The 60,948-nt window shown below is 42.9% G+C and overlaps 5 protein-coding genes across 6 annotated transcripts; 2 read left to right on the top strand and 3 right to left on the bottom strand.

Annotated features, from left to right (window-relative positions):
* Positions 1–2,550: 2,550 nt before the first annotated feature.
* On the top strand, positions 2,551–6,609 carry nefma (neurofilament medium chain a). The gene is made up of 5 exons (XM_053411262.1): positions 2,551–3,606; positions 4,554–4,678; positions 4,770–5,571; positions 5,806–6,075; positions 6,205–6,609. Exons 1-5 carry the CDS (start codon positions 2,551–2,553, stop codon positions 6,598–6,600), a joined length of 2,649 nt encoding a protein of 882 aa, XP_053267237.1. The 3' UTR covers positions 6,601–6,609.
* A 3,280-nt stretch (positions 6,610–9,889) lies between these two features.
* On the bottom strand, positions 9,890–12,466 carry nefla (neurofilament light chain a). The gene is made up of 4 exons (XM_053411263.1): positions 11,426–12,466; positions 11,189–11,313; positions 10,530–10,914; positions 9,890–10,303 (listed from the first exon to the last, which is right to left on the bottom strand). The coding sequence occupies exons 1-4, from the start codon at positions 12,464–12,466 to the stop codon at positions 10,076–10,078; spliced, it is 1,779 nt and encodes a 592-aa protein (XP_053267238.1). The 3' UTR covers positions 9,890–10,075.
* Positions 12,467–16,000: 3,534 nt separating this feature from the next.
* pgam2 (phosphoglycerate mutase 2 (muscle)) lies at positions 16,001–18,140 on the top strand. Its single transcript, XM_053411875.1, has 3 exons — positions 16,001–16,795; positions 16,966–17,146; positions 17,667–18,140. The coding sequence occupies exons 1-3, from the start codon at positions 16,379–16,381 to the stop codon at positions 17,834–17,836; spliced, it is 768 nt and encodes a 255-aa protein (XP_053267850.1). The 5' UTR covers positions 16,001–16,378; the 3' UTR covers positions 17,837–18,140.
* Positions 18,141–19,174: 1,034 nt separating this feature from the next.
* LOC128425317 (syntaxin-1A) lies at positions 19,175–23,273 on the bottom strand. 2 transcript variants are annotated; one of them, XM_053411874.1, is made up of 9 exons: positions 23,161–23,273; positions 22,829–22,891; positions 22,614–22,713; positions 21,725–21,799; positions 21,288–21,361; positions 20,961–21,069; positions 20,274–20,347; positions 20,015–20,152; positions 19,175–19,923 (listed from the first exon to the last, which is right to left on the bottom strand). In XM_053411874.1, the coding sequence occupies exons 1-9, from the start codon at positions 23,170–23,172 to the stop codon at positions 19,717–19,719; spliced, it is 852 nt and encodes a 283-aa protein (XP_053267849.1). In that variant the 5' UTR covers positions 23,173–23,273; the 3' UTR covers positions 19,175–19,716. The 2 variants fall into 2 exon arrangements, with proteins under 2 accessions (XP_053267849.1, XP_053267848.1); XM_053411873.1 differs by having other exon boundaries at positions 22,829–22,894; positions 23,161–23,252.
* Positions 23,274–28,387: 5,114 nt separating this feature from the next.
* LOC128424962 (secretory phospholipase A2 receptor) lies at positions 28,388–29,976 on the bottom strand. Its single transcript, XM_053411414.1, has 3 exons — positions 29,844–29,976; positions 29,367–29,741; positions 28,388–29,252 (listed from the first exon to the last, which is right to left on the bottom strand). Exons 1-3 carry the CDS (start codon positions 29,878–29,880, stop codon positions 28,873–28,875), a joined length of 792 nt encoding a protein of 263 aa, XP_053267389.1. The 5' UTR covers positions 29,881–29,976; the 3' UTR covers positions 28,388–28,872.
* Between the last annotated feature and the right edge of the window lie 30,972 nt (positions 29,977–60,948).

Raw genomic sequence — 60,948 nt, 5'->3', positions numbered from 1 at the left:
CTTTTAAACCCTGACTCAGCATAAATAACGACATGCCTCTGCAGCGTGTGACCTCAGGACGCCAGTGTCTTGACCTCTTTCAATCACACCCTCATCGACTCTGTAGACTCTGCAGGCTGGAGGCCAGTGGCAGACTCACTGGGGGTTCACTGGGATGGGCTCGTCTGGCTGCTGGAGCCTGTTTGTGCTGCAGTGCCACTTGACAGCGCTCCAACCCTTCTGCAGTGCTCTGGAGCTCAGACTCCGGTGTCGAGCGCCCAGCCCACACACACACACACACACCCTCGTTCGGTCGTGTACATCGCGCCATCGTCGTCCTCGTAGGGGACGTCCAAAAAAGCTCCCGGCGAACGGCCCAGCTATGAAATTAAATCGTCCGACATCCTGAAAAGAGACGTGAGGCGGTGGTCAAGGGCACGGCCACTGCAACGGGTGAGGAGACTGTGGAATGCGGCATCTGGAATGTTATCGTTTCCATTTACAATTCATAGTAGCGCTTAAAATAGGCACTGGAGGAGATCGTCATTGTGACCATCTCTCCCAACCTCTCTCTCTCTCTCTCTCTCTCTCTCTCTCTCTCTCTCTCTCTCTCTCTCTCTCTCTCTCTCTCTCTCTCTCTCTCTCCGTCTGTCTTTCTGTCTCTGGAGCGATCTAAAATTGGACTGATGCATTAGCCCTGCTCGTCTGAGGCTCGCAGTGGAAAGCCAATGAAAAGCAGGAACAAGGAAATGTAGACAGGTGATTTATAGCGGAGGCCCAAGTGAAAAGTTTTCATGCTCTCATTTCTAGATCCATAAAGAGCAGCATTTTACAGGCGACAAATGTCTACTCATTTAGATTGAGTTTAGCGCCCCTTGTTCTGAACGTTCACCTGAAATGACCCAGGATTTACACGGCTGCACCATAAGCGTGTTGATTTCTACAGAGTTAAATACACTAAGTGAAGCATCCTCAGAAAGCACCGAATCAGCTGTTTTTGCTGCATTAGATCCAGTGATTGTTAATCATTTCTCATTGATCGGCGTGACCTGCGATTAGACTGAAGCCTGGTGGTTGATAGGAGATCAATAAAAGTCGGTGAGACCCGAATCACCAGACCAGGGTTGTCTTCCACTGAAGTGCCTCCCATTCAAATTAGAAAGATGCCTTAAAATTGCACCAATCAAGTGTTTCTGTAAATGTTTCCCCGATACAGCATTACAATGCTCTGCAGGTGAAACTATCTGAACATAGACAGTACTAACTACCTTCCTCCCAGCTGGATGAACACTGTGAGGTGTGTGAGTCAGTAAGAGTAGAGGTGTCAATGCGGATGTGTTCGACCAATAAGGCTCATAGGCCATGACTTCAGGGAACACTATATTGACAAACATTTCCTGGACACTTAACTAACCTTAACTATAAGTAGCTACTTTCCACACTCTAACCCTAACCCTAAACCCAACCCTAAACCTAAACCTAAACCTAAACCTGTCCTATTTCAAAAAGTAAACTAATCGTAAAGAACGTCTTCACCTTAAAATTGTATGATTTACGTTATGCAATTTACGATGGACTTGCATTTGTCGACATAAGGAAGCCACATCCCCATCATGTTGAGAGGATTTAGATCCCCTCAACATGAGTAATACCTAGACCACACATACACACACCCACACACACCCGAACACACCACACACACACACACACACTCCAACACACACACACACACACACACACACACACACACACACACACACAGGAAAACCCTTATTTTCTGTCCATGGTGCTGAAATGACTGCACCAATTCAGCAATGATTATCTATCTATCTATCTATCTATCTATCTATCTATCCATCTATCTATCTATCTATCTATCAATCTATCTAATCATCCATATATCTAATCATCCATATATCTATCTTTCTATATATCTATCTATCCATCTATATATATATCTATCTATCTATCTATCTTTCTATATATCTATCTATCCATCTATATATCTATCTATCTATCTATCTATTCATCTATCTATCTATCTATCTATCTATCTATCTATCTATCTATCTATCTATCTATCTATCTATCTATCCATCCATATATCTATCTATCTATCTATCTATCTATCTATCTATCTATCTATCTATCTATCTATCTATATATCTATCTATCTATCTATCCATCCATATATCTATCTATCTATCTATTCATCCATATATCTATCTATATCTCTATCCATGTAAAGTTGGAGACATGTATCCTCCAGCCCACGTGGCTCAGAGTGAGCGGGACCTCGGCCCATTAGCAGGAGCCTGAGAGGGACTCGCCCTCCCCTCCCCCCCCCTCCCTCCCCTCCCCTCCCCTCCCCTCCCATCAATGGACGGAACTAAAGTGCTTGGACTCTCCCTGTCAGTGGCTGAGCCTGAGATATAAAAGGGGCAGACAGAGTTGGTCATAGATGCTGTGAGAGCCATACACCCCTCACCTACATACACTCACACACACCCACCTCCTCCTGGACGGCTCCCCTCTCATTCCTTCGCACATCCCCTCCGGTAGTCTGACCGGATGAGTTACCCGGTGGACACGATAGGAAGTCCCTTCAGAAGAGCCATGGATACTAGGACGAGCAACTACGGCTACAGCCGCTCCGCTACCCCCTCCAGCGGCTTCCGCTCCCAGTCCTGGTCCCGAGCGAGCCCCGGCTCCACCGTGGCCGCGTCCTACAAGAGGAGCGTGAACATGCCGGTGTCCCGCGGTTACAGCTCCACGGTGCTCAGCTCCGTCGACAGCGGTGATTACAACCAGACCTCCATCCTGAACGGAGACTACAAGCGATCTAACGAGAAAGAGCAGCTCCAAGGGCTCAACGACCGCTTCGTTGTTTACATTGACAAGGTGCATTACCTGGAGACGCAGAACGAGCAGATCGAGGCGGAGATCCAGGCGCTGCGGCAGAAGCAGGTGTCGCGCTCCCAGCTGGGAGACCTGTACGACGAGGAGCTGCAGGAGCTGCGCTCCGTGCTGGAGCAGATCCACCATGACAAGGCGCAAATCCAGATCGACACCGACCACATCGAGGAGGACATCCATCGGCTCAGGGACCGCTTCGACGAAGAGGCGCGCATCCGGGAGGAGACCGAGGCCATCATCCGCGTCCTGAAGAAGGACATGGGCGACTCGGAGTTGGTCAAGTCCGAGTTGGAGAAAAAAGTTCAGTCGCTGCAGGATGAGATCGCCTTCATCCGCAACAACCACGAGGAAGAGGTGAGCGACCTGATCGCACAGATCGAGGCTTCCCAGGTGACCGTGGAGAGGAAGGACCTGCAGAAGACGGACATCACCGAGGCGCTGCGGGAGATCCGCTGCGAGCTGGAGGGTCACTCCAACCAGAACCTGCAGCAGGTGGAGAACTGGTTCATGTGCCGCTACTCCAAGCTCACCGACGCTGCGGAGCAGAACAAGGACGCCATCAAGTCCGCCCGAGACGAGATCTCCGACTACCGCCGCCAGCTGCAGTCCAAGACGGTGGAGTTGGAATCCGTGCGCGGGACGAGAGACTCGCTGGAGCGCCAGCTGAACGACATCGAGGACCGTCACAACAGCGACCTGTCCAGCCTGCAGGTAGGGAGCCACACAGCCGTGCGTAAAGCACGCACACCGGCTTGAGTTTGATCAAACTTTTACACATTAGATTGTTATTATTTCATGTTTTGTGATTCAAACATATGATTTGCGATTTCTTTCAAACTTAATAATGAGGGATTTTGCTGACATAAATATAATGGATAGAGTGAATTAAAGTGCACAACCTTTATTAATTTCTAGCTTGGTGACGCAGTTTTTATTTGAGGCGCTCAAGCACAAAGCAAAGTTCGTGATTTTCTTACATTTCTGCTTCATAGTTGAATGTTTGTGAAATTCTGCTGCGTAATTGTCAGGAGACGCTCGCTCGTCCTCAAAAGACCTGAGAGAGATTTCTAAGTGATAGGAAAAGGATTGGGAGGGAGACACTGCAGCAGACTCTGTCTCTCTCTCTCTCTCCCTCCCCCTCCCTCCTCTCTCTCTCTCCTCTCTCTCTCTCTATCTCTCTCTCTCTCTCTCTCTCTCTCTCTCCCTCCCTCTCTCTCTCCCTCCCTCTCTCTCTCTCTCCCCTCTCGCTTACTCTCTCTCTCTCTCTCTGTTTTGCTGAGTCAGAGGTAAGGGTGGATGCTTTCATTGGCTCTGTCCTTCGATCTCATCACTGAGATTTTGGAGCGTGGGTGTGTCTGTGTGCATTGAACAAGTGTGGAGGTTGCCCTTGAACACACATCTCTCGAATCCAGTATTGCGTCAGAATATATTAAATCAACAGCAGAGGTGAATGGAGATGAAATAACTTACAACAAAAAGGGATGACGATACAATCGAGTTTTATTATTAATGCAAGGACACTCAGGGAACAAGGTTTATATTAAAGTCTATATAAAAGTCTTTCGATGCACAGTGAACCATCTGCACATCCTTTGTCCGGCGCATGATTTTGATGCATTTAATCAACCATGCATTGTTTTTGCTCCGTGTTTCCCCAGGAGACGATTCACCAGCTGGATAATGAGCTCAAGAGCACCAAGTGGGAGATGGCTCGTCACCTGCGCGAGTACCAGGACCTTCTCAATGTCAAGATGGCCCTGGATATTGAGATTGCTGCATACAGGTATTGACTGATCCACATCTGGCACGTGAGGCGTAGTTTAGAATTAACATTTATGGACTTTTCATGGAATCTCTTCTCTTCCTCCTATCAGGAAACTCCTCGAGGGTGAGGAGACCCACTTCAGCACTTTCCCTTATCGCCAGCCGATCACTCCCGCCAAAGTCTCCAAGTCCAAATCAGAATCCACCAAGCTGAAGGTGCAGCACAAGTTTGTGGAAGAGATCATCGAGGAGACCAGGGTGGAGGATGACAAGTCCGACCTGGACGAGGCCCTGGCTGAGATAGCACAGGAGCTGTCGGCCACGCTCGGAGGGGAAGGAGGGGACGAGGAGGATGAAGAGGAGAAGGATGGTGGAGAGAATGATGAAGCAGAGGGTGAGGATGAAGAGGGTGAAGTAGATGGAGGTGAGGTAGGACAAGAGGAGGAAGTTATTTGCGCCACTGAAGCTAAAGTAAGCTCCAGCGCACCTGCTAAGGGGGAAGAAGATGAGGAAGAGGAAGATGAGGCAAAGGGTGGCGATGAGGACGAAGAGGGAGAAGGTGGAGAGGAAGGAGAAAAGGAAGAAGAAGGTGAGGGAGAGGATGAGGGAGAAAAGGGGGATGATGAAGAGGGAGGAGAGGAAGAACAGGTTGAGGAGACAGTTCTCTGCTCCAAAGCTCCTGAGTCTAAAGCCTCTCCCGACAAAGAGAAGGCTGGAGACAAGGAGAGCAGCGGAGGAGAGGAGGAAGCAGCAGAGGAAGCTGGTGCTGAAGAGGAGGGTGGTGATCAGGATGATGACAAAGCATCCAAAAGCGGAGATGAGAAAGAGGAAAAAGAGGATTCAGAAAAAAGCAAAAAGGAAGACGATGAGAAAGCAGATGACAAGACAGAAAAAGAGGTAGCCAAGGCAGAAGCTCCAAAAACAGAAGCTGCAAAACCTGAAGCCAAGAAGGAAGAGGTGGCCAAAACAGTGGCATCAAAACCTTTATCCCTAAAGCCTGAATCCCCAAAGTCTGAATCCCCCAAACCCCAGTCTCCCAAATCTGAGTCCCCCAAGCCTGCATCTCCTAAGGCGGAGTCTCCCAAGGCAGGCTCACCTAAGGCCGGATCTCCCAAACCTGGTTCCCCGAAAGTTCAGTCCCCCAAGTCAGAATCCCCGAAATCTGTCTCCCCAAAAGCTGAATCCCCAAAAGCTGAATCTCCAAAAGCTGAATCTCCAAAAGCTGAATCCCCAAAAGCTGAATCCCCAAAAATTGAATCCCCAAAAGCTGAATCTCCAAAAGTTGAATCTCCAAAAGCTGAAACCCCAAAAGCTGAATCCCCAAAAGCTGAATCCCCAAAAGCTGAATCCCCTAAAGCTGAAACCCCAAAAGCTGAATCCCCAAAAGCTGAATCCCCAAAAGCTGAAACCCCAAAAGCTGAATCCCCAAAAGCTGAATCCCCAAAATCTGAATCCCCAAAACCTGAATCCACAAAAGCTGAAACCCCAAAAGCTGAATCCCCAAAATCTGAATCCCCAAAACCTGAATCCCTTAAGACCGAGAAGCCTGACACTCCTAAGCCTGCTGAAGAGAAACCCGAGAAAAAGAGCGACTCAACAGAAGACAAGAAGGTAGAAAAGACGGATGCTGACATGAACGGCACCTTGGACAAGAGCCCAGAAGAGGAAGGGAAGAAGGACGAGGGCCAGGAAGACGACGTGCTCGCTAACGGCGTGGACGATAGCTCCAATAAGGACGACCCCAGCCAGAAGGTGGTGATCACCAAGACCGTGGAGACCATCACCACCGGCGAGGACGGCTCCAAGCACGTCACCAAGTCCGTCACTGTGACCGAGACGGTGAAGGAGGTAGAAGAGATGGTGCAGGAGACGTTGGTGGCCACCAAGAAGACGGAGAAGCACTCCACACAGTCGGTCAAGGAAGTGACCGAGGGCAACTGAGCAGGAGGTCCGACGGCTGACTCCCGGTGGGATGAGGAGGCGTCAGAGGTTCAGGGGGGGAGGGGACGCAAAGACAAGCAATCCACCCACAACTAACATAACAAAGAAAAAAATCATACAGCTAGAGCGATGTAATAAAGATAACCACTCTCAATCATACGAAAACAAAGTCACAGAGAGACGCCAAAACCTCTAACGCAACAAGATTCAAAAATGCATGTTGAGTGAAAGCTTTAAAAACGGCCTTCGCTGCTGATGCGGTCAGAAGCAGATGACTGAGACGTTTTATTCTCTTTTCATTTTTTCTTCTTTCCTTTCCGCTGGTTACAGGGGGAGCTCACAGGTGGGGGGGAGGGGGCGGGGGTCTCTGCATGCTAGCTCAGGGGAGGGGAGTACGTTCCTCTCTTATCTGTATGTATGGTAGAAATACACTGTAAAAATGAGTATATATATATATATGTAAAAGGGATACATGCGATGTGGATGGCAGAGCGAGAGATATATTATTAAAAGATTTTCGAGGAGGGGAGGGAGGGGGCGACAGTCAGCAGGGAGGGTCCTGGATGTAGACACGCGCTTTACTGGAGAAGCCTTACATGACACACAAAGACACCAACTGAGCCAATGAGACACTAACAACAAACACACAACGCGTAGTGAGGAAATCGGCGGCGGGGCGAGAAACACAAGACCATATCCATTCAGTAACTGAAGCTTAAACGAACCTGAAGAAACTCTTAGCCTTAAACATGCTTTTTATCCGTGTCTGTTATGTTTACCTGAGTGCAACTGAAAAATAAAAATATAGAAATATATATAGAAATATATATATTTAAGTGTAAATGCGCAGATACATGCATTTGTTGTATGCATATAGGATGGACTTGAATTTAAATACAGAAATAAATGAGGTGCTACTGTTTGCAATCCCATGACTTTACTCATCATGAACGATTTCCCAGCAGCATTTGCTCAATAAATGTCATAACGAATCAAAGAAAAGTTGTCTTGTCATATTGTATCATTCTCAATGCTTTATTACTGCATGCACATGTGTCTACTATCTCAACTATAGGTGGTTTTTAGATTTAGCTTTACATGTATGGCTGTAATTTACAAACCAATTATATCTTAATGCAATTGACTATTTTATAAAATTCTACAAATCAACCATATAGTTAATACATTTATATATTTTAACTACAATAGATGACTGATACCCAACATATGTTAATGAATATTAAATATAATATTCTAATATAAAATATTCAAAATGTTCTAATATCAAATTAATACAGCAAACACCTTCAGAGACCTTTAAGAGCCTTACATCTAATTTTTGATTTCACAATCAATCAGAGGAAGTAGCCACATTCATATTTGACATTTGAAAAATAATAATTTGGAGATGAGCAGGTAATAATCCAATCATTTTGCTGTTAAGTTTAATTTAAAAATATTAGCAACCAAAAGTATACCTTAATTCGTCCCAGAAAATGTCTTTAATTAAATACTATCAATAATTTCTCATGACATTTTTAGTGCTGATATGTAATTTTGGAGAGTCATAAAACCAAGACAGGTATTTCTTTACTTATCTGTTATAACATTTTTTAAATGTACCTCTTAATCTTTATAGTTGACTTATGCTCTACTGAACATTTTAAATTCAGTATGTTTTATCATATACAGTACATCTTTTATTCGTGTCAGCAGCGACATTAAGTAATGACGACAGATGTTAAAACTGCAAAGAAGGAATTTATATTGTCAATTTTTCAAACTCATCACCAGGGTATTACATCCATAGATTGTATATAAAGATGGATGACATGACAGATCCCCGAAAGTGAAGCCATAACATCTTGATTGCCCCCTGGTGGTGGGCTACAAAGGTCATGGACTAAACTAAAAAGTAAAAGTCCACATCAAATAAAGTTTGTCAAAGAATTTCTTTCATTTTAGGTTCTTATGAGACTGATGTTTGTTAAAGCCATCATATTTCCATTAAAGTTTTAATTATTTATATTTATTGATACTATGACAATGGGGTGCATTGCTGTGATTGACAGCTAAGATTGACCTATTATTGGGTCCATGCATTGGCAACAACATGATCACTACATCAAAGACTCTGACTCCTTATGATGTCCAAACCGTAAGATGGTGGCACCTGTTTCGAGTATTTTGGCTTCATTTCTGCATATAGGGAGGAAGTAGAGATGCATCATCCACCTTCATATAGAGTCTATATGGTGATACCTGTTGCTGTCTGATTTTGTGACTAATACTTGCAAATATCAAAAAATCTATTGATAAAATGTTGTTGTGTAACCTCACTGACTTTGCTGAGTCATTCTGCCGACTTCTGTGTAGCATTTGGAATCATACTTTCATTACCTCTTGTGGCCACAGTGGCCACTGTTGAACAAAAATCAAAGGTCAAGCATGACTTTGTTAATATAAGGTCAACAGGGCTGAGGAGTTTCCTTCAGTCCCCATGATTCACATCAGCCCGTTGTGTTAAAACACTTATTTGTTTATTATGTGATTTAGGAGCCTTTGGTCGTCTTTGTGTTTGTCTATGTCATGTGATTAAGAAAGTATGAGACATGTACATATTTCTGTATATATTAATGTATGAATCCCCATATTTGGTTTTACTTCATCCCTCATATGATATTATTTATATTTTTGTTTAATATGTATCATCTATGTGTATCTTTGTTTTCAAACAAAAATGTTCACATCAGCCGAAAAGCTGAAAAAGATAACTCTTGGTAAAGTGTCTTTAATTTGTTTTTTATTGTTGTGATCATAGACTTTATGGTTGTGATCCATCATGCCACGCTAGATGTGCAACACAAGCACAAATAGACAAGATAACTGGTTACATAGCAATGTCTTCCATCTGTTTGCAAACATTAACTTAAATTAACCAGCATCAGCTACATGTTGCAGCACCACCTATGGGTTTGAACTCAGTATGCACGTATGAAGTGGATTTTATTACTTATAAATGCTGTTTTTCATTTGTAGGAGGAGATCTTGTGTTATTTATTAATTTAAAAGCTAAATCACCACATTTTTTGGTAAAAAAGTAATCTGAAAACAAAGCAGAACTTCTTGCAATTAGCTTCATTTATATTAGAAATGTCAGAGAAACTAAATCAACACTGTAAAGATGTATTAAATCAGGACTTGTGCTTAAGCCAAAATCGAGGACACACATATGACTTTGAGAAGTGTTTATTGAACCAACAGAAAGTCACACACTTTACTCTCCGTATGCAGGACATGTGCACGCAGACATTAATGGACTAGTCTGGATATTTGCAGGCAGATAACCTTGATTTGCTGCTTTGAATGGAGTGTTTAGATATGACGGTTTGAGAGGGTAGCGCTGAGGCCTGGTTATCGAGCTGTGGTTTTCGTACGTTGCCAGTTCTGATGGAGGTTTACTGACACTACTGGTTTACTTCTTCTCCTTTGTGCTTGTTTCTTCTGCCACTTTTTCTTTTTTGACATCAGCTTTGTCGTCTGTTTTGGGAGCAGCTGCTTTCTCTTCCTTCTTGGCATCGGATTTCTCTTCTTTTTCTTCTTTCTCTTCTTTCTCTTCACTCTTCTTTGCTTCTTCCTTGTCTTCTTTCACTTCTTCTTTTGCATCCTGCTCTTTGTCATCGGCTCCGTCGGCTTTTTCCTCCTCTTGTGCTTCTTCCTTGACTTCACTCTCCTCTCCGTCTTCTTTGTTGTTTGTCTCCCCCTCTTCTTCAGCAGCGTCGGTCACCTCCTCCTCATCACCACCTGTATCAATAGATAACTTTATTAATTGTCATTATGACCCTTAATTGCAATTAAGACATTTGATAAACGAAAAATATGCACTAACCCTCTTTTTCACCCTTAGCCTCTTCGTCTCCTTCTGTAGCCTCCTCCTCATCTTCTTTCTTTTCATCTCCTTCCTCCTCTCCTCCCTCTTCTTTTTCCTCATCTTTCTCCTCTCCTCCTTCTTCTTCCTTCTCTGCCTCCTCTTCCTCCTTTACCTCCTCCTCTGTGGCCTCCTCCTCCTCTTCCTCCTCCTCTCCAGGTGGGCTGGCCTCAGCTTGCTTGGCTTGGCTGGCGGAGATGATCCCCTCGGTGGTGCTGAAGCTGGAGCTGAGCAGGCGTGATGTCATCAGGTAGGAGGGGCCGGAGCTCATGCTGGAGAGGAGGGGCCGGGAGTAGGAGGGCACCGACAGAGAGTGGCCGTAGTAAGAGGACACACCCCCGGCAACTGCTCCACTGAAGCGAGACTCCTCACCTTCCAGCAGCTTCCTGTATATTTAAATGAATCAATTGGCAGCCATTTGTTTACACTTCTTACTGTAAAATAACATTTCTGGTCATGATCCTAGAAAGTTTTTACTAAAATAACAATGGTCTATATTTACTTTTGGTTATCCTAATTTATCCATATAAGCTAATGCACTATTTACTTAAATGATTCATGTTTTCACCTTAAATGACCTTGTGAATACCTAAAACCTTATGTTCATGATTTCTTCATATATTCAGTAAAATAAACTCCTGGATGTCTTTGGCTTCTCACCTGTACGCAGCGATCTCGATGTCTAGCGCCATCTTGACATTCAGAAGGTCCTGGTAATCCTTCAGGTATCGGCCCATTTCCTGTTTGGTGCCCCTCAGCTCGCCTTCCAAATGTCCAATGGTGTCCTAAAATGAAGACAGTAAAGACATTAGAACATAAAACATGCAACATGATGAAATGAAAACCTTGAATGAAGAATCTGAATGATTAATGACATGTTATAGTGGCACTGCTGACCTGCATGGAAGTTATCTCAGCACTCTGCTTCTCCTCCATCTCGTGCAGCTGTCTCTCCAGGGATCCGTTGAGGCCTCTGCAGGCATCGATCTCCAGCAGCCGGGCCTGGAGCTGGCGTCGGTACTCTCCTGCTTCGTCCTTGGAGCTCTTCACGGCGTTACTGTGCTGGGCCACAGTTTCACTCAGGGAGCCCACCTTCCCTCTGAACCACTCCTCGGCTGCCTGCATGTTCCTCGCCGCCAGCCTCTCGTACTGGGACCTGATATCCCGGAGAGCCCCGGAGAGATCTGGAGCGGCCGCCTCAGACTCGACTGCCACCTGGACGCCCAGCTGGACTTGGGACTGCAGCTCGGCCACCTCACCTTCGTGAATTCTCTTGAGGAAGGCCAGCTCCTGCAGCAGAGTTTCGATGCTCTTCTCCAGCTCAGCCTTGGCTAAAGCAGCCTGGTCGGCCTCACGTCGGGTCTCCATCAGCCTGCCCTCGGCCTCCTCACGAGCCAGAACCTCCTCCTCATATCGACCCTGCAGGGCACTCAGGGTTTGCTCCAGTCGCTCTCTCTGGCTCAGGACAGCCTGCTGCTCTGCCCTGGCCTCATCCATAGCTGCTCTCAGGGAGCGGGCCTCCTGCTCATACAGTGCTCTCAGGCGGGACGGCTCAGAGTGCCTCTGCCTCAGCAGCAGCAGCTCTGCTTCCAGAGCACGGTTCTGCTGCTCCAGGTCATGCACTCGGTCAATGAAGCCGGCAAAGCGGTCGTTGAGCTCCTGCAGCTGGCCGCGCTCTTGGGTGCGCACGGTACGAAAATCTGAGCTGACCTGGGACGCCTGGCTGAGCTCCAGCTCCAGGGACGAGGCCATCGAGGAGGAGGAGAGATGCCCCCGGCCGGGAGAGGAGTACTGCAGACGGGAGGAGGACACCGGGGAGGCATGGGAGCTGTAGACGGAGTGGGTCCTCCCTCTGGTCGCCACACGAGGGGGAGCCTCGACATACCAGCGTCTGTACGACGAGGTGGGATAGTAGGGGTCATATCCGATGCTACTCATGGCTGAGTGGTGGGAGCACTGGCTGCTCTCCCTCTCCTCTGTGTGTGTGTGTGTGTGTGTAGAGATGTACGCAGGGCTCAGGTTTAAGCCACAACTGCTCTCTGCTGCAGCAGCCCGTGCTTTTATACTGGAACACCGAACTGTGACGCAAGCGCTTTGCCCCAACTCTGACAGCGCAGGCTCGATAGTCTTACACTGCAACATCGAGGAATGAGACAGAGGAACCATGGGAAGGAGCGAAGGAGGTAAACCAGAAGGAGAGAGGGAAAGAAGGGAAGAAAGATGTTTATATATTATATATCTGTAAAACTTCATGTTTCTGTTTGTGTTTTCTTTGGCATTGACAATTCTAATGCAGAAAAGAGTTTTATTATTATTTATTATTTTATTATATAGGTTCAAAAACTGTTTAGCAGAGTTTGTTTGTGCGATAGAAACATAAATGCATATGAAACAATTGATAAAATGTGTTTTAACACAGAACTTGAGCCTGGAACATAACGACAGTATAACTGCAAATAACAGTGATGCATTATTTTATTTATTATATCGAGAAAAAACATGGGTGAGACGAGTTTATTATTCTGTATCCTCACTGCAGGAGAGAGAGAGGGAGAGGAGAGTTGGTTTTTAGAGCCATGACACAGCATCTCTCCTTGTGGTGGAGAGTGGATGTGCAGCCATAACCTCAAAAGACCTGCAGTGACACAATCCCACCCAAACACAATGTAAGAGTATCTGTGACAGTCAATAAGTTCTGCTGTGTTACTCTGATTACCTTTTTCTTTTTTCTCTGTTGTCTTAGTAATGTTAACTTTACACCTTCAGCTTTGTATTATATGATAGTCTATGATTTGGGGGATAACTGAAGGATTACACTTTATTCTTGTCATATGTTTTCCATAATTATCTATTAGACTGTAATGTGTCTACTTGTCTTGTATGTGTAACACAACTTATATATAATAATACACAAAACCACAACACGTAGGATGAAACAGCTGAGTGTGTGTGTCTGTGTGTGCAGGTGCAGGTGCAGAGGCTCAGTGAAATTTTATGTCGGGAGATTTGTTTTGCTCTTGAGCCCCATGCATAAATGAATGTATATTGCAGTACTTTGCAGCAATACCTGTGGGTGTGTGTTGGAGTTAGTGTGTGTGTGTGTGTGTGTGTGTGTGTGTGTGTGTGTGTGTGTGTGTGTGTGCGTGTGTGCGTGTATGTGCATGACCTGCTCCAGTAATTTACCTCTTCAGCACAAAGCCCCCCTCCCTCAGTACTTAGTGTTGTGGGAGGTGTGTGTGTGTGTGGGGGGGGGGGGGGGGGGGGGGGACTTCAGTGGGAGCTGCATGGGCCTCTGCTGCAGGCTGAGTCATCGTAACACTTGTGATCACACAATCTCCCCCGTGGACACTTCTCCCAGCCGAACAGCAGAATGACAAGCTGCACTGGGCTGATTCTTTTTTAATCTTCAGCCTCAGGACCTGGGGCAATGAAACACAGAAGCTAACTTGTCTTCCCACACAAATTCACTCACTTCAATTTTCATTTTTTTAAGTGGCTACTGTCTCTGTGTAGACCACTCAGCATCAGCCCGAGTATCAAATTTAACTTTAAGGATCACGGCTAAACCGATGACAGCATCACACAAGTGAGATAAACACTCAATACACAGTCATGAATTTTCTTCTTGCTGATGATGGTTTGATATTAATGATTTAGTTTAGTTATTTATCAGGATTTAAAAAATGCATTAATCACTTTTTGGGACAATGGGGCAGAAAGCTCCCCAACATAAACCAGACACAAAATTAACAGGTCACAGTGATGTTCCCCAAACTCCCGTACTTAATCTGCAAAATGTTTAAACAGGAAGAACATACCTGGTTTATCTGAGCTTCTTTAATGGGATATAATTAGCATCATACAGTAGATGTGCCTTAGAACCAAAACAATGATCTAAAACAGGCTAAAGGCCTCCAAACAGTCGCAGAGCTCAGAATTAAGTTGTGTTTTCATATTTATCTTAGGAACAACAATGGGCCAGTCACCATGTTCAGTGTTTTTCTGGAGAACTTTTTTGTACAACACAATAACCCTTCATCACACGATACAGGTCTGGATTTCCATTATAATTATTACCGGGCACTATTGGATTTCTCCTTATTTCTATTTATGGATCATAACTTGATTGAAAGGGACAACAGACATTGACTTTGCTTGACAGCTCAGCTTCGACTCTGTGGCTCAGTTTCCAACCTTCATCAGCACTTTTGTCTCCTCTGGAAGTTTCACAGCGCTGACGCTTCTCAACAGAAGAAGATACTACAGAATATTTTTTGTCTCAGCTGGACACATCATATTCACTGGGTTGAAATAATAGTCTGAAATCATCAAGAACAATATAATTATGTTGTAGTGCAACTGAAAAAGTTCAATTTGACCTTTGGATCTGCAGGTATCCACATGCAGGTACCATATATACCAGTGATACAACTAATAACATTACCAACATGCACAGATCTCTGTCTAACATTTTCTTACTTCTAGTTTCTATTTCTCTGATGCTTTTCTTTCATTACAAATACTTTTCATCAATCATACTGACTGCAGCCTGGAACGTTGCATGGCATTCAAAACTTGTTTGAATGATACTACAGCTTCCCCTACAGGTGACATACGTAAATTACATGTTAAGAATTGCTCTGTATAGTATTGTAACGTTTAATGTATATATATATTGTATTGATATGATGACCACTGAGGAGCCAGGACGTAGTTCAAAGATCTCTGGAGGAGCTTTAGATCGGGATGATGAGGTTTTTCCTGAACACTGGGGACACCTGCTGGTCAATGACAACATGGGAAAGGTACAACAATGTGTGCTAAGTGCTGCATTAACATACATCAACACAACAGCACCATCAAATACAAACCTAATTTTATTTCTTAAAGAAATAGTAAATTTAAGGCTTTACCTTTAGTCTTTACATATAAAGTAATGGATGATTATGTTCAATGAAAGTTTCATCATTTACAACTGACCAGTTTGTAGAGCAGGAGACAGTTAACGTGCTTTTTAGTGTTTTTCCTTCACAGAGCACAGTGATGGTTTTTTTCTTCAGACTAGAGAAAAGGGGTCAAATCATTTTAAGGGCTGGACAGAGCCTGTGGATGTGCTGGTGTAACATTAGAGGGAAAACTATATCCGTTTGATTCTAGAAACGGTATGTGATCATTTTAAACAAGCACAGGTACAATGAATATTTGTAATGGAAGTAGGAGAGGCTGAGCAGCTGGTGTTTTGTTGCTGTCACTTGCACACGTACAGTTAGAGAAAGCAGATGAGTCTGTCCACAGCTGTTAACTGTGTTTTGGCAACATGAGGTTTTTTCCCTCTGACGCTGTCATTAAACAGATCAAACCTGCAGGAACCACCATGTCTGTGTTATTACACATAATAAAATAACCTTTGCACATATTCGTGATATTTTCTAAACACATGAGCTCCTCTTCATTTATGAATCCTCTCATCTGAGACTGAGTCCAGTCGCCTTTTTGCAAACCAACTCTGATCTTTAGACTTTTGTTCCACAGACCTCAGTTTAAAAGTCATGTTGCTATTTTGGCCTGATGTCTGACCTCTGGCCTTCGAGACCAGCACATGTCCCACCAGCTCACCAGACCCCTGCTGCTACTGGCTGCTCCTGCATGTCCGTCAGTGCATGAGTGTCGCTCACAGGTGGAAAATGAAGAAGGCCTGTCCTCTGTGCACTGCCACTAACCAGGCTGCTATAAAAAGAGGCTGGTATGCTGGTTTGGCCTCACTGTTGTCGTCCAGTGTGTGTGTGTGTGCACAACTTAGAAGGGCTGAGGGCACCGTGTCTGGGTTAACTCAGGAGAATCACTGTAAGCATGACTACTGCGCATCGTTTGGTTATCGTGCGCCACGGCGAGAGCGTCTGGAACCAGGAGAACCGCTTCTGTGGCTGGTTCGATGCCGACCTCAGCGAGAAGGGTATGGAGGAGGCCAAGCGCGGGGCCCAGGCCATCAAGGACGCAGGGCTCAAGTTCGATGTGTGCTACACCTCCGTGCTGAAGCGTGCCGTGCAGACCCTGTGGACCATCATGGAGGGCACGGACCAGATGTGGCTGCCGGTGATCCGCACCTGGCGTCTGAACGAACGCCACTACGGAGGCCTCACCGGCCTCAACAAGGCTGAGACGGCTGAAAAGCACGGAGAGGAGCAGGTGAAGATCTGGCGCCGTTCGTTTGACACTCCACCTCCACCCATGGACAAGGACCACTCCTACCACAAAATCATCAGTGAGGTAAGACAACTGCAACATCAGGAAATGAGGGGTTTATTAACAAAGAAACAATATCAACAGTTCCCTAGAGATACTGTTCTTTTCATTTTGAATAACACAAATTTCCAAATCAATCTACTCTGCAGACAGTTATGTAACAACTATCATTCTGCCCCTGTCCCCACCTCCAGTCCCGGCGCTACAAGGGCTTGAAGCCCGGCGAGCTGCCCCTGTGCGAGTCGCTGAAGGACACCATCGCCCGGGCTCTGCCTTTCTGGAATGACGTCATCGCTCCAGAAATCAAGGCTGGGAAGAACGTTATCATCGCTGCCCATGGAAACAGCCTCCGTGGCATCGTCAAGCACTTAGAGGGTGAGCACCGCCGAGTCAGTTGCTGCAATACAATACAAAACAATAATAATAACAATACAGGACAACGAAGGGGAAAGTGGTGCAGGGAGAGGCAGATGAGGAAGATTTCAGTTTGACAATAGATTGAAATGCATTTGCATACAAGGCCAAGGCAGAAACACACACACTCTCACTCACACACCCACTCAGAGACAGTTGTGGATTACAGGGAGTATAAATAGCCTGCAGGGACTCTCGCACTCCAGCTCAGGGACAGGGGAGAGGGTCATGAGCCTGGTTCGCATTACAGTCACGACCTTTATGTAGAAAGGTTAAACTTTTTCCAGGAGTGGCCATACGAGGATAAGTTGTACAAAGAGTGTCGGATAGAAAACCCTGCCCTGCTGACTAGATTTGTTATGTAAGACTGTTGTCCTTCCCATAAGCCTTTGGGCTCCAGACACTTTTATACCGTATCAGTTACATTATCAGAACCGTATGGGTTTCATCTGCTGATCTGCATGTCTGCCCGTGTTTCCAGGTATGTCCGACGCAGCCATCATGGAGCTCAACCTGCCCACGGGAATCCCGATCGTGTACGAGCTGGACGCCGACCTGAAGCCCGTGAAGCCCATGGCTTTCCTCGGCGATGAGGAGACCGTGAAGAAGGCCATGGAGGCTGTGGCCGCTCAGGGAAAAGCCAAGAAGTAAACCTGGAGGAGGCAGAAAAAAAGAGACTCGTCCCTCCCTCCACCCTTCATCCGTCAACCTTTCCTCTTCCACTCATCCATCCTTGTAGTCCATTCCAACAGCAGGATTGATTAATGGTTCTTTTGGAGACGGGCCATTTTCAGCACCTCAGCCTTGTTTGTTTAATCGACAGACGGAGGGATGACCTGTCAATCAACGCAGGCAGCCCGGCCTCACACTCAGCCCTTTTTAAATTGTGGCATAGCCCTATTTTGTGGGCCCCACCGCGCTGACACAACCAATAAAGAAACCATATTTTTATGTATAGGCTTGTGTCTGTTTGATTTCTTTATGCCACTGATCGTGTCTTTCTCGAGATTACATTATCATCCTGGTTTCTTATACTTATTCTTTCCCATTTGGAAATGAGTGGTTTCAGCAAAGTGCAAAGGTGCTGTGAAATCTAATCCGGGAGGAGGAGGAGGAAGAGGAGGAGGAGGAGGAGAGAGAGAGAGAGAGAGAGTCAATGGGTTCATCTTGGCAGTTTTCCCATGATGCAGGAGAAGGCTTGACTGAGTTTTGTCCCCAACGCTCTGCTCCGGTCAGATCCCAATGACAAACACAAACAAACACTCATTTTAAGCAGCTAGCATTTGTTCTACCAGCAGAGATGGATCGTGAATTAGAGGAAAAACCTACATAAGTGACTGGAAGATTATAATGAATGCATAAATTATTGTGCATATCAATACAAGGGATGTTTTCCTGGCACAGTTTGGCTCCAGAGGAAACATCACTGCAAATCAATACATGATGAGACACTTGCATCATGTTGTTTCCGTGTCTGTGGTTAGAAGAAGTCATTCAGGGTCACAGGATGGGTTGATGAATATGAAAGGATGAGTTTGACCTTTCCCAGATCACCAACCAGTCTATCACCAGTGGGAAACTGGGAATCCTGCACTAGATTTTCACTCTTCAAAAAAAGGTCTTTTGAGGGTTTCACCACAGATTTTTGTTTAGTGCTCAGTTAATGCCAGTAAATAGTTAAGTTTAGTGATATTAGATCATTTTACTTCTAGTTAATGGTACTAAATAGTTAACAGTGTTGCGCTATTAGTTGTTAGCATTCTAACAATTCGTTTTTTAGTTAACACTATAAATTTAGCACTAGTAATTAATGTTTGCACGCTAATAACACTGCTATTAGTTAGTGATACTAAAGAGTTAATAGTATAGTTCTATGAGTTAATGTTAGCATGCTAATGTTGACCAATTACACAACTGAGGTGGAGGTAAATGGGAATTCTCCAATGGATGATGATGGTTTATGAAAAGTTAAAGATGCAGGAGAATTAATTCAGGTTTTGCATTAGTTTATCACCACATAGATAATTACCAACATTACACATCTAAAACACCACATCATACAAAAAGAGGACAGGCAGGACTGCAAAGTAGTTTATCACCATGGATCTGAGTCACATCTGATGTTGTGATGCCACCTCCTGGCCACTGAGAGCAACACAAGCAGTTTGTTAGCGAGTTAGTGTGTTAAAAGAAAACAGTTTGATTATCATAATGGAAATCGGGCCAATCCTGGCTCAGCAAACAAGTAACAACAAATAAAATTATTATTATTTTTGCTGTCGTACAAAACAAAGCGTCCTCTGCTTCATTTGTCCTTTCAGACGTCCACAGGCCGGGTCACGAGCTGAGGTTCAACCACAGCCTCTGCATTTTTAGTTTACAGGTGATTATTAAAGCATTTCAAAATTCAAATTAACTGTTAGTTTGAAAAAAATAACAGTTTCCTTAACACATCTTCATCAAAGAGGCATCTGAGGCAGCAGACAGGAAACCACGTTTGAAGCAGTCGATGTTCAAACAGGTCCAGGAGCTCAGTCATGGTCCGGGTCTGAGGTGTTTTGATCAGCTGCACTTTTGGCATTGCTTTGCCTCCTGAAGGATTTGAAGAAGTCGGGCAGAGATGCTATCTTATATGGGTTCTTCTTGTACGTGACCGCTTTACCGGTTTCTGCTTTGGATGCGTCTATGTACTCTGCAGCACTCGTCACGTTCTTCTCTATGTTGTTGATCAGATCCCCCTGATGGAGGAAAAAACAGAATTTGCCGCTAGTCCGATTTTGCTGGCATGCTAGTGTTTATGAGCTTGTCCAAATGAAGCGGCCGTCTTACCTGAATTTCCAGCAGCATGGCCGTGTCAGTAAATATCTCATGCAGGTCTTTGATGCTGGACTCAAGGCAGATGATGTCCTGATGCCGAGATTCAATCTCGCTCAGAGCCTCGCTGGAAATCCGCCTGTCGGGGTTGATCTGTGAAAAGGAAAACAAAACATGCACCACTTGTTTTCCGACAAAATCTAAACTCAAGTATGTATTTCAAACTATTGAATAGCCATTTATTGTGCAGAGAGCTTAATGAAATTCCACCAACATCAGATATGAAGATGGTGAGACTGTCCCGGTGCAGCATCACCTCCAGCTCCTCGTCTGTCGTCACTTTATCCACTGACAGAAACAAAAGTTGAGGAAAGTGTACAGGTTAGATTAACAGCCAGCATAAATGCATCACTTTAAACAGGAGTACAGGTTTAGGCCACAGTTTTATACATGAACAAGCTTTTTTAATGTTCCCCACAGGGCGACGGAATAACTCCTCTCTTGTGAGTGTGTGTAACCTGAAGGTAAAACTAACACCTGGAGAGAGGACGCACGACACAGCCGTACAAAAGGCCTCTAGAACAGACAGGAAACTTTCAAAGGATCCATGTGAATGAACACAAAAACCCTTTGAAAAGTTCTGTATCTCTACTGAATTAAAAAAAAAAAAAAAATCGACCTATGATGCTGCAAACGGAGCAAACAGAGTAGAAAGGGGAATTTTATCATAGACTTCTATAGGAACTGACTTATTTTGGTAAGTCAGTTGAGTCGCCCTCTAGTGGTAATCTGTGCGGCAGTCTGCATCCATTCCTACAGGTGACTCCTACACAAACCTTCACATCCACACCACCACAGGTTTTGTTGCTAGTTGAGATCCTGTTGTTAGACAGGAATTGTGTTTACACAAAACTCAGCAGAACAAGTGTTTATGTTTTGTTTCCGTTTTTTGGAAACTCACCGATCTCCAGCTGTCTCTGAATCTGCGCCTTGCATTTCTCTCTGAAGGTCATCTGGGAGTTGTGGTAGCCGCGCATGACCTCTGCAAACCTCCGGGTCAGATGTGAGTGCTGGTGGGAGGGAGTCAGTAGAAATCATCCAGCATATTATCTTACAAGGAGTCAGTTTAGTTATTTTCTGCAGAGTGATTGTGTGTGTGTGTAAAGGTAAAAGTGCACAAAGGCCTCTCCGAACACAATCTGTTTTTCGAAGGGATGCATTCACATATAATAAAGAGTTAATATCCTCCTGCATCGGATTTATTCAACAAATTAAAGTTGTAACAAACCTGGTTCTTCTCTATTCGCTGGATGACAGACGATCTTCTAGCGTTCTCCTCCACTGGCAGGTTTTTCTGCATAGCTAAAATAAAAACAAGGGACAGAAAGGTTCAAATAAAAGTGTAAAATTTTGCTGGTGAAAGCTGTGATTGTTTCTTCATTTACAAATACAGGTGACGTAGCAGCACGGGGGGCAGTTCCCTCCCTCCTCTGTCCATTTACAAGTTAAATCTTGTGTTACCAGCTAAACAGTCCCCGGAATTGAGGAAGTGGAACCTGCTGTAGTTCCTCCTCACTGTCACAAATGAGTGTTTATATACAGCCACATAATAACACATTGAAATGAATGAAAACTACTTTTTTATCTACATTTATCGTCTTATATCTCAGATAGAGTACAAGACAAATCAACAAGAGTATATGATTTTTTTAAAAAGGAACTCACACTTTAACTTGGCTCGGACTGTGTTGGCATTCTTCTTGATCTCGGTGTTCAGCAGCTCCAGCCTTTGTTTGTTCGCTAAACAAGACAAAATATATTCACTTCATAGAAATAGAATGAGTAGGTGGCTTCGATCTAATTCATGGATTTAACAATGATTTAATAATGGCAGCTTTGTCAATATCATCTGTACTGACTTACTTCACACCATGGCAGACCTCACAGTAATGTGTGGATAATAGACCTGGGTGATTCAGCCAACAATGTTATCACAAATACATTATTATCAGTCAATATCAATATGATTAGAGTCACTTTATTATTCATTTTAACTTTAAAATTGATTAAAATAAGATTAGAGGATTAAAACCAGCGTTGTGTTGCACCTCCTCACCGTGCTACACAACGCTTTAGCAATATATTGATATATATACTGAACTTTTGCTGGATAGTTATTGATAAAACTTGTATTCTAGTAAATATTGACATTGTTTGTAATCGCCCCTGGTGGGTAACGTTTGTTGGAGATGGTTTAAATTACAGATATTATCAGGTTAGGAGCATGTTTGTATATACATGCTCCCACACAGAGCATGTAGATATATGTCCAATGATTGTCTTGACATGTAAATTATGTCGAATAACACACATGGTTTTGTATGAAGTCCTACACACGACCGAGAGGAGTAACGTGTCACCACAGGCCTGCTTGTTTCTGTTTGTCTTGGCAGACACTGTTTGCCCTGAAGGAGGAGACTGATCTCTCAAATCCTCTACACAACACTGACGACATCACAGTTCCACTCTTTTCTGTCTGTTTTAAAAACTAGTAATGGCCGAGGGGAGAAAAACTACAACAACACAAAGAGTAGAGATGATCGGCTGCACTCACTCTGGTCTTGGTTTGCAGAAGAGAAGACGACACCGTGGCTCCTCTGCACCTCCTCTGCTTGACAGGAGATCTTGTCAATGAGGCTTCTCACCTCCCCCACCTAAACACACACACACACAAACACAGGCTTGTATACAAACAGTAGCTGCACACAATATGTCAATTTTGAAATAACATGGAGAAAGTTAAACCCATGCAAGCTGTGGGGAGTTTACCGTTTTGAAGTATTCCTCCATGTTGCCTTTGCTCTCTGTTGTTTCTGTCATATCATCCCACTGCTGCTGATGATACAAATTATTATGATTACTATTATCATTACTGTTGCACGTGTTGCTGCACTTTAACACCCACTACAGCAAATTAAACAACACAACATAACACATAAATAAGTCGCTGATGATGTTACAGCCATTTTCCTCTGCAGCCAACGAGGGGAAGTCTTTAACAACATGTTGTTGTTAAACTTCTTGATCATCTCCGTGAGTTCAGCTACATTAATATTATGATTATTATTATTATAACATCATCAGAGAGAAGTAAGACAAACCTTAACGGACATCGTTTCCCTGTAGTTTCGCTATGTAGCCGATCTGACTCCACCTGTTCCTGCAGCCTGTGTCTTTGTCCTCTGCACACACCTGTGGGAGGAAGAGCGCGGGCACGCAGGCGCGTTACCCGGAAGAGCCACACAGCCCGTATCCATTACAACCACAACACCTGTTCGGGAGTTAAAGGTGCAGACTACTACTAATATAACATAACATAACACAACAACACAACACAACACAACACAACATTACAACATTACATAAAATAACATAACATAACATAGCATAACAAATTTAATAAACATAATGTTATATTATATTATTTAAAACAGTAAAAATGACAATGATAATAATAACAATAATATTTGAAAGAAACTTAAAACGCTTCTCTCTTCTTTACTTTTTACTAGATTTAAAAGTTTTCAATCCTACCTTGAGCTGTACTTCTTGTACGAAAGGTGCTATACAAATAAAGTTAATATTTATTATTATACTTTTACCATGATTCATTAATGTGGGCTCATTTATACATCAATATCCTCAGTAACAACCTTGTTTACTATTTCATGTCAGAATGTTGTGGAAAAGCTCTGGGTTCAGTTTCATTCTTTGTAGTTTTAAAAAATATTTTTTTCTGAAAAGTATTCCAGTAATTGAAGTTCTACTTTAGAACCACAGATATGAACTTAGGCTGTATCCTGACTGTGATGGGTCTCATGGGCTTTAAATGTGATCTATCTATCAACCTGATTATTGATGCAAACATACAGTTTCTCACAGGCTGCCACTCTGAGCTCAGAGAACCACACATGTACTCTAGATCTGACTTTAAAGCTTCTAAGAGAATATTTGCTGGATATTTGAATGTGATGCATCCACTCAGTCAGGATGTGAATGAACTTGTTCCTGTGTCTGGTGCTTCGTCTCTTCATACAAGTGGAAATGAGTTTGTGCTTGTTGAAATGTGACGATCGCTGCGTCCGCCGCCTCAGACCCAAAAACCTGCAGAGAAACAAATCACAGCTCCTTCAGAGACCTGCAGCGCGGCCTTTTCACATGACTGACACACACAGTGAAGACCTTCACTCTCTCATTAGAAGTGTGTTGCTTTTCATGAATAATGCAGCGGGCGCCTGTGGGTGCTAAATGTCGTCTCTGTTTCTCGGTGCACGGTGAAATCCACAGAAATGTTTTACCCGTGGTCATGAATCGAGCAGACTTCGGTTATTCTGCCATTTTTCAAGAGAAAGTTTGTGGTTTTTTGTGTTACTTTGAATTTCATGTGTTTGCTAAAGTGTGTGTGTTGTCCTGAAGGCAGATGGATCCTCACAGTGACCGGGGTGTGGCAGGATGTTTGCTCACTCACTGACAGGCAATAATCTCACCGTCAAACACCTGTTCAGTCACTTCTGCTTTTCTTTATGATGTGTATTATCATAAAAACACTAAATGGGTCCAAACAGGAAGCAAGTGTTAAGAAAGTGATAAAGTTAAATGTCTCAAACTAAGTAGAGAAGATTATTTATTACCTTCAGCCATAGAGGCCAGTTAGTTTGTTTGTCTATTATTTAGCAGGATTCATTATTGCACATGAGTTAAATTGGCATTTAGGAGAGCCACTGCATGAATTGCTATAGAAATGATGACAAGTATGGCCCTGAATAGTTTTTCCTTTTCTAAGAAGAGATCAGAACACAGAACAGTCTTGTGTGATATCTTGGCCCCTGTGATTCTCTTCAGGCTCATTCTTTACTGCTGTCTATTGGATTACTTGTCTTATTTATTTGAGGAGAGACTTGGAGACATGCTCCGTCTCTGAGGCTGTGCCACCAATCGGGTAAATACCTCTGTATGGGATTCATATACTTGATGTGAAATAAATTTAATTTCCTATTGATTTTTTGAATTTGATGTATTTCTCTCTCTCTGCCACTAGAGGTAGCTTTAACATTATTATCGGTAAATACTCAGGTTTTCTAAAGGAGATTCACCTTTAACAATAAATAACCAATATCTTCGAGACAACAGAGATATTTTACTTTACCGCCACTTTCTTGAGAAATGCTGTGGCACAGAATCAGGGAGTTTACTTTGTGGATTCTGAGTCAGCAAAGGAGACTATAGAACAATTTTTATATATATATCATTTTTATAATGCGATGCTGACGCTGTATTAGCCAACATTTATACAGTTATTCTACCCTTAATGAATAAAAAGGCGCAGGGGGAATAAAACAAAGAAGTGGCATAATGAGTTTTAGACAACTCAGGCTAACGTGTGCACAGCGGCTGACAGAGGAGAATCGGTTGTTTTTGGCCGGACATTAAAAAAGCTGCTAATTACTGTGGTTACCAGTGTGTCCAGTCCACACTCAAGTTAGAAACAGAGGCAGCAGCCAAGCCTCTGTGCCAGCAGGCGTGTGCCAGCAGCCTCCACGTCTCTGTGGGAGTAACAGGGATGATGGAGCCTGAGATGCTGGTAATACTGGTGGGACTGGGACAATGTAGCGTCACTGTGAATTAGTTCAGACAGCAGAGGGTGATTGTCTGGGAACAAAGAGACAGAAGAACTGAGATAACATCAATGTTGATAAGAACATACATAGTATATGATCTATTTTTTGTGCTTATTACTGATTTCTCCTTTATAACTGCTTCAGTGGAGGAGATGTTGAGGAATACTGTTGTTATGTTTTTTAATAACTTGCACATAAAATCAATATTAATACAAATATCACGATAATGTAGCCCTAGATGTATGCAGGTATATGGAACATTTTAAATGTTAAGTATTTCTCAATAATTATAACTACTCATTTAATGAGTACTTTTGAGGAGAAATACAGAAATGAAACTTTTGTACACATGGTACACAATGAGCTCAAATCATTATTACTACTAATATAATAATTAAGTAGGTGCACTTGTGCGCAAATATATGGAAATATTATAATAGGTTTCTCAATAACGATTTATAACACACATTCAAGCAAATTGTAGAAAATGAAACTTTCTACCATTTTCACCCATACCATCTACTCCACTGAAGTAGTTATAATGGAGGAGATGTTGAGAAATACAGAAACTTACATTTTCTACCATTTTGCTTGAAGACTACATATTAGTTATAGTGTTAAAATGTGTTATAACCCATTTAATAAGTGCTATTAAGTCTATGTTCCTGATAAATAGTTCAAAATCAGGTGTTGCCAATACGATCAAATGAAATATAGCAGAACCACAAGAGGAGAAGTTTATTACCCACAACCAGAAGTGGCCCCGGAGGGAATTTGACCTCTCCACCTTCCTGCCACGATCCACCAGCAGAGAAGTGCGGGACCACACTTTTTCTTGTTAACAGTTTTCAATGAAAATCAATAATGCATGCTCGCTGGCAGGCTCGGCAGTGCTTAGCAGTGATTTCTCGGACGGGTACACTCAGGAGTCGGCAGGCAGGCAGCTGGGAAGCAATTTTGCCACATTGCTGATGATGAGTCCCCAGCGAAGCATCCAGCTGTTGGTGTTTGTGTGTTTGTGTGTATGTGTGTGTGTGTGTGTGTGTGTGTGTGTGTGTGTGTGTGTGTGTGTGTGTGTGTTCGTGTGTGTGTGTGTGTGTGTGAGTGTGACTCAGCCACATTAGCGGTCAGACACTCTGGCATGAATTGCATTCCAAGCAATCTTGCTCACAGCTTTAAAAAGACGCATTCAGAAAACTAAACAACTGAGCTTCTTCAGAGGAAACCTTATTCCAAGGAAACCTGTGAACGAGGGATGTTTGAAATGTTTGTTAATAAATGTTGTGGTCACCTCTACTGAAATTTCATAGATTCTTTCCAATATGCAGATCCATCAGATGAGAATAAGGATGAAAAGAGAAGAAATGGATATTAAGTAACAGGACCTGGTTCATAATTATTGTGTTTTTTCTCTCACATAGTTTTGTGACTGGGACTCTAGAGCTGCAGAATCCAGATCTGATACTCAACAGCAACAACAAGTGTGATTATGATTAATAACATCATTGCATGCATATCAATCTTATCATTGACATTTTAACAAATAGTCTGACAGAGCTGTTCCTGGTCTGTCTCTCCCCTTCGTCTCCTCCGCCCCTGTCTCTCCTCTTTTCCACCCGCCACTCCACCCTTCCACCATTTTTCACCGCCCCCCCAACCGGTCGAGGCAGATGTTGCCCACACTCAGTCTGGTTCTAGAGGTTTCTTCAAGTTAACGAGGGAGTTTTTAATCTCTCCACAGTTGTCAGTGCTGCTCATAGTGGAGGCTGTTGGGTTTAGCTACAATGTTATAAGGTCTCAGTCTTCCTATGTAAAGTGTGCCGAGATATAATATATGTTCAATTCAATTTAAGTATATTTACATTGCTCCAAACCACACGATACATTATCTGGAGGCTCTTTACATAGTGAGGACATGTTGTGATTTGATGCAATGCAAATACAAATAAATTGAAATTAATAGAATTTGAATTGAACTAGAAATAGAATGCGTATGCAACATTTCAGTTCGTTCCTGAGGGAAATACTTCATGGATCTTGATGAAAAAGTATCAGGCATGTTAAGGGGACTGATATCTATGAATCTGTGCAATTTGGTGCAGTTTAGTTAAATTTATGGGGACAGATTTGCACTCTCCTGAGTTTCATTGTAGTGTTCACCTCTGACCTTTGACCTCTGCATCTTGCAAGGCCAAAGTTTGTTTCCTTTGCTCTGTGTTGCATGTTGAAGACTAACCTCTGCAGCCCTCCTGCCTCTCGGGCTTGGCCTGCGTCTACTGTGGGGCTTTGACCTGGATGGTATGAAAATAGTCTGCATTTGTAAATTGTGCATTTGTCAAATACCGGCTTGTGGGATGTATCTTTGCAAGGTGTCTAAAAGTCCCTTACATATGGAAAATGTTTTGAGATAATCTCGATATAACAGACGATGCTCGGATACGTTGTAACCCTGGTTCTCTGAGTGAAGAGACGATCTCTCCCACTCTAAGGCCTCTCGGAGACATGTGTCAATCAAACTATCAGTGGATGTCAAGCCAACACAGGTGTTTTATAGGTGATCTGCAGGGCGTGGCCGGATAAGTTGGTGTATATAAAATAAATGTCTACGCACCTTGAGAGCAGTATGCTGGTCACTATTTCAATACATATATTTAATGAAGCTACTAATGTATGCTGCTCAAGGTATTTTATGTCAAAAAGAAAATAGAAGAACATAGAAGTCATTTATTTATGTTGCATTTACATATATTTATTGATGCATTTTTTAATTTACACAGTTTTGTCTATCTACTTAATCTTACCAATCTATTTTCTATAAGACAGGGGTTTCCATAAAACCTAAACCAGTGAATTTAAAATGTTTTTTTTGTAATTTTGCTTTTACATCTGACAAAAAAATAACTGCTGAGTGCTGAGACCTCAAATCTCATTCACAAGGAGAATTAGTGAAGGAGTCTGAAATCAGACAGAGTAAAAATGTTCCAAAGGGTCAGTTTGTCTTGAAGAACCATCACAGAGCAGGTTAATGAAGTGATAAAACACAAGTACATCACACAACGTCTCTAGTTTCTCTCACTGCAAAGGATCAACAGACAGAACAAACATCATCCTAATATTAATTAATGCATTAATGTTATTAGAATCACTATTGAGACAATAACTGTTTTTCTAATGTAAGGATGTGTTCTCTCTCTTTCACTCAAGGAAGCACCATCCACGCTTGTTAATGCTGTAGCAGACAAATGGTTTTCTGACCTCACAGGGAACTAACCTCCATTTTCCTCCCTTCTCCAAATCTGCAACACCACATACGCCGTTCATCGAGCCAAGACTGTTGTCATCCTCATTCCAGTAGCTGAATGAGTAGCTACTCCCGTCAGACCAGTAAATCTGAGGATCTCTGTACAAACCGATCCATGCCAATACGTGAGGTTTTACCAAGCTCCATATCTTCTCTTTGTCAGTGTCGTACCTCACAGTGGCCAGATCTGTGAAGTGTTTTCTGCAGTGACTCCGAGCCTCAGACCAAGTCTTTCTTGCATTCACCAGCACAAAGTCAGAATCCTCCAGTTTTCCTGCAGTAAAGTTTGAGAACAAAAGAGGTATTGTTGAGATCACACAATGGTTTTCAAAATCATATCTTATACATTATGTTGTATAGTAAAGATCAATACAAAATACAACATTACCTCTGTAGCAGACAAATGCAATCTTTTTCTGGCAGTTATCATCAAACCATCTTTCAGAGGTAATCATGATCCCACAGAGCTGATTGGCTTCATAATAGCTATGTTCAGGAAGTTCCCAGTTCCTAGATTCAGCTCCTCTCTTGTTGAACCCATCCGACCACTTCCAGTGAGGATGACGGTGCAGGCCAATCCAAACCTCAGAGCTGTAACCAGCAGCAGAAACTGTGTCGTTAAGTTTCTTTATTTCTTCAGTGTTTTCAACAGTGGCCAGGTCTGTGTACTTCTCTCTGCAGTAGCTCTGAGCTTCAGTCCAAGTCTTTGCATCAGACACAAAGTGGTACTGATGGAGGAGGCATGTGGAGAAGGTGAGGCACCCTGAGGATGAAACCAGCTATTTTTGTTATTTATGAGGACTCAAATTAATCTCTATATTCAGATTTCCTGTTAGACATCATACAAACAATGAAATGCACTGACCTGAGAGACACAAGACACCAATGAAGAACCCTTCCATCCTGACGCTGATCTGTGGACTGTCTGTGCCAGTGTTCACCACTGACACCTAACTGAAAAGCTCTCGTGCAGCTTTAGGCAAATGTTACAACAGGTCCTCCTCTTCTACTGACAATACTCAGTGGTCTGTTGAACTCTTTATGCAAAAAGGCAAAGATGCAAACAACTTTTTCTCGTTTATCTCTGGAGGTATCTAATTATTTAGACAGTTCTGATCGTATTGAAAAGAGAAGGAAAAGAAATGACGAGTATTATTAATAATAATAATAATGTTATTATTATTATCATTATTATACTGCAATTATTTTCTTAATAACAACCATTCCGACAATGGAACCCCGCTGAAGCCTGCCTTCAGGTATCCAGTGTTCATCTTTACAACATGGGAGTGTCAGGGTTATGTTCAGCAGGTGGACCCAGGATGCAGACTTCAAAACAAAAGTGTCCTTTTAATGGAAAATGTCTTAACAGGTGAAAACAACCAACTGAGAAATCTAAAAAAGTCAAAACTGAAAAAACAAAGCACACACAGGGGAAAACACTAGAAGCTTGCAAGAGACGAGAAGAAGCTAAGAGAATTATATTCACACAGGGAAGGCAGGGGCAATTGAACACAAGTGGAACACATGAGGACTGGTGCAGACAATCACAAAGACAGGATGTGAAGAATGAAAACACACCAGGAGCAGAAACTACAAAATAAAACCGGTAAATAGAGGACAGGGAGTGGGAAGACATGAGACACAGAAGCAACTCATAAACAAACATAAACACAGGGATAACCATGGAACACAGGGAGGTAATAATTCAACTGAAAACACTCTCCATAAAGAGGCGGAAAATAAATAGTCAGAAGACAAAACCATGACAGGATGTGTTCATGGAGACACAATTTGCACCACATGTCTCATCTCCCGTCCCTCTAGGCCCGATGTCGTGTGTTTCCTGATCTCAACCACAAACAGCAGCTCTACAGCAGCGATGCCTGGAAGAATTATTGGACATCCTGAAATAGTTCATAGGAGTCAACCAGATAACTCTTCTTTCCACTGGTCTGGCTGCTTTGCATTATAAATCCTCTCTGGCAGGAGTTCTTTGTATTCACTAATCTCCCTCAGGGTTATTTGATGTCATCAAACTCTGTACTGTACTGATTCTTGTTCTGGGTTTGTACCCTCATGGTTGAATGCACTTATTGTAAGTCGCTTTGGATAAAAGCGTCAGCTAAATGAAATGTAATGTAATGTAATGTGTTATATCTGTCCTGGGTCTATGAATGTGTTTCAGGGTGGATTTTGGATAGTTGCTGATTTCAGAATGTCTGCTTTCACAGGTAAGACTTAACCCTAACCCTAGGGGTGTGTGTGTGTGTACGTGTGTGTGTGTGAGTCAGTCGGGTTCCTCCCTGTGTAATCTTGTCAAAGCAGGAATGGGAAGAATTAAAATACACGGATCAGGTATAACTATCACCTGGAAATATATTATTGAGTGTAATGTTGAATTATTCATGGGATAATAAATGTGCTAGTCTTTACACCACACTCCAAACAGGCCTCTGGGAGGATTTGAACATGTCTCTCTCTTTGACACACACACACACACACACACATAACACACACACACACACACACACACACACACACACACACACACACACACACACACACACACCCACACCTCCCTTATATTCCTGCACAAATACAACTATTTTTAAATGAGCAAATGTCATTATCTATTAAAAACGCCATCAGGAGACATGTGTGTTGATTCTGCTCATGGCAGGAGTTAACTGGGAAGTGAATTTAAGGCGCCCTACATGTGAACCAGCTAATTAACCAGGCGGGCAGGGGTACGAGGTTTACGCTCGGTTCAGGCCGGCTTAATTGCCTTTTCATTTTTCATGATTACAAGCTGGATGTGGTAATAGCCGTGTAACGTGTGGTGGGTGGAGTACAGCACTAAGACTATCAGGGTGATTGGGAGCGGAGGCAGCACCGACTGCACCAAATAAATTACTGTAGACGGAGAAGCCTTCAAATGGTGAATCTCATAAATCAGGGGTTGTTTGTGATGATGTGGTGCATTATATGTTTATATCTGTGACCTCTAGCATCATGGTGCACAAAGTTCTTTCCGTCCACATCAGCAATGTCGTGCAAACTGTTGCAGCTGCGATGCAAATGAGAACTGGATCAATCTGCTTTCTGTAACGTGGATCTCTCTCTTTGCTCGTAACAGGAAGCATGAAGCAAAGGGTTGATGTTCTTCACAGGAAAGAATTAAATGTCAAGACCGTGCAGGAAAATGGGTTGATTTTCTCTCAATTTTCTTTCAGGAATTAATGTCTAAGTCTGGTATTTTCAAACCAGACAACAGGATATTGAAAGATAATTGCTGAATTGCAATCCATCAAAATGTTTACTTTCCCTGCTGTCTTTGTCTGCGTTGTTATCCCATGTATTTAATCCCTGATTTGCTTCTTCTTGGTTTCAAGTGTAACAGAAGGTTCAAATCCTCACATGCATCTACCCTATGTCACTCATGTAGGTATATAATACCTCAGGTTTCACAGTTCTACACGTGTTAAGGTTAAATAAAGTCTATATATAGTCAGTCTGACAACATTCTGCAAGTTTTCATTGACCGTTGTGTTTGACCTGGTGTAGGAAGTCGTATCCTCACAGTGGAGCAGCGAGTTCAACACTCTCTGATTCTGACTCCTGAATCTTCTGGCTGAAAACCGTGACCCTATGTGCCCAAAAAGGTCACTGTTAGAAAAGTGAGAGTAAAACCACACAGTAAAGTTGCCGACGTTACACTGAAAACTTCTGTTTCATGAAGCAGAACCACGAAGGAGCCATTTCAAACGTTTTCTATATAAATAAATATTGATTATTGCTGCTTTGAGTGAAAGTGGAGCAACTGGGACGAACATTCAAACTGGACAAAATGGAAATTCCTCCGCGTCCAGTCATCAAACAGGAGATCGGCCTGGCATCGATTTAAATGCCAGACCCCTGCTGGAAGGTCGCGAGCGTGTTAAATCTCACCACACATCCATTAGCACCAGATGAAATAAATAAAAAGAAACCATTTTATTGCTGCTAATGCTAAACAGCTCTACCCTTGGGAGTCCTTCACAGGAGCACAACACTCTTCATTAACTCCTCTGTCAGCCTCCTAATTGTGGGTTCTATGGATTAATCTGCGAGCACGGCGACGCACAACATCACTGACACGGCGGAATTTGACGATGCACACACACACACACCCCCCCCCCCCCCCACACACACACACACACACACACACACACACACACACACACACACACACACACACACACACACACACGCAAGAGTCAAGTTCTAGTTCTCAACATGCAAAAAGGTTGAAAATAAATAACAAGCAGCCCCAAGAAGATTTCTCTCTCCTTCAGGTCAACCAGATCGCCTCATACATGGTCGACAGAGTCACAGGAGCATTTCGAGGGACTTTGGGGCCCGAGCAACACAAAGCAAAGAGTAAAGATAAAGTGTAAAGTGTAAACTCCCAGACACATCATACACACATACTTAGACATTCTAGTTTTCAACCAAACATCCCAAACACTGAACATTTTGGCAGAAGGCCTGTAGCATGTGGCCGCATCGGGGCGTTTTGACCACAGTGTTGTTGCATTGCCGATTATGGAGTTTACGGGCATTCTCAAAAAATGGTTGTTGCTGTGGACTGAGATCTCTAGCCTATCCCTGGGGCCCCCTCTCAGTCCGGGGCCCCAGGCAATGACCTGCTTTGTAGCAATGCTCCTGTAGACAGACTAATACTAACAACAGTGTCTCCTCTCTGTCTTTTCTAACCCATAAATGTGAGACAAACATTTTCTTTCCTTAACCGAGGAACTCTTCCAGCTGCACTGCTGCTCATTAAGTTAGGATCTATTTTAGTTTCACCACCTCCACCAGGGAGATTAAAAAAATATGTAGAACATTTTCCTGGATCATGGATGTTGATCAAATAAATCAGACTCTGGGAATGGTATTTATGAGTTTGTCCAATTTGGTCCAGATCCAAGTAAAAATGCGGATCCAGTGAATTTAAATGTGATTTCGTGAGGGGGGCTGTTGGACCTTGGTGGAGATGTGCACTCTACTGAGTGTCATTCTAGTTCAGAGACTGACTCAGCTTAAAAGAAAAAATCTCTTTTCCATGTGCAGCTACTGATGATAGATAACTTCCCTTAAAATTCTGCCTGAGGTCAAGTTACTCATATCCTGTCACAGGGGGAAATAAAATGTAAATTAGACGAGCGAGACCACATCACAGGATCTGTGTGTCACGATCATCCTGCAATGATGTCAACAGCAAAATGAATCATTGAGGTAAAATGCCAAAAAGTAAAATGCAGATATGAACAGCCTTGGTATTTACCTGTGAGATAAAGAAGAAAGTTGTTTTAATCTATTTCACTGGCAGTTTTCTCAAATTTTCATATTTGTTATGGTTGAAGAGACTCATGGAAAAGGATGTCTACACATGAAACAGCAATTATAACAGCTTCTTATTTTAAAACCAAATACTGAGGCTTAGAGCATCTTTACTTCTGTTAAATCCATTAGTCTTCAAAGTGTTTCTGCGCGACACTGCAGCTCTCACATGGCGACAGGAAGGTGCGTCGGCTCGCTTTGACTTTGACTTTGTTGTCAGTGTTTTCTCTCGGGCGATGTGGCTCCACAGATTCATTAACTTTTATAACAAGCTGCCAGCACCATTTATGTAAATTGCCCTTGATTTAATTTTTTTGCATAAAAACTGCACAGACACTTTTTTGTGATTTCATTTTTCAGAGGGACAATGACGGGACACTCTAGAAAAATCTCCTCTCCCATCTAAGTGCACCATTAATATAATAATAAGGATAATGATGATAATAATAATAGCAATCGGAGGCTTCAGGTGACATTTGAGCTGCACAATGAACCTGGAGGGACGATGATGATGATGAAGAGGAATGAATGAACTTGAGAGATTTGACATCACAGGACGATGAATGTCAGCACAGCTCTGTCGCTGCTACTTTTGTGCAGTTCCCACAGCAAGGATCTGGTTCTGGCATCTTGGTAACAGGTGGAAAAACAAACAAGAGGAACACGAAGTAGAAAGAAAGTGTGAAAAACGAGTAAAACCTATTGTGCAGTAAAACCTCCCAGGATGCAGATGGTTTATCAACCTAAAAAAAGGAGTCAAGCATCTTTACTTATGACCTCAATGAGTAAAATGTCACTTGAAACGCCCCTGCATTTTTTACACTATGTTTAAACATATATATATATATACTTATTGTTAAGCAGAGTTTTTATAGGTTAAAGTAAGTACAGCTAAAGAAAATCAGAAGTCAATTATTCATGGGGAGATTTGAGCTGTAAATCACAGTGTGACAGACGAACACAGCAGACAGGTTTAAACTTCCACAGACACTCTGGCCTTTAATCGTATTATTGAAAGCAACTGCCTATGATTAAGAAACTTATTGGATGAGTGGCATCAGGCTCAAACAGGTGCTGGTGCACGACTGCCTGATAGACACCCTTCAAATCTGAGTTAGTCACAAGACGGATCGCTTTTACTTCTGCTGCTGGATTTAAAGCGACTACTCTCGTTTTCATTGGCGGCTACAGGATCAAAATAAAGCACAAACTTTCAAGACGGACTGACACCGACCAGCCGAGTTCCCACTGATGATCCTCAATCCATCAAACGTGATGTGAGGTGGGACTTGAACTCTGGGTGGCCGTCCTGCGTGAGGAGCTGTGCCCCCTCTGACGTAAAAAGCATTTCTACTTTCAGCAGCAAGTTCAGCAAAAGCGAAGTCTCACCAACACTAATTACCGTTATTGCAATTGTTTACTTTTGTTATGTGATGCTGATCGAAACTGAGCCGAGACTCATCACACTTTTCATTGTCTCCACTCCCACTGTGTGCTGCAGAATGTTAAACACGCCGGATCGTTTCAGTCTCCGAGCCGCGGGGGCGACGTGGCCCTGTCGCAGGTAACCTTGGAACAACACAGCGCCTGGAGTGATCCTCTGTAATGACCCGGGAGGGGAGAGGGGATCATTTCAGGTTTCTGTCCTTCTCTCTGTTTTTCACCTCGTGGCGAGGATTGGCCTCTAAAGTTGATTCATGATTCTTATCCATATCTGCCTCCCCCACCTTTTTGGCTCCGGGCTTCCTAAAATGGAAATAACGTCCAATCCCTGTCAAAGGTCTGAATCCTCACTTCTTACTGGCTGACATCCACCTCTAATGTAATACATCATGACAACCGATTGCCTGTTTTAATGATTTCTGCTTCTCCTTTTTTTCTCATGGCTGTGGCTCAGGAGGTAGAGAGGGTTGTCCTCTAATCAGAGGGTGCGTGGTTCCAGTACCATTACCCATCTACCCATTTTGTTCATCCCATTCAAATCTAAATTTATCCTAACGAGGTTGTAGATTTTGTGTTTTTGAGCAAAAGAGTGAGCAAACATTGTCAAACCTCAAGTTTAAATATTTAAAGAGAAATCACATATTTATATACACATACATATAGAGGAAAATGACCATATTTAAAGAGATAACTGTATTATCTTGTCTGTTTAATCGCAGAGGCAGAAAGTAGCTGGACAAAGAGAAACTGTTCTGAAGAGAAAGCGAGGAGAATCTGTATTTCACCGACTCCTCTTACAACCGGAGATGTGAAAGCACCGGGAGGAAATCTCACTGAAGTGTCTCAACGTTTTCTGCCACCCACTTGTGGCGACGTGCGAACCTCCAAGGTCTGCCCCCCCCGCGTTTGTCATTCTTCACCGCACATGTCCTCTTGATGAATGGCGAGGGCAGAGGGGAGGTTAAGTGAAGATGAAGCAGATATAACACTCATTTGTATTCCATTCATCCAGCTCTCGTACAGACGTCGGCATTCGAATAGTTTAAAGAAGGAGATTTCTCACTTTCAGTATGTGGAGGAGCGTACTCCAGCTCCCACGCGCTGGAGGAAGGGTTGGTGGTTTGGAAGAATAATGTCAGGACAAAAGCCTCAGAGGCAATAACAACGAATAATAGACAACGCACACATCTGCTTTATTTACGAGAGCTTTAAGTTTAGTTTTCAAACTACTGGAAGAATCGATAACGGAGGACTGACGTGTAAAGAGCCTCACTGCTGTAAAGGCCAAATGATCTGTTTACCAGGCTATAAGAGCTGAAGAAACTAATTAAGTAGCTTCCGCTAAATTAAAGCACTGAGTAAACACAATTTAAACGGTGACTCATCGGTGACGACCACAATCTAATCTGTGACAATGATTCAGGTTCCATTTGGGTTTCGGTTCTTCAGGCTCATTTAATTTGGTTCGGTTGTGTTTGGAGGTTTTATGTTCTGAAGGCGTGAGAATCGGTGACTAGCTGCTTATCAAAGACTGTATATGGAGGTATGTGGGTGGCTGTGGCTCATGGGGGAGAGCGGGTCGTCAACTAACCAGAAGGTCGGCAGATCGATCCCCTTCCATCAAAGTCCATGTGATGAAGTATTGCTTGGTAAGGCATTGGAACCCCAAACAATCACTGAAAGAGTGATGGCAAATATTCTTTGAGTCATTAAGACTAGAAACGTGCAACATTAATAAAGTTCATTTTATAAAGATGGAGGACAAGACAGCTCTCTCATGAATTCTATCAAAGTTTCAGATGAATATTGCAAACTTGAAAAAGTTAAGGTTTTGAGGATCAGTAAGAATCTGGATCCAGGACCAGCGAGTGGAACTGACAAGCACTTATGTTTTTAGTTGTAATCTAGTTTTACCTAATTTTATTCTGTTTATATTTGACCTCCATGATGCATGAAATTCAAAGTTTTCGACATTATAAACAGTGAAGTCCATCGTTCTCCTCCCAGCATTACTTCTTCCTGCAGGTAGGTGGCGTCAAGGAGCAGAAACCCACGGTGTCACTTTGATTTGGCGAAGAGAGTGTTGTAATATTCAGGCTGCGCATCGGGAGGAAGAATTAAAGCCAGTGAGACTCTTCTGCTGACTTCAGAGTAAAGCAGCTTTATTGGGAGACAGGACTTTGAACCTGTTTACAATCCAATTTCCCTGCAGTCGTGGTGAGTTAGAGAAAGTGTCGGCACAATTCAAACAGAGAAAGAAGAAGAAGAAGAAGAGAAAACTCTCTCTGTTGTTGGGTGAAGTCTGTGAACAAACAGAAGTTCAACGCTGGGTTCGTATTCAATGAAATTCTGTCAGAAACATTATTCAGATTAATTGACACAGAAATCACCATTTGAAATTGCCCATCAAATGAATATTAAGAATCTTTCTCGTATCAGCAGGATGTTTGTGTTTCAAAAGCTGCAACAATACACAATGCAGCGAAAATTAGAGTAGCACATATGTCTGCCACAGCCGCATTAATCCTGTCAAACTGCATCTAAATTCACACACTAGATATCAAATATGCCAGATTATTTTTCATCAAGATCAATTAATTTCCTCTGATAAATCTGTTACAATGCAAAAAAGTCATAGATGCCTTTATTCTAAAGAAACAGAGAGAAATGACTGAATCCAGATTTGAGCAAATATACAACTCAAACTCACAAAATTGGAATCTGGGTTAATATTACAGTTTCCTTTTGAGCTGAGGGGACCTTTATCATCTTGTTTACAATCAACACACTTGGTTAACTCCAGGGAATGATGATGACTGGTGACTGGTAGCATTAAAGGTTCAGTGTGTAGAGTTTAGTGACATCTAGTGGTGAAGTTGCATGTTGCAGCTGAATACCCCTCACCTCACCCTCCCCTTCCAAACACACAAGTGAAAACATCAAGTAAGATAATTTTATAATCAATTTCACCCAATAGATCCCTTTTACCTCAATCTTAAACACTGGACCTTTACACATGGTCTTCCCCCCTATGGAGGGTGTTAGAACTAGGGCACTATTTATGGCCCTGCTTTGTGACCCACCTACTGGTTAGTAAACCCCAGTCATTGCTCCGGCTGCTCTTCTTGCCTGGATATTTTTCTGTGTCTTCCCAGAGTCAAATCAAAACCGGCACCGTCCTCGTCGCCCGTCATGTCGAAGTCAAACAAGCGAATTCTGAACAGTGTGAGACAGACGAGAGTTCGGACAGGGAGAGAAACAATCAGCAGAGCACTGGAGGGAGACAGCAGTCAGTAACACAAACATTTACTGAGGGATAACTGAAGTAAGCCACAGCGCTCACACACACACACACACAGACACACACTCACATACAGTCATCCAAACACACACATGCATTCACACTCGAACCGTATCCCTCAAGAGGATGGATTCTGACAAGCATGTCTGTAGCCTCTTAACTCCTCAGAAATCTGCTAATAAGTGGAAATGAGGACTTGATTGAAAAATAACTAACCTAAACTTGCTCTAATTGTGTGACACGCTTGAGATTTCAGAAGAAAGAAGCCGAGACGTCCCCGCGGCTCCGGCTCTTGTTCCACTTTATGTAACCAGGTACAGTCACAAACACTATAGAGCCGCTTTGCCAGCTCCTCTCTCCGCTGAGTCGAGTGCGAACCTGTCCAATCCCAGCTCAGGGATTCTTCCTTCAACTAACCAGCGGTGCTTATCACGGTGCTGCCACTGCAAACACAACCCCCCCCCCACCACCACCACCACCACCTCTCCTCGTAGAGTTCCTCCACCGAGCTCCTATTACACTCCGGCACTTTGTCAGGATGCAGCAGGATCCTGCTCAGAGGTGATAGTGGAAGTCGTAAAATGCCAGGCGTCTCCTGGTTCCCGCTTCTCAAATGTGACAATTTGCAGCTTCTCCCTGTTGTGTCTCATTGTAAATTGGGGATCTGCGGCTGAGGAACGGCTGGTCTGCCAAAACAAGCCAGTTGAAGGCGTCTTTTTTTGGCTCCCGGGGAAAAAAAAGAATACGATTATTCTCCGTTCACTTTTGACATTTCATAGGCGGAACTGTTACTTTAATAGCTTAATGTTGGGTAGATGAAAATATCAAGGTGTCATCTTCAATTTGTGCGTACGTTTTGACATTTTGTGAGTCGTATTTTTGTCCACGTCTGTTTCAAACGTTTCCCCTGTTCAGGGATCTGGAGACTCCTTCGTACTTTTTGTCTTATCACGTCTGGAACTGTGCGATTCTCTTTACATGAGAATCTTGGCTCTGACATTGCCTGAAGCAATTTCCACACAAAAATAGAGCCACTACGCAGGATCCTGCCTCGCGCCGGGATGAGAGACCATATTTCCCCCAACCTCACTTTACTTCAGTGCGAAGTGCAAAGTGAAATAAATCATCTCGGGGGAAAACACAGGCAGAAGAGTGGAACCGAGGGTTACAAAGAGAGAGATCAGAGTTAAGTCCTGCTGCTGGAAAACACTCACTAACACTGCTGTTGTCAGAGATGTGAATAAAAACCCAAGGCAGTGATGAATGTGAAATGAAAATTGTGTTTGTGTCTTTCCACTGTCCCTGCTCTTCCCCACAGTCGTGGTAATCAGCTGATTAAACGAGCAGATGAGCCTCCATTAGCAGCTTAATGTGTTGACTGATTGGGGTTCTGACGATAGAGCTCGTGGGTCAAAACGGCTTAAATCAAAACATACAAATGCAGTTTAATTTGTTTTCTAGTACTAGATATCAATTTTTTTTTTATAAAACAATCACTTTAACAATTTGCTTTTAATGACAAGTAAATTGCACCATCATATATTGGAGTGGATTCCAATAAGCGTCATTGATCTAGATGAAATAAATAAAGCCAATAGATAAGTCACCTAAAAAGTTGGATAGATATTTAGACCTGATATGAGGAGACATAAGTGAAGTGTGAGTTTTGATTGGTTTTCTTTTCCCTCGGGGGGGGGGGTGAGAGGAGGTTGGGTGTCGCCCCTCCTCTTCCATTTCTATAAGCATCCCTGAATGCAGGTCTAATAGAAGCAAGAGATGACAGTCTCCTCACAGCCCATGATTTTTGGAGGCTAAGTGCTCAATTCCATCCAGATGCTTCCTCTTTTGAGCCGTGGCACCATCAAACCACATTGAAAAGGAAAAGGTAGAATGCCGATCCGCACAACCCCAAATTTCAGAACCTTCTCCAAAAAGAAAAGTCTTTGCAGGTGACATTTTTATAATGGGAGGACATTTCTAAGATTGTCCACTTTGTCTGTGGGACAGTGAGACTTAAACTGCCTCTGAATTAGAGGCTCACCGTTTTTTGGCAAAGTGAAAAATCCGTGGGTCATCACCTCTCAGTGTGGAAGCTGGAAAGAAAAACTTAGATGACAGTAATTTGTCCTCAGCTCTGCTTGTGAGATCCACGGTGCAGTGGCCCCATGCACGGTGTGTGGAGCTCAGCAGCATCTAGTTGCTGATGCAAACAGGCACCGACCTGCAGACGCCGCCTGTGTTCCTCCGCTCGCAGGTTTATTGCTTCCTCCTTGTTCCTGTTCTTTCATGAAGGTCAGGATTAATGGAAATCAATGGCTGCAGCACAAACGGGACACGTCTTTGCCTGAAGTCACAACATCAACGGTTAATCTGTGTCATAATGTTTCTCCTGTTCCTGTCTTTAAAGCATCCTTTGAAAGAGTCTTGTAATTCAGCTGAACAAACCTTTGGCTCTTTTATCTCGGTAATGCCTGTGGAGAATTGGACATGAGATATTTGCATAATTTAATAGAGCTATAACAGGGCCGTGGGGTAAATGGTAAATGAGCTGCATTTATACAGCTTTGTTTTCTTAATGACCACAAAAAAAACAATACAAAATACCCATACACCGATTCTCATGTTGATAATCGTTTCAGAGCATAGTCTGATTATGACCCTAGATAACATTCCATCATACATCCGACATTCCTGTGTCCTCCTTTCTATGTTAGCGTCTAAAACTGTGGTTTCTCCCAATTAACCCAAAAATTTGACTTTCTTGATCCAATTAATGCGTTTGACCTTATTCAGGTTAAGGTCAACACAAAATGCTTTTTATAGACTATCGGCTTAATCTGGTTAATGTTGGAATGTTGGTGTCATGATAACTTTTCTATCTACACACAGCGACACTGTTGGGTATTAAACCACCAATTGTATGTATGGATCAGAGATTAGGCAAAAACCCAATGATGACATTAATTAACCAAGTAAGAATCCTGATGGATTATCCTGGATTAAAAAGAACTGAACAAACCCTTTTGTTTTCAAGTTCAATTTCATTAATTGATTAAAAAGTTTGGTTGATGTGACGTCTCACTCGGGTGACTTTTTGTTCATGTGGAAGTGTATGTTCGGGTGGGTGCTGACAAGTGTGTGTGTTTTCGTGTGTGAGTGGCGTTGTGTGATTAATGGATTAGAGGTGGTGCTGTCATATTAGATTATAGGAGTGACAAGCTTCACTGCTTCATCTCATAGATCATATCAGAACCAACCTCTCACATTCCTGCCAATTTTCTGCGCCAGTGCAAGTGCACCTCGAAGCTGGAAAGTAAATCATGTAAAGTGTGTGTGTACGTGTGTGTGTGTGTTTGTGTGTTTTGTATTACATGAGCACGCAACGTACAGGCCACACAACTATTGTGTGAGGGTGCAATTTTCAAAAAGTAGTGCGAGACGGCTGAAAAAGAAAAATGAGAGATAATCATTCTGGCCACTGGTATTTCAGATGTTTGTTTTTTTCCTTCAAATTTGAATGTTCACCAAAATCTGTGTTTGACACATTTCTTCTATTCAGTCTTAGAATGACTCTGGACCTTGAAATAAAAAGGACATGACTCATGGTTCAGATGCTCTGTTTTCACTTTACCTGAATACCTGTGCCGACCTCTTACCTTTCTCCCTCAGCAGCCACAGGGGTGAAGCAGCGTGTCGTCTGCTGGTGGATGGTCTCAGTGTTATTTAAGGTTTGGAAAGTGGCCGCGCTGCACAGATACTTACTGGATCCAGTGAGATCATGCACATCAAACCCATTCTGCATTCTTTACATATCCCATTAAACTCAAATCATTTTAAGGTTCTCGTTTCACAGAGCACCATGGTCCTCTGCGTCCTGCTGCCACCTCACAGCAGGTCGCTTCTTCTAGACCAGGACTTATAGGTTTCTACCAAATGGCTGCCATGAATACAACACAATGGAAACCACTTCCTATCGATCTTCAGTCTCTGTGGACGCCTTAAAAAAAGAAGCTGAAAATCAATTGTCTAGTTTTCTCTATGTGTGTAAGTGGTTTGTCTGATTCTTTTGTTGAATAATTTCAACAACTGTCCTTTTGTTCTGTGAAAGTTGTGTGTTTAATGATTTTTACTCAACTTTCTTCCTTTCAAAGGCTGAACAAATTATGTCATCATGTTCTGTCGCTGCAGAACGATATCTGACGATGTTAAAGTGTCGGTTTATCTATTTGGAAACATCAGGGCTTAACATTGTATTTTGTTGTCACCCTTTGATTCTCTGAGGTGGACCTCTGAGGTGGTCACTTCAAATCGGACTACCAGGGGCCTGTTGATCAGATTTGGACTTGCCTCATGCCACTGCTCTGCTCTGCCTGTCCATCCATCCATTCACTGTATCCTGCCTCTCTGACATCAGGTTGCAGAGGCAGCGACCTAAACAGGGTGTTCCAGACAAACCAGTCCTGTGAAAATCCAATCCTGTGTCGCCCTCTATGTGTGACCCACTGAGGTAAAACTGCCACCTGCACCCCGGCAGTCGATGTGGTAATACACGGTAACACCTTTGAAAAACCTGAATTCCTATGTGCGAGGCTGTAGAGAGGGTGTTCTTGAATAGATGAGAAACCATTTCTCCTCTTCCCCTGTGTGTGGTGAACGGGGGGAAAGCAGAGAGGTTATATTTGCAAATAGAACATGATAGAAAAAGAAAGAGAAACATGGAGCTTCCCCCGGAGCAGGGCTTGCTGGTCTTGAAGTCGACAGGTGTATAAGAAAATCTATAGAAGCTTCTCACATATCAAACAGCATTCATCACCCTCTTCCTGTCTGTCCTCGTCTGGGGGCTGTACAAGAAAATCCATATGTGCATGTTTGAATATGAAGGACTGGGAGTGCGGAGGAGAAGATGGGCAGATAATCGTGTAACTGATTACTTGTTCAGTTGAATTATTCGCTGGGAAACGGATTAAAATATATTAAAAAAAATCGATATTGCACCTCCCTCCCCCCTCCGACCCTCAAAGGATGAGCAGTATAGATAATCAAAATGATAATGTCCCATAGAGAAAACACAGATTTTTGTACTTTCATCAGAGTTCTGCTACTTACACTCACTCCTGGTATTGAGCTATTTAGAGGAAAGACAATCTGTATCTAATCCTCAGTCAATACATTGTCTTGTGTAGAAATGCCATTCAAAAGCTGATGTTTGTTATCATGTAAATATGTGCACATGGTGGCATTTTCCACAGCTACACCATTATATACTGTGATGCTGCTGGTGCACGTGTCTGTGCATGTGTCTGTGCATGTGTCTGTCCTACACTTGTATTGGGCATTATAGAAATGAACACACTTACAGGACGGGGACACAGAGTCAGCGTGTCTCATTATTTACTCATTTCACAGCGATTCCCCTCCAAAAAGGATCAATCAATTGAAATAAGTGGCGGAGAAAAGAGGATTGGATGAAACAATAAACATCCCAGTGTGTCGTACATGTTATACTGGGTCACTGGTGAGGAGTCAAGTAGAGAATTGGGTTGTTTTAGTTGTAAAAATCTAATTATATCTGGATTGAGTAAAATATTAAACTGTGTGTGGACTCTGTTTACAATTGTATGCATGGAATACAAAGTGTGATGAGTTCTGAAGTGAAATCAAGCAACACCCGATGTTTACAGATGAACGTGATGCTCTGATCATCACTCCTGCTCCCCGGAGACGGATGACACGCTCCTCTCCAGTCCCTCTGATGTTCCGGGGCTGGATCTCTGCTGGGCGCCCACTGCCTGCACTTTCTTCTCCTCTGCATAAACCCCCCAGGCTGCGAGCAGCGACAACAGCGATCTTAAAACCACACTGCTCATATTCCAGTGGAGCGTGGACTCAATTTCCTGGATTCACCCTCTGAGAGTTCCAGTCGTCCTCAAGATAACTGTCAGTTTGACTGAATTGATTTCTCATGCAGATCAGGGTGAAGATATGAGATGGCTGAACTGACCCAGGACTGAACTGAACTGTATACCCAGGATATACAGTCTATGCCCAGGATGCACCTGGTGGTTCATTGGGATCAATCCATGGACCTTTTCACGTGCACCATTGCTTTTTTTGTTATCATTAACTCTTTGATTATTTATTTTATTTATATATATTAACTGCTTAGGAGGATTAATCACCACACGTGCCTGCAGATGGCGCTGTTGCTCATTACATGTCACATAGTGTTGCTTTAAATATTCAGCTGTCAAGGCTCAAAATTACAACAATGCACTTTTATGCTGCAAAGAATTGAATGAAGATCATCTCAATCTTTACCCCCTTGTTAAAACGTTCATTCCAGCACATGTAAAATCTTATTATCAAGCAATTCAGTGAATGTCTAGAGCCGTAACCAGTTACACAGAGACCGGGCAGAATCCCTCCTCCCTCCTCACAGAGATCACTTCCTGATTTTGATATAATGATGGCAGACGGGCTGCAGCTCTTTGTTTATCATCCTTACATCAATTGACAAGGCCTTGGCATTGCTCGGTTTCCTTGCTCTCTCCCTAACTCGGACAGATTTAGCTGAACACTGGCAGACAGGGTTTGCTACTGTCGCTTCAATCTGTCTTTCAGTGTGCCGTGGAGTTAAATGGAGATTCACGAGTAGAAGCACAACCATGAGGAGTAGTGGGGAGGACTTCACATGGGATCTTTTGTAGGTTTATAACAACTACAACAGTCAAATGGCAGATTATGTGGACTTCCTGGACTCTTTGTGGCTCTTCTGGTCCAATTTACCCGAACATTTTTGGGGTTTAGGAGCAAAATAGAAATAAAAGATTAATTTGTGTTTGTTTGGCTATAATATAAAAGTCTTGGGTTGCAAATATCATGCTTGTCTAGGAAATGTTTTTATTACTAAAGTGTCAGTGCAGTAAAAAAGTGTGCTGTAAGCCCTAAGTGGGAAATGTGTTCAATGAAATGAAGTGGATCCAGTAAAAGGCTCACCTGAGTAAGTGCACTTGGACATATTACAGAGTTGAAGGAGTTTTGAGGAGCTGCTCTCAGAAGACGAGATTCAAGAGATTCTTGAGGATTGAGAAGGACCCTCCCGCTCTTACAGCAGCAGCTCATTCCACCACCAGGGAACCAGAAACAGAAACAGTCTGGATTGGGATTTCCATGTGTGCAGGGATGGCAACAGCAGACCATGAAGAAGGAGCATGAATCTGCATGATTAAGATCAAGTGGACAGAGTGAAGGCCCAGAAGTTACCACTGGAAAGATTGGAAATTAAAAGTTCAGCTGTAGTGAAGTCAGGCCCTTATAGACTCCCATGTCATCTGGGATTGGCTCCCTTGTGACCCTCAAAGTCACTTAGTCCCTTCATCACGATGGGGTATAGAGCATAGAGAAATGAATGTAAATTATTTTAGCGTAACTAGAGACCACAGGGGTTTGACTACTTTCTGACAGCTGTACAGCTCCTATGATTAACGCTGTGTAGTGGTCCTGTGAGATCAGGCCTGTTGCCGTCATGAAGCTTCATTATATTCTCCTAACAATGCACACGGACCATTTGTATGCAGAGTGCGCACACGTGTGTGACAGATTTCATGAAAGGGACTCGCGCAGCTTCAGGATGAGTTTTGTGCTCGAGATGTTCAACTCAGTCGGATTTGTCTGTTCATGTGTAAAGAGCTTGTTTGTGTTTGCGTCTGGACACTGAGATGCAGTCATGGGAAACGTAATCTTCAAGTTCTGTTTGGAAAGTTATAATTACTGACATTTTTTCACAGTCGTCCAGTAATAGCACGACATTTGCCACGATATTACTTGTTTGCATTAAATGGTTTCCATCACTTCCCAGTGCTGTTCTCACCTCCTCCCGTCTTCCACATCTGGCTCTTCTAATTATTCATTCTGCAGCCGGTCCCTCCTCTCGTCCGACTTCTGAGACCAGGTGTCAATCACAGTGATGCAGCAGCTGGACATAAAGCCGCCATAAGCCATCTGTTATATTTACATTCAGAGTCTATTGTTTAAAAACCTGTGTGCACATAATTCATCACTATTATCATCAATTAGTCCTCCTGCACTGGGAGAGCTGATAATCTGTATTCTGTCCTCACACGGATCCTTGTCACTGACTTCTCCTGCTCGACATGTGGAAGAAAGATGAGGTGGAGAAAAACTTTGAGTTACACAAAACCTGGTTCAATAGTTAGATGAGCGACTGAAATCTCATTTTACTATAATAAAAGTAATAACAATAATTATAATGTATGATTAAATAATTATTTATATTCAAAAATATGCGTATAATATGAGTATATGAAATGTTCACTTTGACAGGAAAACCAGGTTCCCATACGCACTTGAAAAGTATTTCAATAAGCACATATTGTATTTTACTGTTATTACTTTTACAAAATGTTTCTGAACTGTTTTGTGGAAAACACTGTCACAGGCCCGGGGAAACACTCAAACACACACACATACACACACATACACACACACACACACACGCACACACACAGACAGAGCAAATCGTTCTTTTCTTGCTGGAAAAACGTGATAAAAGTCTAAATGTTTTTAATTTATCAACAACTGCTGCCTAATCTCTAAACACAGATTACTGGGGGATTGTTCAAATCCTTCATTACATTTTGCTTTTAAAGATGTTAGTTACTACGGCTTAGGAACAACTCTGCACTATATTAAGTTTTAAAGATATTAAAGTCTGTAGCGGGGATATAATTAAAAAAAGAGCAAATAGGCTCTAAAATAAGTGATTGGGTCAAAACCAATTTACATGTCAAAAGTTTCCAGCCATATGTTCATTTAAAGTGAAAAGATTAACTAACTTTTCAGTTGGGCATGCAGTTCATATCGTGCTCTCCATTTGTCAGTTAAACAGAAGTCAGACAGGAGAGGAAAAAACTCCTGTCTGAAGGTACAATTTTCCTGAATTTATACCTCCAGCATTTTGCAAAGTTACCTGGTTCAAACAAAACTGCAGTACATATAGTATTCTGGTGGTTGAAGTTCAAATTTAGAGAAAGGATACTACAGAAACCAATGTGATGGAAGGAGTGCAGCAATCCCACTACTCCCCCACACCTGAGACCAGCCCAAACGTTTTCAGCCAATTCCACTACACCTAGCAGACCATGCACAGGGCCGGTTAGCTCAGTTGGTCAGAGCGTGTTGCTAATAACGCCAAGGTCATGGGTTCAAGCCCCACGCTGACCTGACAAGACATCTTCTCTTGGTTATCAGAAGGTTGAGGCAACCAGTTAACCCTACTGGAAAGGAAGAGCAGCAATCCCAAAATGGGTGAAAGTTTGTCTTCATGAGATTGAAACCAGTTGGAAGATGTGTTGCATGAGCCCCTTTCATCACTGAGGTTTTTGTATGCTGGTGGCGTTACAAGGCTGAGAGAAGGAAGAGCAAGATCGGGACCTCGCCAGAGAAAAAGACGCCACTGATAAGCTCACCTCACCAAAGCTCGCCTCGATGCATGAACGGGCGTCCACACCTTGGAAGGCTTGGACCATCTTTACACCATCGAATCCCCAGAGGTGTGTTGCTGTGACAAACGGCAAAACAAAAACATACACTGAGTAAATTAACACCAGCTCGAGTCGGGCTGTGAAAACTAAAGCCATCAGTGCGAAAAGTGTTTCTTCTCCCAGCCTGCATTGTGACTGAGGAGGATGAGATGGGAGCCGGGACTCTCTGTCCACCTGCATCTCATCTCCCAGCATCGGATCATTTAGATGTAGTTTGGAGCAGATAGAGACAGAGACACAAACACCTCTCTGTTCATTATCACGTGCTTTCTGAGAGAGCCTTTAAAGTTCACTTCACTTCAGGCTTCTTCTAACTTTAAACCGTCCACTAGATACTTATGTGGAAAAAAAAAACTTGCATATTCTCTTCCTCATTGGGTTTTAAAGCAAATATTTGCATTCTCTGTGGTGTTAATTAGCGCAGTAATAATGCCACACATTTAAATTATTTAATCTAATGTAGTATATTATAAACTACAAATGAATAACTCATAGAGATTCATCTTGTCCTTCATAAATTATTCAGTTTTATCCCTGGAGGAAACTAAAAGCGAAAGGAGTCACAAATCTTTGAATGTATGCCCTTATCTCTCTCTCTCTCTCTCTCTCTCTCTCTCTCTCTCTCTCTCTCTCTCTCTCTCTCTCTCAATTTGCCCCCTCGTCTCTTTTCTCATCTCAGCCTCAATCTGAGATCCCACTGTCGCTCTCCTGTTTGCTGTATTTCAACTACAATTTCAGTGGTTAAAGGTCCCGGTGACCTCATGTGAGAAAAGTGTATCTAGACTGAAGCTGTACTTGTTGGCAGAGCCATACAACCCAGGGCGTTCTTTCAGTTTCTCTACATTCTTACTGAAGATCCTTTTGGTTTTGATGCTTTGATGCTCTATAGAGAAATTTTAAACATGGACAAATCTTCGGTTTTGAGCTTTTCGTACAGGGAGGCCACATGTGGAGGAATTGCCTCCAAGACTTTTACAGAAAAAAACTATCTTCACACAGAAGAACATTGGGAGAGGAGTGCTTGAAGAAACTTTATAAAACTGTCAGTTTGTGGGGAAAAAAACATCTCACACAAAGCTTCAGTCTCCGTCTCATCTCAAGTGTTGTGGAGCAGTTTCATGTCTTTTCCAGGTCTGTCTGTTTCATATCTCAACGGCAGCATCTGGCTTTTGAAAGGAAACTTACTGTAGATGTCAGATGTCAGAAATCTAAAGAGGAACGTCTGCTGGAGTCTCCATCCCCCAAATCTCACACCCTACATCACCTCGTATATGTAGCTGCTGCCTTTACTTACTGCATAAGTGGGTGAGTGGATATGTGGATAGTCATCCTCACCAATATTTCTTTTCATATTTTATTCCTCCATCTCTACAGTCCAACTTCAGTTAATATACTTTTTAGTAATACCAATATATTCTTTTTTTCTTCCGTTTTTGAGACCTTTTATAAAAATCCAATCCTGTGTCTTTTGTAGCTTGCTTCAAAAAGCCAGTCTTATTAAAGTAGTTTGCATGTTCTACACAAGAGACCTTTATTATATTGAGGGATGAGGAGGAACAGATGCAACAAAAGGTAATATTTTGTGTTAAAATGTGTTTCCTTCTGAAAACTATTTGTTCCCCCTACATGTCGTGACTCTGAAAGCTTTGTGCGACAAATGAAATTGTTATATTTAAACAAACCGTGTTGCTTGGATACAAGAGACGCAACATCTCGTACTGCTCTTATTACACCGTGTTTATTTTTGTTTCTCAACATCAGTATCACTCTCAGATTGGCCTCAACCAAGAGACACAGACCTGAGCTGGTACACATGGAGGCCTTGTTTAAATGAGGACAGTTCTCCTTCCAGCAATAAATGTTTATTTTACACTGGTATTAATACTTTACAGAAACACCATTAATACACAGAATAAACAGAAGTCACAGCCGAGCAGTGAAACATCTTCTGTGTAAAAAGGTCAAACTGGAGAATGATGGGTCTTCAAACCCTCGAGGGTACTGGAGTAGAACGAGCAATACATTGATTTCTTTAAAATAAACGTTTCTTAAACCAAGCCTCACTGAATTATTTTGGTTGGTGTGTAAATAACTGGGGGCAGGTCCAGGTGTCTTTCCTTACAAGAGGCAGGATTGAAATAACTGTTAGAGTGTTCCAGAAATCAGAATTATGTAATTATTACCTATTAAAAACCTTTTTCCCTGTTAGCAAGTGTTGCTGGATAATTACCCCTCTGTTGAAGCTGAAGCTGGGAGCTTTGGGTTCCTTCCAAGTGGAGGATATCATAGCTGTCAGATGTTCCAGATATTTTGGGACTTTGAATCGCAGCGAGGAGGCTGACGTTCGTATTTTTCCCACCCGGCTGCTCATTACTGCCGTCGGAGCGCTGCATAATGTAAACACGACATAACGAGAGCGATAACGGTTTAAATCCTGAACAGAAAACAACGGAACACAAAGGAGAGCTGCCAATCAAGCTCATCCACCCACTTCTGAGCGCAGGTCTAACCAGGCACACGGATGAAAACACCTGTGTGGGTGAAGCACCGCGGATTTGACAACGCACTTATTACAAACATCACACACGTGAAAACACAATTTATGTCCAACAAAGCCAAGATTAACAGCTGCAGAACAAAAGGTGGAACTCAAATGCTCTGGTTTGTAAGGAACGATTTGTGCACATGTACAGTCCCACTGGGTCGACAGCAGGTCATGTGAGATTCAGGGGCGTGGACCTGTTCTTCTTATTTCATACATTTCCCACAAATATTGGGAGGACTCAAATAACCCTAAAAAGTTCTCTGTTTTATTTCAAAGTAGGCTGACACTTGCCTGTGTATTTTCTTCTCTTCATAAGTGTTCGGTGTTTTCCTCTGTTGTAACAGGTACAAACAGCAATAAAATGTCAAGAGTTATCTTTATTGTCGTTCTATAATTTCGTAAATGCAACAAACTATAGTTTAGTATAGTATAACTTTATATTAAACTTTATTAGCTTTGTTATCAAATATGTTTTACGGCTCCAGACACATTTTATTTGGGGGAAGAAGGGGCAAAATAAGTAAGTAAAGGTTGCCGACCCCTGCTATAGACCTATGCTGGTAGGGATATCTAATGGACAACCTAAGTACTGCAAGCTAGACTATTATGCAGTTTTAGACACAACACAGGGTCCCTGGGCCTGAGAAGGGAAGAAAAGGATTTAATGTGGCTATTAAATGTGACTAAAACTAGACTAAAATGTAATTCGTTTTCGTCGACTAAAACTAGACTAAAACTAAGAAGGATAAAAATGACTAAAAGGTGACTAAAACTAATATGCATTTTCGTCAAAAGACTAAGACTAAATCAAAAATAGCTGCCAAAATTAACACTGCCTAACACCATTGTTTTTTACCCGATACAAATGTTTTTTAGGATTAATCGTGAAAACACAATTAGGAATCACAAAGTGACACCAATGCTGAAGGGCCTGAAACCTGCATCTTGTAAGTAGGTCTTCTCCAATTCAGCACGATGTTCATTCTGCAAATTACAGTCTCACTTAGAGTAAAGTAGAACGACTGTAGGCAATTAAGCCCTGGGTACGGTGTGATTGACAGCTAGTATTGTCCAGTGGGTGTAAGAGCCAGGTTTAGGTGGGTGGGGAGTATCCTCGGTTACTTCTGGTTCCAAAAAGACACGATGACGTTCGACAAAACGCACAAACAACAGTTAACAAATCGAAGGGTGAAGTCAAGGTGGGTTGCAACTTGTTGAAAGGACAAACCCTCACATATAGCTCCTGCAGAGGGTCATTGGTTCTTTTGTTCCTTTCAGAGATGACGCATGGGATTAACACACTGGCTGTGCACAGGACTTTCTGCACTGAGACAAATGGTGTGGCTTTTTATTAAAGTTATATGATCGATGTCCGCTGTCATTTACTCGGTGGCTTGCATTGCAGCTTTTCCGTTTGTATTTCTTTGGGCTCAGTGGCGCTGTACGTTGTTTGAAACTAACGATAGTGACGTGTTTGTATGGAAAACATTTAAAAATCTAGATCTAATAAGCAACTGAATGTCTGCTGCTCAGCTCCAGAAGTGTCTCTTTAAGATATTCATCAGCGGCGACAGAAGAAAGTCATAAATCAGCCTCTGACGGGGGCAGCTGTCTTTTTGCCAGAGGGCAGATACAAAATGGTCCAACGGTACCGAGAAGGAACAGTGGATGAGAAAGGGGGGGCATTATGCAAACACATGTTTTTTTTTACATGTGTTCTCAAACAGCTGCAGACTCCAGCTACTGCTTCAACAACAACAACAACAACAACAACAACAACAGAGACCAAGACTTCCACCGCCTCCTGGCCTCCTCCTCTAGATTTCTGAATGTGAACCAAACATGGTTGGAAACATTTTCTCTCTCCGGACCATCTATCAGATCTCAGACTTATTAGGTGTCAGCTGCGGTGGCGCTCAATCATCGCAGCCACTCTTGTTTTCTTTGTGTCGTTATGAAAAATGAAAAACGAAAAAATGCAGAGACCTGACTTTATTCCACAGGTGATTAATTCTGCCTTTGCCGCTTATGCTAGGTTCAGGATTGGCTGAGTGATTGATTCCCCCTTAGGCGGCAGCTACAGTATTTCCAGCGCCTGCTCATTCTATCATGTGTTCATCAACTCTTAATCACATCTGGACCGACACAAATACACAAATAAATGGTACCTGGATGTGGGCAAAGAAGAACTAGATGTTTTAGTGCTTTGAGAATGTCCTAAATGTCCAGTTGAGTGAATTAATGAAGCATTTGTGCCTGAACTGTTTAAAATGTATTCAAAATAATATGTCCACAGTTTGAGGAATGGGCTTGTTTTCTTTCCTGGGGGGGGGGGGGGGGATTTAGAGTATCTACATTAATGCCATTATCAATTCATGGGAGCAAGCTGAGCACTGGAAGTTGAGTTAATTTGAGGCTAGCTGTCTGACTTTGAACTAAACGTTGAGGATCATGTCATTTAAGGTTCGTGTCATTTGATGTAGCTCTTATCACCCTGATGTGTGATCAAGTGTTGGAGGGGGGGAAGACGTCATTCTTTCTTTCTTTCTTTCTTTCTTTCTTTCTTTCTTTCTTTCTTTCTTTCTTTCTTTCTTTCTTTCTTTCACAAACACTCTTGTGGTAAATCATGACATAGCAGAAAATAACAGATAAAATTGACGGCTTTGATCAATAGTGTTGTTCAGTGTCCTCGGCGTTATATACGTCCTCTCCTTCCTTCCTCTATGGCCCAAAGCATGCACTACCTCTGTGGCCCGTGGGTCCAGACAGAGCCTGGGGACTGTGGCTCCACACAAACACCAGTACATCCTCCCTTACTTCTCCACTCGTCCTCCTCTCCTCTCATCCCCGTCTCTTCCCCTCACCCCCCCCCCCCCCCCCCTTTATCTCCTCCCTCCAACCCGTCTCCAGCCCAGGTGGTGGACTGCAGAATGATATCCTGACACCTTTGCAGGATCCTGTGCCAATCCACACAAGTGATAAGTTATCCCTAACTGCAGGAGGAGGTGAAGGAGGAGCTGGAGGAGAGAGAGACGTGGAGCTCAATGCTCTCAATGTATCTCACATCTGCGCCTGTCAGAGCTGCTCTCAAACAGAGGGGCAGGAGCAGGGGTGGACTGGGACAAAAATTCAGCCCTGGCATTGTCTGTCCAGACCAGCCCACTACATTATCAGCGGACACCACATAGAAGTCCACAAATCTCGCGGCATCTTCTCTCATGCATACTACTGTTACCACCTAGCTCAAAGATGGCAACAAGAAGGGAGGCCACACACAAACCTCTCAAGCCAAAAGTAAGTTTATTTAACCTCAAATCAAGATAGCTCTAACTACGTAGTGGGATGTGTCAAATATGTTACGCGTCAGTGGTGTTAACAGTGTTTGGATGTGTGAAAATAAGGTGTGATGTATGTTGTAAGGTGCAGAAGCAAAGAAAACAAAGGCTGAGGGCCCCATGCCCCTGGAAGCAGCCTTTAGATCTGCAGCTGAAGCCCAGCCCAAAAGGGCAGGCCCAGGGTGACGCCCCTGCCAGCTCTACCTGTGTCTGGAAAACAACTCCTCAGGCTCTCACATGTCAAGTGGTCAACCTGAGAAGGACATGGATACATTATAATGTCTCTAATCATCACAAATTAAGTATGATTTCATAAAACATAAAACATGATAAACTCACCAGACTAGAGGAGACTCAACAGACATGGTACAGTGAAGGCAGAGAGTGGAGGCAGACAGAGAGCAAGTCCTCGAACATGGACAGAGGGGGAACAACTCCTCAGGCTCTCACATGTCAAGTGGTCAACCTGAGAAGGACATGGATACATTATAATGTCTGAAAATAAAGAAAATGTTTTCCTCTGTCCTGCACCTAGAGTTGAGAACTTTTTGGATCTGTGTTTCTTTTAAAACCTTTTGAAAATTATTATAATTATGAAGTATGAATTTATACATTAAAAAAGACATGATAAACTTACCAAATTCTAACAGTGGTCCCAAATGTCCACATATAAAACAGAGAGAGAACGACTCCTCAAATATATCACAACAACCTGTAATGGAGAATAATTGATCATTTAGTGTACATGATCACACCATTAAGGATCAACACATAAGCACAATAAAACTTCTGAAAAGAATTAGCTTGATTCTGCATCTCTATTTACTGCTCAGAAAGTTTACTGTTGCTATGAAAACAGTAAACGACGTTAGCAGCTCTTAGCTAGCTTAGCTAAATCATCTGAACAATAATAACCCATAATATCACAATTCGGCACATTAAAACAAAATCAAAAACGTTTTCTACTTTGTTTTGGACATGCTACAAAAATGTAGCCTAGCCAGCCCCAGGCCAACGTTACTTAACATGTCTGCCTCCACTCGCTCATCATTGTCGAGTCCTCCTCGCTCGTCTCCCGGCGCACCTGCTGCTGCTGGGCCGGTGAACCCGGCACCAAACAGGTCCGTCAGTTTGGCACATGTAGCAGCCTCCACCTCCAGAGACTTAGGCTTTTTTTCCCGATGCTTCTCAGCGCCACCCGGGCGTTTTATACTCTTATTATCCATTTTAGGTTTCTGTCTCAGCAGCAGCCCGTCCCGCGACTCCCCCCGCCAATGCCGTGAGGTCCCGCCCCACCCTGGTTTGTGCTCTCTGAGCCTGTCAGCCCATGATTGATTGACAATGACAAACAATAGACCAATAATATGTGTCGATGCTGGCAACACACTGCCAGCCCTCTGTAGCCAATTGGCCGGCCCAATTGGAGGGAATTTAGAGAGGAAGAAGAGAAAAAAAAACAAAAAAACATAGCGGACCAGACCGGCCCACATTGGGTCAACGGCCCACCGGGACGATGCCCGGTATGCCAGATGGCCAGTCCACCCCTGCTATCAATTCATGAGAGCAAGCTGAGCACTGGAAGTTGAGTTAATTTGCTCTATCGGCTGAGCCTTATCTGAGAGATCCAAGGCTAGCTGTCTTACTTTGAACTAAACGTTGAGGATCATGTCATTTAAGGCTAAAAAGTTTTGGGCCAAAGTAAAAAAAGTTTAATTACATGTTATATAATTAGTTTGTCAGAGATGGTTTGTGTCATTTGATGTAGCTCTTATCACCCTGATGTGTGATCAAGTGTTGGAGGGGGGGAAGATGTCATTCTTTCACAAACACTGCTGTGGTAAATCATGACATAGCAGAAAATAACAGATAAAATTGACGGCTTTGATCAATAGTGTTGTTCAGTGTCCTCGGCGTTATATACGTCCTCTCCTGCCTTCCTCTATGGCCCAAAGCATGCACTACTCCTGCTGCCCGTGGGTCCAGACAGAGCCTGGGGACTGTGGCTCCACACAAACACCATTACATCCTCCCTTACTTCTCCACTCGTCCTCCTCTCCTCTCCCCCCCGTCTCTTCCTCTCACCTCTCCCCCCCCCCCCCTTTTATCTCCTCCCTCCAACCCGTCTCCAGCCCAGGTGGTGGACTGCAGAATGATATCCTGACACCTTTGCAGGATCCTGTGCCAATCCACACAAGTGATCATTTCTCCCTAACTGCAGGAGGAGGTGAAGGAGGAGCTGGAGGAGAGAGAGACGTGGAGCTCAATGCTCTCAATGTATCTCACATCTGCGCCTGTCAGAGCTGCTCTCAAACTGAAGGGCAGGAGTCATTTGCATGACACTTTCACAAAGCTGGGCAACAAACAACTTACATAATCCATTTGTAGGACAAAGCAAGAAAGAGAATAAATAATGGGAATCATAAAGGGAAATTAAAATAGCCACATTGATGAATACATGGGCTGTACATGAGGATGGGTGACACGTCTCCACCTTCCAGAGAGGAAACCAAAATATCTAGAATAATAACAGAGTAGACATCACTAAAATCATCATCTGACATGTACTTTTACTATTTTGTTTTGCCCATGTCCCATCCACTGACATGGAGGAGGCAGGATTTTTTCTCTAAACAGATCGATGAACCAGAGAACAGAGAGTCAACCTGACCCCCATCTTATCACCACCCCCCCCGGAGCCCACAGGTTGATGTGAGAGACTGAGGGTCGAGCTCCAGATGTTTGTCAGTTCATTAAAGTAAAGACGGCCTCTCCTGAACACAGCAGCCGTCTCCGGATCAATACTCTGAACAGGTTCCTCATTGCAGCTCATATATGTATAATCAATTTACTGCAGAGCTTCACCTCCACTGTTTTTACACTCCGGTGCAAAACAATCCTTCTTCACGCCGTGTCGCAGGGAGTTGAACCAAAGTGGTAAATGAATTCTGGAGCTGAACGCTCCCAACAGCAGCTGCAGCTGTGCGGAGGCACCATATGCCGGCTGCTTTGTACAAACACATACTAGAGCGAGGGCATAAGACAATAAATCATTTTTCATGAGGTTAAAGTGATACTGAAGATACGATATCTTTTGAGTGTGGAACACTTTACCTCCTGTCGGCCTAAATGGCGGCTGTAAAGGTGCTTGTTTGTGTTTCCTCCACTGAGCACAGCTCGGTCACCTTGAGCTGAGTCGGCTACAATGAGAGACGAGTTTCACGGCAGTAAAACATGTCCGATGAGAAACTACATCACCGACCGTCTGGATTGAAGCTCATTATGCTGTGTTTACACAAAACACAGGTTTTCCCCTCACGAGTAAACATGATATTTACTTGGTTTCCTCCAGAGAACAGTTCAGAGGGAACTGCTGCAGAAATGACCACAACTGTTGTACCTCTTGTGAAAATGCCAGAAACTTTTCAGAGCGGCACGGTGGTGTAGTGTTTAGAACTGTGGCCTCCAGGTTCGAATCCTATCTTGGCCATGGTCTGTCCTTGTGGAGAATGCATGTTCTCCTTGGGAACTCCAGCATTTTAAGTGACCCTCCCTTCAACCCTCGAAAGGAAAAGCAGTTCAGAAAATGGATGGATGAAAATCTTTGCAACAATAAACACTTTTAAAAATTGCATTTAACACTTAAACTCTACTTCATTGAGCTCCTTAGTTACATCCGAGCTATACTGCATTTTTTACACCCTTACTTATTGAGTATGGCTGTGAACTATGATAAGTTAAAATTTACGAGTGGTAGTAATATGTCATCCAGTGAATAACGATCCTTAACTTTATCATATCTCACTTTAGAACTTTAACTAGAAATTACTTTTTTCTGCTGTTGGTCTAATTATTTTTTATGGATTTCAATACTTCACGTCCTTAACTTGTAAATAAAATGTGATTTTGCCATCGACAGTGTCATAGATTGGAGCGATTGAACCAGTGGAAACTGTAAATCATCTGTTTTATAATCTCAACCTTTTACTGGTTTCAATTTGGGTCATTTTTACAGGGGGTAAAGCGAAATCACTGACTTACGGATGTTTAACAAATTATCGTGCCATGAAATCTGGTTCTGTCATAAGTCATAAATATTGAAGAGAATAAAACGGGCTGATTGAAACACCCTCGGTTTCATCCAGTGAGTAAAAAATATGCTTCCAGTCTCTGTCTGAGTCTGTTAAACTGCTTTTCCATTAGACTCCAGCCAGTTTACGACAAAGGATCTTTTACTGGAAACTGGCCGTGGATCAGTTGCTGTATTTTCTCGCACTGGTACGACAATATACAATCAGAGAAAGTCTTCTAACAGAAACAATTTGTTTCCATGCTGTCTCTGCTCTATTTATCTGTTGTCTCTTTGAATTGCTTATTTGACTTTGCTTTATTCTTTTTGTGCCTGTTTGTTCCTCATTACCCCCCCCCCCCTTCTTCCTCCAAATTATGTAACTGGAAGACTATTCATGCAAATAGAAATCAATAATGAAGCAAAGCGGCACTGTGAGTACACTGCTTCCACCGTGTCACATTGTTTGGATTTCATAAAATAATAACAATTTCCCGCTTCATTAAAAAGGCTGAGTTTCATTTGAAAGTGGGAAACAAACATTTTCCGTGATGAAGTCAATGTGGACCTGCAGCTCAGGGGGAGTGAACGTCTGGCCTTCATACACAGATGCATCGACACATCCCGACGTGGTGGTCGGGATAAAACGGGCTTTACTCAATTTAATCCTGCTAAGAGCTGCCGTCTCACAGCATTTCAATTCTTCACGGGGGAAGAAGGTCGATATAGTCAGGAGGAGGTTCTGCTCATTAATGCGATGGTCCACGTTTTGCTCTTGAGCATGAAGCCGGAACGAGTGAAGGAATCGAGATGACGTACCTGACTGAGTGGTGCTGGGAAGACGGACTGAGACTTAATGAGAATTTCCCGTCTAAGACCTTCTGCACACGAGGGGGATTCAACCCAACGACAACAGCAAGGACTTTGGCCAAATGATCCTGTTGTGTGAGGAGTTTACTGACATCATTCTAAACAGTTTTCAGACAAGAACTCAGTAAAACCTCCGAGCAACGAAGCCCAGACTTTCTCCAGTGTTTACTAGAGTCAGAGGGCAATGGCGCCTGAAGTCTGCCACCATGTTTGTTTTAATTCTGAAGTCTCTGCTCTCGGGAAAATCGTGCGTTTAAACACCAAGTGTGTGGTGCGACTATAACGTCTAGTGATGTGCGCATTCTCACGATATAAAAGATCCGGTTCCCTCTGTCATTACGTCTGTGGTCTCCAAATTAAGATTTGAAAATCCTCTAGTTTGCAGCAGGGATTAGTTTCTTCATCAATAAGTTACTCTCTGGAAAAAGAACCACAACCACAGTTTGGTGGTGAACTGGGCCTCGATCATAAATCACCCTCTGCTGCATCTGTGGCTCATTTTCACCCAGTGCTCCTTTCATTTCGCCTCATCTGGAGACAACACACAGGGACTCGCTGGCCTGAGCCACAAAGACGCTGATAAGAGCTAAGTGCAGGATATCTCCGCTGATATTTAATCAGTGCATTCATCACTTGCTCATAATGAGCACCTGAGATAAACTGCATGATCGCGCCAGCACAAAGGATCTAATCTGCAGCAACCCTGCAAAGCCAAATCCAGGTGGATTAGCAGGGTTTCATTAAGGGGGGGGGATATTTATAGATTAATTTCACACATTGTTTAACCTGAGTTGGTGAAAAGGCTTCTCTCTTTGTGGAAGAGTCACTGGAGCCCGAAAGGCTCATTAAGCCCCTGACTAATCCCAGTAAACCCACCCTCACCACAACTCTCTGATCTGAACTGGGTGAATTCTCCCTAAATAAAAGTGACACCTGGAGCAGCCAGATGTTTGTCGACCTGTCACCAGTGTTTGCCAGATGGGAGGAGTTGAGGCTTCGCACCAGAGGCTTAGAACCATCCCATTTTGGGGGAAATGATCAAATACATGATCTGAGAAAACAAGAATAGTAAATAAAGAATAAATGAACACACAGCTGATGTCAAGACGTGAGAGTAGTTTAATCATAAAACATGCTGATGTAAACAAACTGGGTTTAGTCCTATGTACGAATTGAGATATGCTCGATTTAACCAGTGTAGCCATCGCTGTCCACTGTCCAAATACTGCTTTACCAACATTGTGTGCATGACGTCCAAAGGTTAAAGTTCTCTCTTGAACTTTGAGACAGCACTTGACAGAATAATCTCACTTCTTCTATGGACCATTTAAGTTTCTGTTCTTCAGATCTAAATCATGTTACACCAACTTTAAGAGAATTCCTCGTTGTTTAGTTTTATTTTGTCATCCTGGCATCTCATTTAAACCTCAAACTGGTAATTAAAGATATAAATGTGTGTTAT

The sequence above is a fragment of the Pleuronectes platessa genome, chromosome 19, assembly GCF_947347685.1.
Source record: "Pleuronectes platessa chromosome 19, fPlePla1.1, whole genome shotgun sequence".
Lineage (NCBI taxonomy): Eukaryota > Metazoa > Chordata > Actinopteri > Pleuronectiformes > Pleuronectidae > Pleuronectes > Pleuronectes platessa.
Note: the sequence above shows the minus strand (reverse complement) of the source record. Positions and strands in the feature narration are given on the sequence as shown.

Excerpts from the sequence above, each read along its gene's own strand:
- LOC128424962 (XM_053411414.1), bottom strand. The coding sequence starts at position 29,880 with ATGGAAGGGTTCTTCATTGGTGTCTTGTGTCTCTCAG. Across the intron at positions 29,742-29,843 it reads TGGTGTCTTGTGTCTCTCAG|GGTGCCTCACCTTCTCCACA; the intron begins GTCAGTGCATTT and ends TTTCATCCTCAG. Across the intron at positions 29,253-29,366 it reads TGCATTTGTCTGCTACAGAG|GAAAACTGGAGGATTCTGAC; the intron begins GTAATGTTGTAT and ends ACTTTACTGCAG.
- nefla (XM_053411263.1), bottom strand. The coding sequence starts at position 12,466 with ATGAGTAGCATCGGATATGACCCCTACTATCCCACCTCGTCGTACAGA. Across the intron at positions 11,314-11,425 it reads CTGAGATAACTTCCATGCAG|GACACCATTGGACATTTGGA; the intron begins GTCAGCAGTGCC and ends TCTTCATTTTAG. Across the intron at positions 10,915-11,188 it reads ATCGAGATCGCTGCGTACAG|GAAGCTGCTGGAAGGTGAGG; the intron begins GTGAGAAGCCAA and ends TTAAATATACAG.
- LOC128425317 (XM_053411873.1), bottom strand. Across the intron at positions 22,714-22,828 it reads TGGAGGAATACTTCAAAACG|GTGGGGGAGGTGAGAAGCCT; the intron begins GTAAACTCCCCA and ends GTGTGTGTTTAG. Across the intron at positions 21,070-21,287 it reads AGCGAATAGAGAAGAACCAG|CACTCACATCTGACCCGGAG; the intron begins GTTTGTTACAAC and ends CCCTCCCACCAG.
- pgam2 (XM_053411875.1), top strand. The coding sequence starts at position 16,379 with ATGACTACTGCGCATCGTTTGGTTATCGTGCGCCACGGCGAGAGCGTC. Across the intron at positions 16,796-16,965 it reads ACCACAAAATCATCAGTGAG|TCCCGGCGCTACAAGGGCTT; the intron begins GTAAGACAACTG and ends CCCCACCTCCAG. Across the intron at positions 17,147-17,666 it reads CATCGTCAAGCACTTAGAGG|GTATGTCCGACGCAGCCATC; the intron begins GTGAGCACCGCC and ends CCGTGTTTCCAG.
- nefma (XM_053411262.1), top strand. The coding sequence starts at position 2,551 with ATGAGTTACCCGGTGGACACGATAGGAAGTCCCTTCAGAAGAGCCATG. Across the intron at positions 3,607-4,553 it reads GCGACCTGTCCAGCCTGCAG|GAGACGATTCACCAGCTGGA; the intron begins GTAGGGAGCCAC and ends GTGTTTCCCCAG. Across the intron at positions 6,076-6,204 it reads CAAAAGCTGAAACCCCAAAA|CCTGACACTCCTAAGCCTGC; the intron begins GCTGAATCCCCA and ends AAGACCGAGAAG.